The 57,006-nt window shown below is 34.8% G+C and overlaps 4 protein-coding genes across 7 annotated transcripts; 2 read left to right on the top strand and 2 right to left on the bottom strand.

Annotated features, from left to right (window-relative positions):
- Positions 1-583: 583 nt before the first annotated feature.
- On the bottom strand, positions 584-2,563 carry LOC101742756 (cytochrome b-c1 complex subunit 1, mitochondrial). Its single transcript, XM_038014315.2, has one exon. It carries the CDS (start codon positions 2,472-2,474, stop codon positions 1,080-1,082), a length of 1,395 nt encoding a protein of 464 aa, XP_037870243.1. The 5' UTR covers positions 2,475-2,563; the 3' UTR covers positions 584-1,079.
- Positions 2,564-6,697: 4,134 nt separating this feature from the next.
- On the top strand, positions 6,698-8,233 carry LOC101742610 (cytochrome b-c1 complex subunit 1, mitochondrial). The gene has a single exon (XM_021352278.3). The coding sequence runs from the start codon at positions 6,775-6,777 to the stop codon at positions 8,173-8,175; it is 1,401 nt and encodes a 466-aa protein (XP_021207953.1). The 5' UTR covers positions 6,698-6,774; the 3' UTR covers positions 8,176-8,233.
- A 1,676-nt stretch (positions 8,234-9,909) lies between these two features.
- On the bottom strand, positions 9,910-36,554 carry LOC101740159 (protein tramtrack, beta isoform). 4 transcript variants are annotated; one of them, XM_012696017.4, is made up of 9 exons: positions 35,798-36,554; positions 33,679-33,852; positions 28,232-28,419; positions 27,295-27,399; positions 25,978-26,048; positions 23,154-23,394; positions 22,168-22,239; positions 21,200-21,271; positions 9,910-18,733 (listed from the first exon to the last, which is right to left on the bottom strand). In XM_012696017.4, the coding sequence occupies exons 1-9, from the start codon at positions 35,981-35,983 to the stop codon at positions 18,616-18,618; spliced, it is 1,227 nt and encodes a 408-aa protein (XP_012551471.1). In that variant the 5' UTR covers positions 35,984-36,554; the 3' UTR covers positions 9,910-18,615. The 4 variants fall into 4 exon arrangements, with proteins under 4 accessions (XP_012551471.1, XP_062530572.1, XP_062530544.1 ...); XM_062674588.1 differs by having other exon boundaries at positions 28,232-28,416; XM_062674560.1 differs by having other exon boundaries at positions 9,910-18,730; positions 35,798-36,449.
- A 917-nt stretch (positions 36,555-37,471) lies between these two features.
- On the top strand, positions 37,472-49,794 carry LOC119628632 (UDP-sugar transporter UST74c-like). Its single transcript, XM_062671377.1, has one exon. It carries the CDS (start codon positions 37,707-37,709, stop codon positions 38,697-38,699), a length of 993 nt encoding a protein of 330 aa, XP_062527361.1. The 5' UTR covers positions 37,472-37,706; the 3' UTR covers positions 38,700-49,794.
- The last annotated feature ends 7,212 nt before the right edge of the window (positions 49,795-57,006 follow it).

The raw sequence follows: 57,006 nt of genomic DNA, 5'->3' as shown, positions 1-57,006 counted from the left end.
TCATGATCAAGTCTTCAGCCTCTATATGAGTATTAATTAACTTGTTATCTTTAAATATTTACTGGTGGTAGGACCTCTTATGAATCCGACCAGGTAGGCAGCACCACCCTGTCTATTTCTACCGTGAATCAGTAATGCGTTTCGGGTTGAAAGGTGGGGCAGCCGTTGTACTATAACAACTGGCACCTTACAACTCAAGGTAGGTGGCGGCATTTACGTTGTAGATGTCTATGGGCTCCGGTAACCACTTAACACCAGGTGATTTGTGAGCTCATCCACTCATCTAGGAAACATATAATAAAAATAAAAATAATAAAAAAGTTAAGTGTTATTCGAGATGATATGTAATTATTTATTTTAATTTTAAATCTTTACCTCTAAAGTGCTATTGTAGTATGTTTGCGAATTTCGTCCCAAAAAGCCTCTCCATAAGGTCTTAAGTTGCAACGAATTATTAACAAAAACACCGGAACGAGTGTTAGCCGCAAACATGTGGTTTTGTAAATGAAACTTTCATCATTTTTGCGTCAAACACGCTTTTGAATTCGAAATAAATTTTGCTGCGTGTGAACCACGTACACAGTTTGTGATTTTAAAAGGTTTATTTTTTTTAATAACTACTGCTGATAAAACTAAAAAACACTTTGTTTGACATAATAAGTATAATAGTAATTACTGAATGCCCAAAGTATACTTTAAAAAGTAACTATTTTATTGTTCAACAGTACATTGTCATGTTTTTTAGCATTAACCGAAAACCAATAAGCTGTTTTGCTTAAATTTCTCTTTTAAAACTGAGAAAACTGAGAAATTTTTGAAGTTGAACTTTTGAAGTTGTGTGGTTAAAATAAAATACACCAATAAAAAATACACGTATACCAGAGAAGACGGCATTTTGAGAATTTTAGAGAGACGTCGCTTTAGTGTTCTCGCAGTGGTTTTGCTAAGAAGCAATTGTTATTTACTTGCATATGCAAGGCTTATTGAGTAATTTAACAAGCCGCGCACTAAGTCTAAGTTCCTTTTTGCAAGTTCACAGGAACAGTTGGTATAATTGGTATTCGGTACGTTATTTTATTTCAGTATCTCAACCAATATTGTCCTGCTCTGATTTTCGTGTAGTCGGGCATGCCCTCCGTGGGCCCCACACAGGCTACCGCCGGACACCTGTCGTACAAATATTTATCAGCAGCTTCTCTGATCGAGTCTGGCTTTATATTAGACAACAATTCATATTGACTAATTAACGGTTTCCTTCCACAAAAATACATCAACTGCATTCCAATATCATACGAGGAATTCACGGTTCCATCAAACATCTTCGCTACCTTTAGTTTGGCCAAGTTTTTCGCCCTTTCTAAATCTGTATAATGAACACTAACGCACATCTTCATCCAGTAGTCCTGAATGTTGTTTAACATATCTTCTAAAACTAGTGGCTGTCCCACATAGTACACACCCCATAAGCCGATATCGCCGTATGGAAAATAAAACGGCTCGTAGCTCTCGCAAAGACCAGAGGCAGCAGCGCAGGCCAGTACTGGTACGTTACTGTTACCTCCTCCTTGACTTTTATCCCAGGCTCCCATCATACACCCCATTACCAACAGCTTTAAGTAATCTTCATGGCCATATCCCGGGACTTCGAACCCAATGGCAACGTGAGCGCATGGCATAGAATCGTCACGGTACATAATCTGGGACCCAGTAAATCGGCAAGGGCCTCTTCCAAACTGCTTCGTTGGATCTCCAACCATTTTTCCGCACATCGTTTCTGCGATGCGTACGACTTCTTTGTGGTCCACGTTTCCAGATGTAGCAAAGCAAACTTTATAAGGCTGGTAATGATCGGTCATAAAGGATGACAGAAGTTGACTGTCAAAGTTTTGAATATTCTTCGATGGGCCTATGACACTTTGAGCCAGCGGGGTTCCTTGAAAAGCAGTTTGATGCAAATATTCGAACATAACAGCTTTAGGATCATTATCGGAGTCCACTAGTTCGTAACACATGTTGTGCTTTTCGGTCTCTATTGAAGAGTCATTTAGGTCAAGGTCAGTTATAATGCGACAAAGAAAAGCGACCATCTCGTGCGCATTTTCTGATGGACAAATCGCCACAAATCTTTGTATCTCTTTAGTTGTTTCTGCGTTTATCTTCGCGCCCATTTGCAAAAGATTATGTTCTATTTCACATTGGTTCATTGACTTAAAACCGCAGAATGCCATGTGTTCTAGAAAATGGCTAGCACCGTTGTTTTCCGGAGTTTCAAAACGCGGGCCTGCTTCGATGAACAGAGAAACGCAAGCAAGTGGTGATTGCGTCTGTTCAGTTGCAATCCGCACTCCATTCGGTAGGAGACTGATCTTGGTACCAGGATCATTTGGATCAACAGGATGACAGACTCCAGCAGAGCGTTTCCTATTTAACCTTATCCATTTTGGAAAAAAACTTTTGAACGTTTTACGAAACATCTCGAAGCTAGATAGATGTATTAAAATATTAACTATTTATTGTATTTTAATTGGGAAAGCATTTTAAATAACAATAGAAATTGTCAAAATTCAATATTGACAAACTGTATTATATCTAAAAAGTTTGAGGTAGTCTCTGAAACATTCTGATTAAGTTTACCTTGTATATGATGGATAAAAACAAAAGGATTCCCAATATATTTCAATTCAGTTCCCATTTATTTCATATTACATATTATTATATCACAAGATAACTTACTTGCATATTGTATTTCGAACGTTGAAATGTCCACTGAAATTAATCTAAATAGCGTCTGTTAGCATTGCAATTGAAGTAGCGACCACCTAAGTTAAGAGCGTTTATCGGCACGATTCACAGATACATTGCTTGCTAATAGAAATTAATCACTATTCCCGATTACCGCGTTGAATTGATTGTTCAAGATTGCTTGTGTTAAGAGGACGTTTCGACGTGATTTATATGTACTTAGTCTGGCCATAAATACTGTTACTATTAAAAATAAACAAAATATTATATTTGAATTTGGAATCTGTCATTTTTATATGATTGCTCATTGAGTTTTCTCATATTGGCGCCAATATATTGTACAATATTTTGCGATATTAAAATGGAGTGAGGTAATAAAGAGAACCGAATCGCTGTGATTGTATTACACAAAGTAGGTATGGAGCCAAATGCAATTTTTAAAACTCTCCATACGCTTGGTATTAGTAAAATGTTTGTGTACCGGGTTATTAATAGGTGCAATGAGACCTCCTCTGTTTGTGACAGAAAAAGATCTGACCGTCCACACAGTGTTCGTACGAAAAAGGTGGTCAAAGCAGTAAGGGAAAGAATTCAAAGAAATCCTGTCCGAAAGCAAAGGTTTTATCTCGGGAGATGAGGATAGCACCTAGAACCATGTCGCGTATTTTAAAAGATGATTTAGGACTTGCAGCCTATAAGAGACGTACTGGTCATTTCTTAACTGATAATTTAAAAGAGAACAGGGTGGTAAAATCGAAACAACTACTGAAGCGGTACGCAAAGGGAAGTCATAGAAAATTTTTGTTTACGGGTGAGAAATTTTTTACAATTGAGCAACATTTTAACAAACAAAATGACCGTATTTATGCTCAAAGCTCTAAGGAAGCTTCCCAATTAGTCGACAGAGTGCAACGTGGGCACTATCCGACTTCAGTGATGGTTTGGTGGGGTATTAGCTATGAAGGAGTGACTGAGCAATACTTTTGTGAAAAAGGTATCAAAACATCGGCACAAGAGTATCAAGATACCATTCTTGAGAAGGTAATGAAGCCCCTTAACAACACCATGTTCAATAATCAAGAATGGTCCTTCCAGCAAGACTCGGCGCCAGGTCATAAAGCTCGGTCTGCGCAGTCTTGGTTGGAAACGAACGTTTCGGACTTCATCAGAGCTGAAGACTGGCCATCGTCTAGTCCCGATCTTAATCCGCTGGATTATAATTTATGCTCAGTTTTAGAGAGTACGGCTTGCTCTAAACGCCATGATAATTTGGAGTCCCTAAAACAATCCGTATGATTGGCCGTGAAAATTTTACCCATGGAAAGAGTGCGTGCTTCTATTGATAACTAGCCTCAACGTTTAAAGGACTGTATTGCAGCCAATGGAGACCACTTCGAATAAGCTTTTTATACTTTAAATTGTTTTATATTTATGTATTAAACTAACATACTGTAAAAGTAATAAATGTTATTTGCCATAGATTTTTTTATTTTCCTTTGTAACAGTACTTATGGCCAGACTAAGTATATGTTTTGCAATTGGAGTAATAGCCAAGGTTAATATTTTTATATTCAATATCTATGGCATGTTTGGATAAGACGACAAAGGTAAAATGTTCCGCCGAGTTAGTGTATTTTTTCGTGCACTGATGATCCAAATGTCGTTATTCGGAAAATATAAATTTGCATATTTATTTTGTAAATTTCGCTACCGCTATTCGGGTATTTCAGAAAATAAATATCATCTATGACTGTTACCACCTCACACGTAATCTATACTAATATATAAATCTTGACTTGAAGCTTGGTATCCATGTAGAAAATACATGTACTTAATGGATAGGCTAATATTTATATGAGTGTTGGACTCGCTAATAATAATGACAATAAATAATAATGTTAATTTTAAATGCACAGCGAAGTGGGCGAGTACGCCTAGTAACTTCTAAAAATGTAGTTTTGATTGTAACATGTGACATAAATTATCCTCATTCACACTATGGTTTAATATATATTATACTATAATTCTCATTTCGAAATATCCTTTGCCGGTTGATTTACGAGCTAAAGTAGTCCTGTTCGGATCGATCAGAACAAACAGAAAAGGTAACACATTCCCGGTACCCAACCATGTTTTCCGTCTGAATAATACATTACTGAAACCACTAGGTCGTGCCAAAGGCTTTTGAGCCCTCTTTACGTTTTCAGAACCCTTTGTAAAACCTACAAGATAAAGCTATTTTTCACTCAACCCAGTTAAATTACAAGAGAGGACATTTTACCTGAAAAGCATTGTTTTAACATTGCACAGAGATCGACGGTCCGCCGAGGGCTCTCAATCCGATCTAATCTTACTTGCAAATGCCTCTTTATTTTTCTTTGCCAGAAAAGGTTTACAATTTACATAAGTTCAGGGCACTGTCTGGCGTCAAAAGTTACGTAAAGAACAGATAACGAAATTTCGATAGGTCAGACATTACTTGTTGGCTTTACAACGCTGCCGATAGATCTGTTATGATACAAACTTGGTTTCTATATTTGTATTTCCTTTCCAGTGCGTTGGAAAAGGATGAGCTATTTAAACAAAATTTTTGGTTCGACGTATTTTTGCTAAGGTCAATTTTAATTCGGCTCTCTGCGAATATTTAAAAAAGTATATTTAATTTACAATATTATGTATACAATATATAAAGTATACACTTGATAATAAAAAAATAGAGTGCCTGTAAAAACCTGTGCTATTATATCGAAAAATAATGGCATTGCCTTAAAACACGATTAAACTATACTACTTTCCTTCTACCATTTTGTGTTGTATTTGTCGATCAACTTAGTTCCAGTTGCAATCGTTATGTTTCTTAGACCAAGTAACATTTTTTTGTTGTTAATATGGTCATAGAAACTCCAGGCTCACAAAGCTGTAAGTCGTAAGGAGTCCATAGATATTATCACTGGATAGGCACACAGCCTGACTCTTAATTGCAATAACAGGTAGGTACTTTTATTGTCTTCTAAAGCAAACGAGGATTTGGATCACTTGATCACCTTTTTTTTCCTACCTAAGCTGATAGCCTTGAGAGACTATTTCTGCATAACCTTAACTAGTAGGTGAGTTCACGGGGCTCAAACCTGACGACGTTGCTAACACGAACCACAGCAAGAGCCGTGCTTCGCAGAATCTACCACCGGATCGGAAACGCGACCTACTGAGAAGATCCGGCAAGAAACTCAGTGGGCTGTATCTGTGGGCTAATTTACTCGTCGAGCCCTTCGACGCAAGCGACGGGTTCGACGAGAACGACGACCGGTGCTTGAGGTGGATCACCATTTCAAAGAACGGTCAGGCGACTGATCACTCTCCTACTTTTCAAAGTTGTATACACGACCGCTTCCCTCCAGAAACATGCCGGACCATAGTAACTTAATATCACTTAGCAACTTAATATCCTACAGGTACCAGTCATCGGAAAACAATAATCGGATATGCCTAGCTATTATTAATTTCGAATTTAAACACTGCTGCGTTTGCTGTTTTGTTTATGACTTATTGTGATTCTTTATTTGTACAATAGCGAACAGCATCACAGAATTTTAATATAAACACGTGCCTAGTAACTCATCAATTTGTTCTTGTTAAAAATAACTTATAGATTAGCACATAGATTATACACTTAATATATTTGAGAGATTAGCATACAGAACAGATTAACATACGCCACTGACATTGCGTTTTTTTTTTAAATGTATCCAATCTAAAGTCCAACTAAAGAGGATCGAGTTCCTCGTACATTAGCTGACCAAAAAACGCTGGCAATAACGTTATCTGAAGGAGCCGAAAAAAGAATGAAAAAAACGGGTTACAATCAATAACTCCCAAATCCCCGATGCTTTGTATTTGCAAACTGGTTATGAAAAAGTTTTAAATTATACCTATACTAAAGAATGACAACTGTCAATCAATGACGCTATATTTCATAATGTCCAACGATGACAAATAGTAGCAATTTGGTACCTAAATAGTTTTTTAATAATAATGCTGAAGGCTTCTATTAGATTCACACAAATTTGGCGCCCAGTCGTCACTCCTGTACGGAATCGTCCATATCCGATTCCTTTTATAGATTTCCTTAAGAATATTCCTGATACTCAGTATTCTAGGCTGGATAATGGTTTGACAATTGCCACTGAAGAAAGGGAAAGTTACAATACTTGCGTTGGACTGTTTATAGACGCTGGTTCTAGGTATGAGGACAACTTTGAAAATGGGGTGGGCCACTTTTTCGAACATCTAGCGTTTAAAGGTACAAAATGTCGAACAAAAACTTTACTCGAAGATCAGATTTCATCTTCTGGCGCCATCTTCAAATGCTTCACTACTAGAGAAATGGTGGCGTATTACGCAGATTGTCTTTCTTACGACCTTCCGCGTGTTGTGGAAATTTTAACGGACTGCATATATAATAACAACTTTGCGACGGCTGACATCGAACTTCAGAGAAAGATTGTTTACGCGGAAATGATCGAACAAGACAAAAATTCGAACACTGTACTTTACGATTACTTGCATTCCACAGCATTTCAGGGTACGCCGCTCGCGCAAACCGTAATGGGACCGAGCTGTAATTTGTATAACTTCACTGACATGACGATCTCTAGGTACCTAGCGAAACGATTCGATCCAGCGCGGACCGTTCTCGTTGCTGTTGGAGGAGTCAAACATGATCAAATGGTCTTTCTGGCAAACAATTACTTGAATAAGCTAACGCCCCTAAAATGTGTCGATATAGGTGTTGCTCGATATACGGGTTCTGAGATTAGGTTTAGAAATGATTCCTTACCAGTCGCCAACTGTGTAATGGTAATAGAAGGACCATCTTTTTGCCATAAAGACCAAATTGTAATGGAAGTGGCAGCAAGCATCATTAGTGGGTGGGACAAGTCCCAGCCTGGAGGTATTAACCATGCAGTTAGAATAGCACGAGAGGCCTCTACGGATAAATTCTGCGACTCATATAAAGCAGTTAACATTACTTATAAGGATACGAGCCTTTGGGGGGTGCAATTCATGGGGCCGAGTGTGGAGCTCGAAGACATGGTACTATCAATTCAAGGAGAGTGGATGAATATGTGCCATACGATAACTGATGCAGAAGTAGAGAGAGCTAAACGGGAATTGAAAACTAAAGTGTTGTCGAAGACTGAAAGTTGCGCTGGTACATGTCACGAAATAGGCAGATGGGTTCTGTACAACGGAAGAAGACCACCGCTACACGAGAGAATCTGTGCTATCGACAGCGTCTTCGCACAAGACATTCGACGAGTGTGTAATAAGTATATTTATGACAAGTGCCCGGCAGTAGCGGCAGTAGGTCCCACGGAAGGTCTCCCGGACTATACCAAGATAAGAGCTGGAATGTATTGGTTGAGAATATAAATTTGTATGTTTTAATGTTGCCATTTGAATTACTGTATTTATGTTTGCTGTTACGATACAGATTGTTTTATTATGCTTCGCTTTATTCTCCAAAGAATTCATTATTTTCAGCACACATATTACGATTAACCGTATAATAATTTGCAATGTTATTTATAATATATTTCCTCCTCCTCCTTGCATCGTGTTCCTCAGTATTGAGGGTCGTGACCTTCTAGTACCTATCATTTTAATTCGGACAATTTCCCTCCTTCCTGTCCTCTGCGTATTGGATAGTGACATTGATGTTGGGAGTCCAATGTGATCTTAATTTGTTCGAACCAGCGCTTTTTTCTCTAATTATTATTGACTTGGGAGCACTAATATTGGGAAAAAAAATCTTATATAAACTGCTAATAAAAAATGTGTGTGTGTCCGCTCCGACGCACGACTGGAGTTTACTGGATATAAATATAAATTTGTGTCAGTTGAATACAGTAAAATATGGAAGCTACGTATTCTAGTGAGAATGATCCGGGAGTTGCGGAACACGTGGATGCGGTAATTAAGTAAGTCTATATAATTCACTTTTACAATTAATATATAAGTTGTCCATTCACTGATAGAAGGAATTGTTTATATTTAATAAGCTTTATTAATAAATGATTTGTAGCGGGTTATATTCGGGTATCAACCCACTAACAGTTGATACGTTCAGGAATCGAACCCGAACGGCGTCCGGCCACAAGCAAAACGATGTCGGTAAATTAAACGAAACAATACGAGAAATAGTTCTATATTACGACAACACGATACACTACAGATTATTAACAAATTAACGAGACACAAAACAAACGACTAACAAATATATGAAAATACAATAATGAGAGAAACGCGCGATCAATACGAGGCTTTGTGGCGGACTGCCGGCGCAGCAGCCCGGCGTCACCTGCGATAACGCGGCCGCGCGTTGGCTCCTGATTGGCGCGCGCACGCATCACGCAATCAGGAGCCAATCAGGGGCATAACGCATTTCGTGTGACATGCTATACTCTCTAGTACGATTTTGGTCCCCATAATTTTCATACCCCGGGCCTATATATGTAAATCGATTCTTAAGGAGTAAACTCCAAAAATTAAACGAAACAATACGAGAAATAGTTCTATATTACGACAACACGATACACTACAGATTATTAACAAATTAACGAGACACAAAACAAACGACTAACAAATATATGAAAATACAATAATGAGAGAAACGCGCGATCCGTACGAGGCTTTGTGGCGGACTGCCGGCGCAGCAGCCCGGCGTCACCTGCAATAACGCGGCCGCGCGTTGGCTCCTGATTGGCGCGCGCACGCATCACGCAATCAGGAGCCAATCAGGCGCATAACGCATTTCGTGTGACATGCTAGTACGATTTTGATTGGCGCGCGCACGCATCACGCAATCAGGAGCCAATCAGGCGCATAACGCATTTCGTGTGACATGCTAGTACGATTTTGGTCCCCATAATTTTCATACCCCGGGCCTATATATGTAAATCGATTCTAAAGGAGTAAACTCCAAAAATCATATAGCAATCTAGAAACATTTGTTAATTTAACAAAACAAAATCAATACCCAAAAAGTATGTTACTGCAATATTTTAATTAATAAAACATAATTTATTACTGTCTTGAAAGTACATATAAGAATGAAAGTTAATAAACAATTAAAGTAGCATTTATTAGGCAAAATAAAACTCGTAATATCGTACAAAATTATAATTTATTACATCATGTAAAGCTACAATATAAAAATTAAAATATTTTGAGTATGATGAAGATCACACAACGATCTCATGCTAAACAATACTAAAAATACTTCTAAGCGCACACTGCGCAAAAACTCCATTATATAAAATATGTAGATTTAGGGTACGATAGTCTTACGGTACAATTTGAAATTCAATTGTCTTGAGCAAATTCATCACTTGAAGTGTTTTAAAAAAAAAAAACCAAAATCCGATGCTGTGTTCAAATGACTAAACTGTAGCCGCCAGACAGCTCAATGAAATTACGTCCCTCTTCGGAACTGTTAAGGACATAATGTTCGCCAACACGATACCAAGACGCAGTCGCCATCCATTCCGTTCAGTGACAATCATTGAGGCCGTCAGCGCAGAAGAGGATGCCGCAATTTTTATATTCGTGCTTATACTATACTGCAATTTATTTAAAACATAAATAAATTTTAATGCAAACCGGCCTACCCATACTTTTACACATAGATAACAGATGGATTTATAAATATTATTTTTGCGCTTAATGTTTTGCCTACAAAGCAGTGTATAAGTAAATTCAAACCTCATTATCTTCATGCGAACTATGGTAAGCTAAAGCCACTTTTATGCTAACGGCCTCAATTACAGTCGGGAGCACATTGTCAATCCGCAATTATTTTTTTATCTTGCCTTTTTCACAACCATACATTTTTTTAAATACTATTGTTTAATACTGTAAATTCGAGATAACTCTTAATTAAAAGTACAGATTTAAATGAATAATAATTCGATAAGACGCATACACAGCATCAGATTTTATTTCGTTTGCCGAAAATATTTTACTATATTATAATTTAGTAAACTTGATCATGATATTGTAATCTGATATATCGTCCTTATTATAATATTATTGTTCGAATATTATCGAACAGTATTCGAGTGCCGTATAACGGAGTGATCTAATTTCGTTTCGCATCTATTAATTCGTTAAATTTACATTTTCGTATTATTTTAAATTCGTTTTAAGGTGTCTTTTTTTTCAGTTCTGATTTCTATACTATCGCAGAATGCACTTTTGTTCGTAATTAATATATTGTACATTCATACATATTATGTTCAAGTTATATCATAACAATTTCACAACCGACTCATTACAATTTTATTATTTATTCCAGAATCGTAGTTTTTTTTAAAAATGTTATTAATTAGATTTCCGCTTAACCAAATGTCATATCTAATTATACTGGCCAATGTCGAACAATACATCACTATACATATATGATATATATACGTATCTATTTTCCTTAAATAATGGAATGTATACAAAAATATGAAATTTCAACAATATTGTTTAAAAATTTACTTGTTCAACAACAAGATTCAATTTTGATTTCGACAATCGCTTTGTACTTTAGCTGTTAATATTAATGTACTGTTAATATTAATCTATATATTCGTGTGCATATATTACGTTACTGTTACAAGTATGTATCTAAAAGACTTGTTTTTAAAAATCTTTGAGAGTTTCATCGTACCATAGTAACATAGTTGGGATGACGGGAATTAATTTGAAAAATGCCTTTAATAGTCAAACAAAACTTAATGATAGTTATTTCATATTTTTTATTTGTTCAAAAGTCGGCGAGCATTACGAAACCTAATGATAAGCGGTCACTAGAGTTCGGAAGCGCTAGTGACGGTCTGTTTAAAATATATTCTACCAAGTCTGGCTTGAAGAAAGTTAATTAGTGATAACAAAAGTGTAACTTTTCAAAAAATACAGTTTATGGAAGTTTGTTTTGGTTAAACTATTGATCGCTACTTCAGTGGTGGTGGCTGCGTCCGTATCAATGGAGATGTGGAACAAATACAGATATTTGGTTTTATCAGATTCTTGAACCCATTATCTATCTCGAGGTGTTGCTTTTGTATTATAATATTGTGTGAAAACTTTATAAATTAACATGTTTAACCATCAGAATGTTTATTACATGTTATTACCTTATACACATATAGAGGAGGAAGAGGTCGACCGAAGAAGACATGGATGGAGTGTGTGACTGACGATATGAGAGAGAGCGAGGAGTGGGTGTTAAGATGACGGCTGATAGAAAAGAATGGAATAGAAAAATTCGCTGTGCCGACTTCACCTAGTGGGATAACGTGGAGAAAAACAATAAGAGATTACTTTATAAACATGTAGGTACTTAAGAAAGGGGAAGAGACTATCAAGTTTTTTTTAAAATATCGTTCTTATGAGAACGGTGTTTTTTTTTAGAATTTATTTTGAAAGTTCTATAGGTGTCACGTCTGAAAACGATAGTGCAATCAACCACCTTGAATGGTTTATCGATACATTGGCAGTGAAGAGTGGGTGGGTTTATATTATCGACATGAAGCGATCAGCCCTCTCCGCTCTGAATTTGAATTTAACATTTTTATTAATTTATTTAAATTCTACACGCCCAGCCCCTTAAGGTAAACATAAAAAGTTTACAAATCGTTATAGTAACACCGTTTAAGGCAAATTACACACGACTAAAATTACTATTGGTGAAATAAATAAAAAATCCGTTATGATACTAAATCCGTTTTAGTAATTCATGTCTTTCTTTAGTGTTACTTTAGGATAGATCAACACTAGCCTATATAATATTAAAACACAATATTAAACTTCTTCTTCTTTACAACTTCAATATTACACACAATACCCGTAAGTCGAAAATAGTTTTCATTATTATGCATTTATGTATATCAAGTGTTCAATTAATATTTAGACATGATTTTTAGTAATACAATATGTTTTTCGAATTTCTTCATTATTTTGAGTATATTGCCATTTTTCATAGTTAAATTAAACACCCAAGAGGTGTTTTCAAGTTAATTATCAATTCATCATGTCAATTCATAAAGGACTTGATATTTTCAATTTCACACCCGTCATCCTGTCATTAAAATGTGAATAGAAAAAGACAAAATTACACAGTGTTGAGGTTGTTTAAAGTTTAAAATTGGCAGTAATAGAAATTGTTTTTGATTTTTAATAATTATGAAAGACGAGTCTTCGAAATGTGTCCTTTTTGTTGGTCATTCTACTGTAGCGAAAAAGTATTTATTAGACTAAACGTAACTATCTCATGCATCATTCAATCAATGAACCACATGCACAGACAAAAGGTTCCAACTACATATTAAATATGTGAACAAAAGAATGAATACGTGTTCTATCTTTTTTACTTGCTTAAATGCTTAAAAAAATACATGCCCTCTGACATTTTATAATAACCGAAGTGTTATCATTTTCGCACACCGAAAGTTCCGATGGATCAATGTAATAATAATTCTGTAATGAATATTATTAATCTCTTACGGCTAATAGGGATTTTAAACAGAAAAAATATTCTAGTACTTTCGGTTCTTGTAATCAATTGGCTTGGTTAATATTCATGAACTCTGATTACACATTTACTGTGCAGTTTCTGTGCATTGCACAGTAATTTGATTCCCTAATGATAATCACAGTTAGTTGTTGTGCTGGTTAATTCAGATATAAGTTGTTCTCAAAGTTAAATTAACATTGCATTATAAATCGCAAACCTTTTGTCTGCCACGTGCAGAATTAAGAGCGCAAACATAATCAATTAATACTGCCAACTTTAACTTTTTATAGCATATGAAAAAAGTTTACAAATATATAAAACCTATTTTCTACAAGATAATGTATTGATTAATCGAATATAAACATACTGTTTATATAGACGGAAAAAAACATATGTATTACACGATCTTATATAATTAAATGGTTATGGCATGGAGCTTGAAGACCTTTGGGCGGGAATGATGATCGCTGATCGAATTAGTGATACAAGACAAAATGTACACAATCAAATATCTCAATTAGAATTGTCAGACACGAAACAGCCGTTGCTGTTCAAAACAAAGATATATTTTTCCTGGGCAAGCATCGCAATCAATTCGCTCAGTAGATTGATTGAAGGTAATCCAATGGTTATGGTGTGCTGTAAAATTTTTCGTCTCTACGTCCCCTATGTTATTAAAGTTACCACAAGCATTGCTAATAACTTGGCCATCATGAGTTAACGCAAGTTCAATTTTAATACATAAGTTACATGATAGCTTGAAACGGTTGTAACAAATTTTGACTCGTACCACTCTACAATCCAAACAGCAATTTATGACTAAGTTTTATTTTTGATTTTCGATTCCATCCGACTACTACAGCTATACTATTAATGACATTTAGAATCGCTTAACCCCTTTAGTGTTATGTAGGTCACCGATGCCCTACGTAGCGCACTAAAGGAAATATGTCGATTCCTCTTTTTTATCTTCTTACTTAGAGCGCCGGACTATCCAGTAAATTCTGGGAAAGACAAATCCGAAGATACTAAGAATGAATATAATGTTTAAGAGAAACAAAAAACATACATTAGCAAACAAAAGAAGGCAAAGTTTGGCAATCTAGGCCCCATAGTAACAGAAATCGAAATAATTACGAAAGAAATCGAAATAATTTCTTCAGTGCGCCACATAGGGCATGTAGAATTAAATGTGACGTCTCATTGACATGACCAAAACTAAGTCAATGCGGTTACCGTACGTACTTATTATGTCATATCGACGCAATCCAGGCGGACGTGCGTCAAACTGTAGAATCAATAATACAGTGCACAAACAAATCAATTGTTTTCCCAAATGAAACGAGTTCAATGTGTCGCTGACGATCGAAAACCAAATGTTATTATTTGTTTTCCCAGTTCTCAAAAATTCGACAGAAACTTACACACTAAGAAAAACTATCATTAATTACTAACTTTGTCATGGAAACACAGATCTGTACTATCTCAAACATATTTGAGCACAACATCTTAAATATAATGTAATATATTATTATATCATTCAAATTTTAATTATTATCATTTTTTTGCAATGCATTATTTTTACAAATAATTTCGTTCACAAATGGAATGTAAAGGTAATAATAATATCTTATTGGAATGTATTGCGGAAATTATAAATAGATATATTAATAAATTATATTTGTATACGGTGGATTTTATATGATTTTTATTACTATTTGCAATGTAAAAGACCAAAAAACCGTTTGTAAATATTTAACACACGTTTTCAAAAAAAAAGTATGATCACAAATATATAATAATCGATTAAGGTATCATATACGAATTATCGGATAGATTTCTTACAATGTTAGACATTTCGAGATTATGTAAACATATATAATATTATATTTATTTATATATGTACCATGTTTATGTTATAACCTAAAGGCACAGATATTAACAACTATTTGGCCACGAAAATTGAGTATTCAGGGAGGAAATCAAGATCCACCATTACACAAAATACATACAAAAATATACTTAAATATCAAAAAATTACTTCAACATTGAATTATCAATGTTTTTATTAAGCACACAACCTAATATATTATTGCATATATGCACTGTTTCTTATTACTATATTCATTCGCGTGTAATTCAAAATTTACATCGAGATAATTAGCTGCACCGTCTACTGTTATAATATTATTTAATAAAAAAAATGTATTGTAAATAGCATTGGTATGAAAATAATTTGGTAAATTAAAAATTAAAAAAAAACTCTTTCTCGCTCACACGATAATAAATGCTTACAAAACTACACAGCTACCGAAAAAAAACTACGAGTCGTCGTCTACAATATTAATTGTTATAATCTCTTCTTTTTTTTTTAATTCACCTACAATCTAAAACCTACAAAATATTCATAAAAATTCTATAAAATCAGGTTGATTATGCAGACCTACATACTAATGGAATGTTACTAATTATTTTTTTATAATTGAATAGTACAAAAATGTTAGTCGTTATTATAAAAAAAAACTTATATTAATGGTTAAAAAAATACCCAAACCGTAAATACGACGAAATATGGACGTACCAAATCATTTCATTTGTGAATAGATACTATATATATTACTGCCCAAAAATACACCTTTTGCGCGACTTTAGATATTCCAAATATACAGATATCTTTGCAATCGATCAGCGGTCGCGAAGGCATATATGTATATAAATATATTCTTATTCTTATAAACTTCATATGGTTCACCGATAAGTAAAAAAAAAGAGAGCTAATGACTATAATTAGTTTCGACTTCAAGACGATGGGACGATTTTTATTAAAGCTAACTTCGCTTTAACGCCGTACACGAATAAACATCGACGACCAAGATATACAAAAAAAAATACAACTAAAGTACAACATATATATATATATATTATAAATATAAATATTGGAATGTTTCAGATCTTCAAAAAGTCGGATCTGTTTTTGTCCTTTGCGAATCGCACTAAGCTCGAACGATTGCTGTTTAATAAAACAGTCGCTTCACACAGGGCCTGCTTTGAGGTATAATTCACTCTTTTCGTGTTCAATAACCCTAATTAATAATGTTCGAACACACAACTTTGTATAAAATTTACAAGCCTAAATTGAACCGTATTCGAAAAATAAGTTTTTGTATTTTCACTTAATACTAATTATTTTGTAAAACCTACAACTAAGTAAAGCATAAATTTATAGATGAATTAAACAATATCGTATTTTGTACTGTTAGGTTATGCTTACTACATTTTGGTGAACAACTTCATTACACCATCACACAACTCAGCATCGTATCGATAATCGAAAATTAATTACGGGACGTCTTATTTGTACGTTCGTTTTAAATAATGGCAACGATTCAAATACAAACTCTAAATTTCTCGACCTAGCTGCCTAATTACAAACAAAAAAAAAGTTGTACTCTGCGAATATTATGGGACACCGAGACATAATCGAAAATGACTTATTGAGACACTACATGTCCCAGTTTCAACCTCAATCGTGAGAGAGAAGAATATGTTTTTTATCCTTTTGTCATAGAAAAAATTACGAAAGTTATATTATGCTAAACCACCACCAAAGGGCATGCAAATGGAATCGAATGAATAATACATTGTGAACGATAAAAAACATATTATTCACCTACAATATTATCTTAGGCATTTTATATATAAGAATGTATTTTGTTCGAAGTATTTCAGTCTTTGGATATTCTGTTATGGAATGTATACATATACAAAAAACGCAACAAAAACGTTTTGTACACAAGTCAGATTAATATAATGATCTAATTCGTAATTTATTAAAATAATCTCTCCATTAGAGTATTCAAAAATGCACCAAAAATGTACCTTTTATTATATATTATTACACATATTCCGACGATAGACTATTTGATTGATTTAACTGTAATTCGAATCCTGCGAGCAATAATATTGATATTCGAATCGCTTTAGTATAATTAATACTTTTATATTCTTCACACATGCCTTTGAATACATCATCCAGTGATATAACGGCGTCACAGTACAATAAACATGCTTTCAATAGCAGCGGTATAGAAACAAATAATATTATAATAACGTTTATAATTTTTATTTTGCATATTAAACATAGACTTTTTCATGAAATATTCACTCTTATTTGAGTAAAGTAATATTTTTCCAAACAATTAGAAGAGCACATGAACATGAAAATAAGCAGATATCGTCTCGTATATAACTAACGATTTCGATGATTACATCTAAACGTTAAAATAAGAATTACTGGCTAGTGTACCTACCACATTTCATGTTTTTCAATTAATGTTTTTATACTTTTTCGTATTCATGGTACGGACTAACTAAAGTGATCCCAGGCGATTAAATCATCACGTATCAAGCCCTAAACCAAAGCTCTTTCAAGTCTCGCTTATCTTAGCTTAGAGGTTTCAACTGTTACTAAAAAATTGTTTTCATAATAATTTATTTGTGCACAATTTATTTACACGCCATTTTAAGATTTTTTTTTTAAAATAAATTGACATATATAATCGTGCACATACTTTTTGGTACGATAATGCAAACCAATTAATTAACAAACAACTCGTGCCTAGTGACATTTAACACAAATAAGCATTGTAAGCTTTTTATTACTATTTATTACTTGCTCAAAAATTTATTGAAATATAAATATAAAACTGTAAACATACTCTAAAAGCGAAACTGTCTGTTGATTAAAATACTTTTCAGAATTGAGTCTCAACTTAACACAGTCCATACTGTAAACATAATTAAGAGTGTTTTTATTTGCTTTTAAATTAACGTGGCTAATTTAAGAAATGATCGTCTTAATTACGTATTCACTAGTTAAATTTATTATAATTAACACGATTCAAGATTGGAATTTCTATTATATTCTTTATTTATTTAATTTAGTTGTGAGCAGTTATATACTGTGACGTCACACAAAACGGTTAAAATTCATGTTAACAGTTATCTTTTCTATTAAAGATACTCTCTAGCAATAAATTCCTCAGTATTATCATCAAATAGTCTATTGTCATTAAATTTTAAGATCAACGTTTAATGACCCTCACGTATATACATAATATACTCAGTTTATCTCGTTGTGTTAAAAATGAAAATGCAAAACATTTAACTATGAGTAATTTTACTGACAAAACATTCAGATCTCAAGTGTTTTTTCATTATTTCATCTGACATTAATCACTGTTTACTCAAGTTAAATATTTTACATGCCCTATACGTTTTTGTTCTTTTTTTAATGGTCAAGAAGCAACCCTTCATACCGTGTCTTCGTTCTCGGATTTGGAAGATCGTTCAGGCGTTGTAGCTTGATACTTATTATCCGGCGTTTGGCTTGCGGGCGTGTTCGGACCAGGAGTTGTAGCCCGTGGACTACTGAAATATACACGGGGCCGTTTAGAATTGAATTTTATTCAATTGAAGTTCGCTTTTGCTTTTAAATCTTATTTAGTTCAGCTAATATCAGTATTATTATTCTATTGATAGTTCCCGTGAACAGATACTTCATAAGCTTATTTATAACGTGAAGTATAACTGTGAGAAAGTGTTTGTTATCAGGTCCACCCGAGACGCTATAACAATAACTGATAAAATTAGACCGTTGGTTTGTCTACTCATAACTAGAAACGAAAATAAATACGTTGCAAAATAAACATAAAATTCGCTACTTTCGCATGCATTGCATTGAAGTAACAAAGCCAAACAACGAACAAATAATAAAAACAAGCAAAAATATATATATATTATATAAATTAATATAATAAGCGTGGCAACCCTGCTTCGCCGCCGCGTGCTTCCTCTACGCATTTCGCCCGCCGCTCAGCAGCGCAGATTACATTTTATGTTCACATTATCAACTACATTGCAATTGTAATGAAACCAACAAAATTTCAAGAGACCTATCGTTTAACTGAAAATATTGTAATTCTGTAATGCTGAACCGCATTTTATCTCACCTACGCAAATCTTTTTTATTTTATTTCTACCAGTATACTACTCGGTAAATACAACTCATGCAAAACTTAATATACAGGTGATAGGTATATAATATATGAGAATTCCCACGCTTTTGTGATTTTAATTATTTTATCATTCTAAATATTAACAAAAAAGTTACCATTTTAAGTTGAATGTATTACAATATATTTTATAAGTTTATTGATTATTTTAGGAACAAAATTATGAGGTTTCTGTCATGTCTCATAATAAGTTTGAAGGAAAACAATATTTTAATTTTTAGTCAATTGTTTTTAAATATATTTTGTTTTCAACAATAACAAATTCCATTAACTACATTTATTATTAATGTACATGTCATACGACCTTACAGCCCACTTATCCGATACTTACCCGGTATCCCCCTGACGACACAACATACATGATAACACTCACCCCGTGACGTGAGATAAAACTTATTTTTTTATTGCACTGAACACCTAAGCACTGGAGCCCATAGACATCCACAACGTAAATGCGCCACCCACCTCGAGATATAAGTTGTAAGGTCTCAGTATAGTTACAACGGCTGCCCCACCCTTCTAACCGAAACGCATTACTGCTTCACGGCAGAAATAGGCAGGGTGGTGGTACCTACCCGTGCGGACTCACAAGAGGTCCTACCGCTAGTAAAAAATTGTATTATGTAACAGGTACTATTTACATGCCAGCAATTATTCGCCATTCGAACTAAACGCAAAATAAATCATAATCTATACTACACATGTAGACAAAAGTGATATATGAGTCGTCTATTATCAAAGGTGGCAATGTGTGCATTTGGACAAAAAAATGTTATTGATATGTCAATACAGATTGATTTGAATATAATCGTCTCCTTCAAAGAATACGGTTCAAAACCTGCATTAAATAAAGGTTAATACTTAACCTGTTATTTATCTAAGATGTCGTTCAGAAGAGTTTTGTGACTGCCAATGGAATACAAAGTCAATAATTCGTTTTTCTGATTTACCAATAATTGTCCAAAAGTTACATTGCCGGCTTTGATAATAGTCGACTCATATAACAAAATAAAAACTAATTTCGCCACAGCAAGAAGGCTTTAGCATTCAACAAGCGTTACACATTTATTAAAATCTACAAATTAAAATAGGTAATGAATAAGTAATTTGTATCCGAGCGACTCGACGGTATTGTTTCTTGATCTCAGTGTGCTTAGTGCGAGTGTTTTAACGTTAATTAATATTTGTATGGAGTTGGAACCTTTGCTTAAGTTTGCCACTAGGGGCGCTGTTCCAACTGCATACAAATTTGAGTTAACTTTTACGCTATCGAGAACGTTAAAAACTCGCACTACTCATATAGTGTAGTGCGGGTCGTTAGCACCTACTGTCTGGTTTGTGCCGGAACTAATCACAGTTTCCAGCTTGAGAATACAACCACTTCTAAAAAATAATTGATGCTTCGACCTCATATCTCGATGTGGGCGACAGCATGGACACCCTTTTACTTGAACACAACGCATTTTCATAATTACTAAATAATAAACCACTACTTGATCAATAATTCTCATATCATTTTGATTAAATTTAAATTTTCGTAAACATGTACATGTAAGTCATTATTATATATACACTAGCTGTACTCGCCCACTGCGCTGGGCGTTTAAAATTAACTTTATTATTTATTGTCATTATTATTAGGGAGTCCAACACTCATATAAATATTAGCCTATCCATTAAGTACATTTATTGTCTACATGGATACCAAGTTTCAAGTCAATCGGATGCATGGTTCAGTAGTTATAACGGAACATCCGTAAAAATCACTGTAGATTTATATATTAGTATAGATATGTACATAAGTATATTGAGTGCAGCTCACCTCTCATACTCCTTGTAATCAGTAGAGAGCGCTGTTTCACTGCGCCATTTGTTACCCATAGAGCTCTGCGAGCTGAAAATTAATTGAGCATTACTTAAATACCAATTGTTTATTGATTAGATGGGTGAACGAACCCACGGCCCACCTGATGTTAAGTGGTCACCGGAGCCCATAGACATAAAAGACGCAAATGCCTACCATGATACATAAGTTCAAGTCTTTTGTATTACTGCTTTGCGGTAAAAATAAGCAGCGCAGTGGCACATACCCGTGTAGGGTCACAAGACGGTCTACCACTTGTTAACATTATCAATCAAGGGAGTTCAAATACGTTGCTACATACATATACATATACATGCTACGTTGAATTAAAACAGTCAATGCATTGTGATTAAAAAATTTGGATAGGTCTAAAATGAAATTGGAACTTAATGTTATTTTCTAACAAAGATCCAACAAAGATGACGTCATTCAAGTTGTGATACCTAGGCTTCAGAGAATGCTAACGCCGGCTGAGCCATAAGCTCATTCAACCAGCTAATAAGATGGGGAAAATTAGAAAAAAAAATAGTAAATGATATTGTGATAATTGTATCGCGCTTGATGAAACAATCAAAATAGAATTATGATAGATGCGACTAGAAGTGAAAAAGGAAATTCAGTTTGATTAATAGCGGAATGGTTACAGTCTCGTGTCCCCAAGAAGTTGGTTCTTTTTTTTTTCCTACCTAAGCTGGTAGCCTTGAGAACCTATTTCAGCGTAACCTTAACTAGTAGGTGAGCTCGCGGGGCTCAAGCCTGATGACGTTGCTAACACGAACCCTAGCAAGAGCAGAGCTTCGCAGAATCTACCACCGGATCGGAAACGCGACCCACTGAGAAGATCCGGCGAGAAACTCGATGGGCTGTCTCTGTCTGTGGGTTAATTCGCTCCGGTGACCGGAAAAGTTGGTTCAATGAATACTTACTTCTCGTATTCCCTGAAATCGACCCCAAGACCTGGATCAGCACGCCACTTAGCTCCAACCATGTTTTGAACGCTGAAAATTTTAAGTAATATTTAATTTAATATCCTTAAACCATTGTAACAGCAAAATGAATGAACAGAGATCTTCTATTGAGTGAACTGATTGAATGATTAGAAGATGAATGATCAACTTTTGCTAACCTATTATAATTTTTATTGCCAAAAGTTTTCATTTGCTGTCAAATCAAACATTTCGTGAGCTCGTTGCTCAAGATCGAACTACACTATAATAGAGAACGATGATGCATCAATACAACGATAAAAAATATTTAAATGCCAGTCTGTTCGAAATGACCTTCAGTTTCATTTATTTTCCCGTCTGTCAATTTATTTTGACATAATTCACAATGACTAGTAATAACCGGTGTTCGTGCTACTTTTTTTTTCATTTTCTTAGATGGTTGGACGATCTCACAGCCTACCTGGTGTTAAGTGGTTACAGGAGCCCATAGTCATCTACAATGTAAATGCGCCACCCACCTTGAAATATAAGTTCTAAGGTCTTGAGTATAGTTACAACGGCTGCCCCACTCTTCAAACCGAAATCCATTACTGCTTCACGGCAGAAATAGGCAGGGCGGGGGTACCTACCCGTTATAATGCAAATTATAATTTTGCGGGTTTCATTTTTGTTACACGATGCTATTCCTGCACCGTGGAAGTCAATCGTGAACATTTGTTGAGTACGTATTTCATTAGAAAAATTGGTACCCGCCTGCGAGATTCAAACATCTATGCATCGCTCAACACGAATGCACCGGAAATCTTATCCGTTAGGCCACGACGACTTCAAATGTCAAACTTGTTTTGATATAATTCACATTGACAAGTAACATGATCGGTGTCCATGCTTTTTTTTCTGCAAAATTTGAAGCATCTGCCGGCCGGTAAACAACCTGTTGCTGTAAAATAATTAATTAAACATACACTTGCTTCATTTGATCACCCTGCGTCGTCAGCTGAGCGAGGTAGGCGGCCTGCTTGCGGTGGTGGTACTTGTGCACGCGCAGACACGACGGGTTGCGCATCCGCTTCTGGCAGATGTCGCACTGCAGCGTGCCCTCGCGCGTGTCGTGCTTGTCCCGGATGTGCACCTTCAGGTTGTAGCGGTTCGCGAAGAACCGGTGGCAGTTCGGGCACTTCACGCCGCCCGTCTTGCAATTCCAGCCTGCGGGACAACTCACGGTGTCACTACAAACTGTACGGTGTGCTTAGTGCGAGTTTTTTAACGTTCTCTATAGCGTAATAGTTAGCTCATATTCGTAAGCTTTTTTTTTCTACCTAAGCTGAGAGCCTTAAGAGGCTATTTCAGCATAACCTTAACTAGTAGGTGAGCTTACGGGGCTCAAACCGGAGAGTTGCTAACACTGACCCTAGCAAGAGCAGTGCTTCGCAGAATCTACCACCGGATCAGAAACGCTTCTCTTGGATACCGTCTTCAACAATTGTTGACATACTTAACATTAAGAAAACAGTTAGCCCTTAACTATTTTTATTAACTATTATTATTTGTTGGGTCGACCAACATATTTAATAAATACCTTATATGACAAATATCGAATTATAGGTATTAGGTGCATTTGAATTATTTAGTAAATATTTATCTACAATTATTGTCTGACGTATTGCGCCAAACAATACACAACAACTCTGTTCAATTCGGATACGATTTCAAAGGTTCTTACTGATTTTTATTAAAATACAGATTACAATTACACTTTATTTAATAATGTTTCAATATTCCAACGAAACTGCAGCGCAATAAAATTCAAATTAATTAAACAACAATCTGATTTTCTTAATTCTTCATATTGTACACTTTTTTTTTTCATAATAGTACACATTGCAATAAAGACCAATAACTTTATAAATTTTTTACATTCTGAAACTTATTGTGTCGAGAAAATATTTAATGTCAAAGAGATGTATTTCTTAGATTAAACAATCTTTAGTACCTGCCCAATCGTGGACCCGTATTCCAGTACGGAATTCGCCCGACACAGCTGGACGACAAGAATGCGTGAAAGAATAACAATAGTAAAGTAGAATAATCAACTCTATGAATATTAATGAAACAAACAAACAAGATACGCGAACGAAAAGAAAATATTAAACAAAATGCTTGGGATATTTTGGAACAGATATAATTTTATTATATGACATTTTAAAGGAAATAAACTATATGAGAATCAAGTATTGTCGTCTTTGATTTGGCAAAAACCGTAGTATTTCATTAAGTATTGACTGGTATCCAATAGAGGTAATATAATGATAGTGTTATAGTGATCGATTCGGCCACATTAAAATAATTCCGAGTCAAACTTATGTGCCACCAGTGACGCTCGGAGGTACTCCACTGAAGAGGGCTACTGAGTTCAAATGCCTTGGCCATATTGTAACTGAGCACCTTAAAGATGATGCAAATATTGAAAGGGAACGAAGAGCGTTGGCTGTTCGCTGCAGTATGCTGGCCCGCAGGTTCTACCGTTGTACCGCACAGGTTAAGGTAACCTTGTTCAAGGCGTTTTGCCAGTCCTTATATACCTGTACCCTGTGGGTTCAATATGCACGGCGGGCTCCCGCGGTACTGTAGCGCATCAGGTATGTTTGCGGATGCTCACGTGGATGACTTTTCATCAATCATCCGCAAATGAACGGCCTCACTGATGCGTGAGGTTCGTGCGAGTACCAATAATATCCTGATGGTTATAGGTAATAAACCCGAATGTGCTGTTTTGAGACACTGGGTTCATATACATACCCATATACCAGGTGCCTCAAAGCAGCGCAGATTTATGAATTAAATGTTTAAATGTTTTAATTGCTAATTTTAATTTTAATTATAATTTAAATTTTAATTTTACTAACATAGTTCTAAGTATTATTTTACTTACAACATATGGACTTAAGAGGGTCTGAATTAAATGAATTTTATTTTTATTTTTATAATATGATTTTAGCTGTATTTCGAGAACTTCACGCCGCCATGAAAGGTCCATGCGAACGAATACGTGAAGCAAAAACTTTGTACCCCTTTTTACGAAAATTGCGCGGACGGAGAAGTATATTTTCTACACTTATAGAGAATATAGAGAAGGAGTGCAGAATGTTAATATTTTTTAAAATTATGCATAAAAAATACATTAAATGAATAAATAAAAACATTACACACGCTACCATGTATACTCCTTTATTTATTGTTAAAGTCTGTGGTCAAATTGAGAATAGATTATATATTGTTTGTCTTTATTAATATTTGTCTATAGTGTGGTGTTCTGTGATTATATCTGTGATTATAGAAGCATAATAATCTTTGACAATAGAATCATAATAGTGTACAAACTTATAATTTCAATTAATTATAGTCGAATTTCGACTACTAGGGGACCACTAGTTTAAGCAAATATACGACTATTCTCATTTGCTGACTGAAGTGTATCTGACACAATAACCTGACGCTTCGACCCTTGGCAGCTTATGTGACATTCTCGTGTCGTCTGAGCATGAGTTTTGGAGAAACGTTAAGAGATAAAATTCTGTAACTATACTGACACCTTACAACTCATGTCTCAAGGTAGGTGGCGGCGGTAGATATCTATGGGCTCCGGTAACAATTTAATATCAGATGGGCCATGAGTTCGTCCACCCATCTAAGCAATAAAAAATATCTACAGACATTTTCTCAATAAACACGACTAAAGTACACATTATGACTGCATTCATTTACAATTATAATATTGCAACAACTTACCGGCTTCCTTGGTTTCGGGCAGGACGAGCACGCTGTGAAACAAGTCGTTGTCGAAGTCGATGAGAGGTTCACTGTAACAAATATATTTACAAAATTCAATAATACAAAAACTAATTACTGAACTTTTTTTATTATTCTTTTATTTTTTGTCATTTAATTAATTATTAAAGTAATAATATTATTCATGTTAAGCGGTAGGCAGCGGCTTGGCTCTGCCCCTGGCATTGCTGAAATCCATGGGCGACAGTAACCACTCACCATCACGGTGGGCCTTATGCTGGTCGGCCTAAACGGCAATAATAACAAAAAAAAATACACAGAAACGTATTTGACTTTATTTATTTATTTATTTAGTTGCACCAACGAAATGGTCATCAATACAAAACAATGACAAATTTACAATAAGTACACGGCAGGTATCCCCTCAATTATAGGTGCAATTGGCAGCGCATTGACAACATCTTGAAATTAGAAAAGTTAAATTCAATGAGTAATTTTAAGAAATATGAAATCCAGAACAATACTTTGTCACTTTTTTAGCCAATTTGAATTCGTTTTTAATGTGAAAATAATTAACAAAAATGTGGTTTAAAAACTAGTAATATCGCTTTTCCTCTGGACTTCAGATATAACTCCTGATTGCATTTGAACTATCACCCTGCCCCTCAAACCAAAAAACCACCATAAAGTTTACTAAAACGATCCATACAGATATTAACTAGTTTTACAAAACTACTGTGTTATTAAAGTTACTTCTATATAAAAAATTATGCGCGTGCAACTTGGTGCACGTGGAAGAAGTGAAACTTATTTTGCGGTGAGTAATAATGTGGTTTTCTTCATTTTTCATCCTTAAATCAAACTTCTCTTGTAATGGGGAATGTTGTGTATAAAAGAAAAGACCTAATAGTTCGCTTTGTCCTTTCCCTCTCTCCACGGTCGAGTGGTTCGCGAGACGCTCTATTTTCTCACTCTTGCTCTTCTTAAACTGTATCTTTTGTCTCTAGCTATAACGAATCTGTCGCGATCTAAATTTTACTCTCAGCGCGCCTAAAGAAACTTCACTTTAAAAGTGATGATAAAATAACCGTTTAAATCAATTGTATGTATTGCAAGGTAAAGCTCGCTTTTTTTAGAGGCTATTTCAGTTTTAACTTACCGTGTAGGTGAGCTTTCGAGGATCAATAGGAGATGTTGCTAACACTGGCCCTAGCAAGAGTAGTGCTTCGCAGAATCTACCACCGGATCGGAAACGCGACCCACTGAGAAGATCCGGCGAAAAACTCAGTGGGCTGCAAAACCTAAATACTGACTTACCTGTCGTAGGCATAGTCGGTGTTTTCGGGGTGTGTGGGGCTGTCGTTGACCGGTCTAGGTTTTTTCTTGACGCTGGCGTTTTTATTCGGCGTATTTTTTAATAATCTGCAAATACGATACATTCATGGAACACAGGTTTTTTTTCAATGACCACACAAGGTAGTTTGACATTCAACAAGTGTCATACAGACATCTAAGTTGAAATAAATGATTTTGAATTTGAATTTGAATTTGAGTAAACTTTGGTAGCCGCGTAGTCGTCACCACCACGGCCATGGACCTATGTAATGCCGAAGTCAACCAAAGCGCTATCTAGCACCATCCGGTGGTTGTTGCATTCAGGACTTTTTATTCCGCGTAAAATAAACTTGATAGGTATTTTGGTAAATTGCTGTTTCGTTTAGATAGATTAACATCGCACAGAATAAGATAATGACTTACTTGACACACAATGATATACTTAAAGACTTTAAGTATATAAAGAATTTTCGATAACTTCAAGAATTAAACAAAAAAATATGCGTTCCAATGACAACTGTTTATTAATAAGCTATAATTACCTATGAATAGTAAATATTTTACGCATAGATCAAAGTCATCATAATTACATTATTAAAGATATCAGAAGTTTACATTTTCAAAAACACTTCGAAGCGTTCATGATGGTTCAAGTTTTGTAAGTTTAAGTTCATTCACAAACTATTTTTTGACTCAAATATTAAAAAAATCTTACCTAAGATGAATAATAAATACGGTAGGAACATACATCTTTCCGATTTCGTTATTATTATTCAGATATTTTAGAAAGTCCATTCCAAAATATTTTCACTATTTTTTTATTATTTCGTAAGTAAAACATATCAATTTTATTATGAACTTTTTATTTATATTATAATCCATTCCTTATAGATAAAAGAGCAAAGTGATTTCGAGATACCTTTTCAAAGGACTTCTGACGGTTTCCTCTTTGACTGATGCACTGTCAGAGGTTTCAGCCAGAGTCTCAGTAGCGATGGTGTCCTCGCCGCCCGGCACCCATTCCTGTTGACTCTCCGGTGATGGTTCCGAGATACTTGGTTTTGTTACTTGCTTCTCTTCTGTCACCGGAGGTGGCGACTCACTCTTCTGAAAGCATTTTATAATCCGTCTTTAAAATCCAATTGGAACATTCTAAAGAGGCCTTACGACATTGTAATTCATGTTCTATCTGATAAATAATTACTAAGTTTTGCCGTTTTTTCAAAAGTCCAGGTTATCAAAGCGGCTACATTTTGTGAAAAAAGGGATTTTCAAAAAGAAAGGTCTGCGCAATCAAAAGTAAATGCAATTAAAGGCGATTTTTGTAAAATGAACTTTTAAAAACTTGGGAGTGCAATATAGTTCAATTTTTAAGGTTAAGGTGTGCCTTGCCAAAAACGAAAATATTTTGGACCGCATAGTCACTTTCGATGAAAAATGGATCCTGGTTCGGCACCAAGGCAATGCCCCAAACGAAAACTTTGCCCTAAAAACTGAACTGTGAGGAACTTATCACAATGATGGAGAAACTTGCGAATTTTGCCCAGCTTTGGTTAATTACTTGTCCCCGCTCCGACACGACAACACTCGACCTCATACGGCACAACAACTAGAGTTCTCTAAGAAGCATCGACAGACATACACTTTTTCCAAAATTTGAATAACTTCTTAACAGGGAAATAATTTAATACCCGAGAGACAAATGCCTTTGAATAGTTTGTTAGCACTCGTAATCCGATTTTTCAAGGAAGGGATTAAAAATTATCAGTGGTCTGGCAGTGATGCATCTATACCATGTGTGCCCTTTTTGATTGATCGAAGTAAAATTTATTTATTAAAAAAAACATATTTTAAGTTTCTGTATACTAAACGGTAATTTCGTAAGATTTCAAGATCTATTGTTATACATATACATAAAGAAATGTAAAAAATGACAACCAATCCGTGCGAATACAACACAACATACAATTGATTCACTGGTGGTAGAACCTCTTGGGAGTTTACACGAGTAGATACCACCACCCCGCCTATTTCCGCCGTGAAGCAGTAATGCGTTTCGGTTCGCAGGGTGGGGTAGCCGTTGTAACTATACTGAGATCTTAGAACATATCTCGAGGTGGGTGGCGCATTTACGTTGTAGATGTCTATGGGCTCCAGTAGCCACTTAACACCAGGTGGACTGTGAGCTCGTCCATCCATCTAAGCAATAAAAAATATATATATATGATTGTACAAAACTTATAGTTAACTGAAAATAAACAAATACTTGTTCAATAACTATGTTAAGAACCGTATTAATATGAATCCCACTGCATCTATCAAGAACACAACATTAAGTAAATGTCATATCGATATTTATTTACATAACACAAAATAAAAAAGAACACAACAAAAGAATAGAACGTGGATAAAATAAAAAAGGTTTTTCAAGAACAGGTTTTTCTCCTCAAAGAAATGCGACTTATATGTCAAGTGTTATATTCATGAGCGAGGATTCCATTATTTAAATGTTTTAATTAAACAAGAATATCGTGTATCTTTGAAGAGAGACACAAGGAGCCCTGATTCTTGTGAATCAACACTCACCTCCCGATAAGCCGTATCAGGCGATGATATACTGATAAAAAAGGAAAGGTTCCCGAGACCCAGAAAGGAATAATCTATCACCTCGATAACGGAAAATAATGTTCATATTTCTTGAACCACTAACATAATGTTAGGTTCTTTCCTTGTCGCCCTTTTTAATGTATTTGCTTTGGTTTCCGTCCAGTAACATTGCGATATCAACAAAATGAAAACGAAAAGAATGTTAAAATTGACTACGTTTAACGTTCAAAACCGTGTCTAGCGATAGCTATCAGAGAATAGAAGATATTTGCGAAAACCTGAATTGCGCTAACGACTTTTCAAAATAAGCTTGTATACGCTAGTTCAGAATAAGATTATGATATTACAACATACGACTGTCGATCTAAACCAGAGTTCCCCAAACTTTTTTGTGTCATAGACCCCTTGCCATGTTTTTCCGTTTTGGGTAGACCCCCTACTTACCTGATATTGATTTCCTGTAAATTTCTAACTGTAGTAAAGTTTAGTGTTAAAAACTTAAAGTAAAAACACATGTTAATTTATACATTTATTAATTGAATTTAAATTAAAACTACTCAAAATAAAATTTTGTATCTGCTAAATAAAATATACGTAACATAAAATAAACATAAAATAAACTATAAATAAAATAACATAAGCAATAAGTCAATATTTTTAGTGAGAAGGATGAACCTGATGCTTTAACAATAAATTATCAACATTTGGCGTCAATTTTGTAAGGGTTAATTTTAAATCTCCTCGGCTGATGTCTTGATATTATAAGATAGTATGATGTAAGTAAATAGGTACTATCAGTGTATGTGTTGAGATCCACTATCATGGACCCCCAAATTTTTTTTCGCTGGCGTAGACCCCTTGCAGATTGTCATAGACCCCTAGGGGTCGATATAGACCACTTTGGGAATCACTGATCTAAACGAAAAAAACAGGCGCACAGTGGAAATTTTTCATATACATATTATTATATACTTCATACGTAGAAACATAAGTGCCATCCATACCTTTGAAGTACAAAGAAGGACTTTTTTGGAAGAAAGGATTTCTGGTGGCCCGAAAGCCTTTTCAGTTTCACCACAGGTAGACGAGCACGGGTTCGGCCAAGAAGGGTGGGATTTGCTAAGAAGTCTTCGAAGGATCTAACAACTCAAGGACAGTTGCTTCCTGAATGAACCTACTACGGATTGGAATCTATACTATACTTGACTATACTATAACTATACTTGAGACCTTAGAACTTATATCTCAAGGTGGGTGGCGCATTTACGTCGTAGATATCTATAGGCTCCAGTAACCACTTAACACCAAGTGGGCTGTGAGCTCGTCCACCCAACTAAGCAAAAAATAAAATAAAAATCACGACCCGCTGAGAAGATCCGGCAAGAAACCCAGTGCGCTGATGTTAGGTTTCACGTCGAACAAGAGTTCTACGAGTACGGTTACCAGGGTCCCTGCATCTGCTCCTAGTATTAGACGACGAGTCGATATTTACTTTATAGCATAAGTTTAAATTCAAATTCAAATTTTACATCTAGTAAAAGCCATCTAATCGGTATCATGTTCCTGGGTAATTTTATCGGTATTCTAAAGAAACAGTAACTTAAAACATGGTTAGTCACTACACAACCACTCACCGCGCATAAATGATCCAAGACTAGGCTTTCCTATCCGACGAAGAATAAGCTCAAGGACGGATTGATCAAGTTTTGTACCTCTAATCTTCAGTTTTATGACGCCCAATCAAGTGAATGATAATAGATTTACATGTAGGATTTGTAAGGTATCTGATGAGTATGCAAAAATATAAAACTTATAACAAATTATAATGCTAATAGTAAAAAATAATGACAGGCACAAAATGACTTTAAACTTGATGCCATTTTGTGCGTCTCAGCATTTTTTTTACTATTTATTCAACTTTTATTCAACGTTACAGTACCAGACTAATAAAAAAAATTAAAAATAAAAAGGTTATCGTCTCAATCATTCTTACACCACGCTCGAGGGAATCATGAGTAATTGTGACAGATTGACGCTCGTTGTTATTCGGAAATTCTCAAAATTGTTATCATTTCTCTCGTTTATATTACGTAGTTATTATGTTCAGAAAAATATAAACAATAGCTGTGCATGCCTGGAGTGTGCAACATCACAATTAGTACATAAAACACGCCACATATCACTATACCTATTTTGAGTTACCTTTTGGCGTTCTTTTAGTTTAACGTGCGGGCCACAATACTGTGATATCAGCACAACCAAACAACACACACACTGTTAAGGTTTTTAGACATTTAATTGGACACCATATTTAAATGTGCATTATTGAATTACATTGTACAAATCATTTTCTTCAAATCAGTTTCAATCATGTGAAACTTGATATTATAATAAAAATTGTAATTATTTATTGATTCAATTGCTAGTTTGCTAATGCAGAATATACGTCACTGCCACAGGTTATCTCAACTAAAAGCACAAAAACAATAAAACAAAAACATACAGCGATTTCGTGAATTCTGCACCAGTTTCCATATCAATGAAGATCATAACGAATGACGTATGTCCTAATTAATTCGTGAAATCATTTAAATATGTGGATCTACATCAAGGATGTTTCATAAACTAACAATTACCAATCTGAAGTGTTTATTGAACTTGTAGTTTCTGTAATTTTGTGAAATGATTTATGTAAATCCACAATATAAGCAATATGTATTATTATTTATATTATGTTTATAATTATACTATTTATATTATATTATGTATTCAATAACTTTATACATTTCATTTAGGTATCAAATACCAATAGTCGAATATAATGAATACAAATAAGAAAAGCTACAACACATTTATTTGCCAGCATATCAAACTGTAAATAAAATTATTCTCTTCAAATATGGAAATTCTGTACTTAAATGCTTTATAGCTTGGCTTCATCAGTGTACGGATGCTATGAAGTCATTCAATTCAATTTCTATTCTTTGCTTTTAATACTGTCTTAAAATGGTTATTAATTTAAGATTCCAATATATGATTATTTTGGTTAACAAACATCATTATAAGATCAAGCCAATTTTATACTTTTGTCAAAGTGATAAAGTGTACACGTTATATTAGTCACTTAGGTTGTGGTTCCAGTGTGGTAATCGAAAACAATTGTCCCAAGCAAAGAGCCTGTGGTGGGACACTGAAAGGGATGAATTTAATTCAGTTCAATTAACCCTATTGTGTGGGAGCAGATGTTGCCAGAACCCAGATATAGGATACCACATATACTGCACACATTATTGCTTTGTTGTGCAAATATACTGGAAAATAGTACAAATCCACGAAGTCAGACAACTAAAACTCATTGGGCTCCACCACTTCGCCTGAACGAAAACTACGGTACCGCATCGGGCACGTCGAAAGTTCACCTTCGCCGGTACCAGCGCCGAAATCTCGTCGCGGGCACGCTTCGAGCGCATGATAAGTATCGTTTGGTGGCAACCCGAATGTGGCTCTCTCCCGCTGACTCTCCACAGAATGATATTCCTCCACAGAATGAGGCGGAAGGAGAGCACGCCATTCCGCCTATCTTACCATTCCTCCAGTACGGACATCAGGGTTTCAAGCGTGCGCAGGTGGGCGGTCGAAGTTCAACTTTGCTGAAGGGGCAAAGCATATATTGTACCTACCTCTTACATCCTCAAAACTTATACATAAACCATATCTCCTTAACTAGGTTAAAAAAATTGTTGACACCAATTTTCTTACCTCCCTACCACCAGTTAAGCCTTTAACTTGAAGCAACTCGGCTGTGTGTAAGAACCCGGATAACTCTTGCTGACGTACATGCACCTCACCTCGGTACATGAACTGAAGGAGCTGACGTAGCTCTTGCAGCTCCACATCTTTGAGAATTACTATTGGATGCTCACATGGATTCATCTGTATGACAAAAAAAACTAAAATAGTGGCACCATTTCTTCATTGACTTGGGTTTGGGAAAAAAGGTTTAACTAGTGATAAACATTGGTGACATAAAAATAACTGTTACACTAACTGACACGGTGGTGCAGTAGATAGCACCACTTAGTGTTGCACCGTGGGTTGTAACAACATTGGGTAAGCATTGGTGCTGAACAGCTCTATTTGCTCTTTGTCTGGGTGTGTGTTATCTATACATTTATTGTCATATAAGTCATATAAATATAAGTCTCTAGTTCCCACAGTACAGGGAATCATAAATTGGGGCCAGATGACAGTGTGAGACTTGTCCCTGATTATTATAATTTTGATAATGGTGCACCAGAGCTTTAATTGTTTTTGATTAAATATCTTGAATGTAGCCAAATCACAGCAAAGCCAAATTACATGAATATTTGCTCATGGTAAGAATCAAACCTACAACCCTCCGACACAAAAGTTAAAGGTGTTACTACTGCACCACCAAATCAATCAAGTTGGATAACTATCTAGTTCCTTTATGACTGATGTAGGTCATAGAAATATATATTTGATCATTTGTTTTCACAACTTTTTTCACTGAAACAATCATTGAAGCTTTACAATTATAAGACAGTGTTAAATTAATGGTATAGGTATGTATATAATAGTCACCATAAGGAATAAAAATACAAATTAATCAAATAAACTATGAGTAAATTATATTATATTGACGATAACTTTGACAAGTGTTTTCAAATGATTAATGATGAATTTAACAGTTCATGTAGATGTGTGACCCAGATTGGCAGTACTGACTGTAATAACTAAATTTATTTATGATCAATATCTGCATGTATACAACAACAATATCAAGTAAATGGATGGAATTAAGTTGCTGCTCTATCTATTTACTGTGTAAAATTGTTACAGTGTTGTGAATCAGCTGACTAAAACTAAAGCTCTTATTGCATTTTGAAATTATATTTCACAACCTACAAATTCCATAGGTAGGGTTTATTGTTACTTTGCGTGGTAAGATTTCACTTTTTGCACTATATAACAAAATAAATGCTATATTTTTTAGCAAATAATTTATGAAATATATGCAAAGTAATCTTTTTTATCTTCTTTATAAGTTATAAACTATGTTTTTTTAACCACTAATGTATTAATAGTATTTTTCTCCAATTTCAAATATTATTATAGATTGACATCATCACTGCTTGGATAGTTTAAAAATTATAATATTAGATACTCTAATTACAGATCCAATTTATCAAAATAAACGAAAGTTCTGTTCAATTGTCTTTTTTCTTCTAACTAACCTTTTTTCACTCTTAGTTATGATTACAATTTTAATAGTAATTTTCTTGAAATGCTATTAATGTGCATAACAAAACATCGGTAAAAAGTTTTAAAATACTTTAAGATTGCGTAAATTTTATCATTGAATGTTTTGCAATTTTTTTATGAAAATGACAACATAATGTATGTAGCTATTTAGTAAGACGAATTTGAGGTAATGTATTAAAAGATGAGGGTTCATTATAAAAGTCAACATAGAAAACAACATCTCTACAGGACACTTTAAAATCCAACATGTATCCTAATACTCTTGAATAGCTAGTCAATATTCTATATTATGGTCCGTTATGGTTTTTGTTCAGAATACTAATGTTGTTTTGCATACGGTATACATATATATACCTAGCATATACTTGTGAACAATTTAAAAACAATGGCATCTATGACTAATTCACTGACTATAGAAATAATAGACAAAAACCAAAATAAGAAGCAAAGTGATGTACTACTGCAAGCAAATATTTTCACATAAATGCCATAAATAGGCGTCACATACATTGATCTTGATTGATATTGATCTGTTTCAGAGTTGCAATTTTACTCATAAACTGAATTACAAAATAAAAAGTATGAGTCATACCTTGAATAGTTCCTTAAAATAAGGGCTGCAGACCGAGAGGATAAGCTTGTGTGCATGGACATACTGGCCACCCGCCGCAAGCGTCACGTCCACCAGGTCCTCGCCTTCCAGCAAAGCGTGAAAAGACTGAGACAAGTTCGAATGGAAGTCGTTCCACCGCAACGAGAACTGTTCTGCCATCGCCATCCTAAACGTAGACGCGCCAAATCTCCTCCGAAAATACACCTCCGCCCTACTATCCGCTACCCGTAACACTTTCAGTACTTACTACGCGTCCCTACAGTGATACATCACTGAAAACGCAAACAAGCTAACTGCCCACGTATACTTATTCCAAATCTCGTTTTTATAATTTCATCGTGCAAAAATACGCATCACGTATACGCCACAAGCGCTTCGATTCGATTCACGCGTATTATACAATGTAGAATTGCAACAATGAAAAAAAAAACAACAAAATGTCGCACGGTTTGCGTTTGCTTCACAAAATTCACAATGCACCGTTCATTGTTCGACAAACATTAACAACGTTATGTCAAGTCTAGAAGAAAAAAAAATGCGCAAAAACAACATTGTTTTTTATTTTTAGAACATTATCTTGATACAATATAAAATTTCTACGCTAAAAATAATGCATCAAATTCAGTTTAATACAAAACAGCTAGGTATCTAAAATCTATTAATAATTGTTTTACCAAATATTTAGTATTAAATTTTTAAAGTTTTAACAGAGCTTGAAACCATAGACTGAAAACTGAAAGAAAAAACTTCAACATTTTTCTCTCTCTGTCTTTACTTGGGCTTTTTCCAAAGAAAATAGTACCCGATTAGTAAAAATAATTTTATGATACTATGATGAAAATAAACACCACTCAAAGTAACTGCTATTATTCAATTGTCAGATCATTACAAAAACACGTTTACAATAAAATGGGCCATATCTAAGCTTCATTTCAATTATATTCAAAATTAAAGAAGTCAGCATTGGAAAGTTATTTTTAATAAAATAAAAAGTAAAAGTCCGTATATATTAAAACTAAAGCCGTTCTATTTATTTCATAGATTGATAATCAAAATGCGTAATAAAATACATGCAAACTATGTAATTAAGTAGGTATTCAGTACAGCCACTTTAAATTTTCCAATCAGCTTATGATCAAGCTATTATTTGTTTCTTGGTCCTTTCTAGTTTCATTTGTTTTTAACTATTGGTAACTGGACTTTTTAGGACATCTTCACTAGAACATCGGGCTAAGACATTTCACCAGGAAGTGAAGTTGTTGTTATTTGTTTTTCTTTATTAATCTAGTGTTTCAATCTTCAGGTTTTAGCGTTATTAGTATAAGTTCAAGTACGGATTTATTAACCGTTAATCTACTCTGAAAGTACATTGTGTAGTTTCTTGGGTCCATTCAAAACAGTAACAGGCTCTTAGTAAATATTCACTATTTTACTGAAAGATTATTTTATTTCATCTTAAACAAGATCTACTTGGTGTGCTGTCAATATCTCATTTAATTACAATTTGTGACATGGCTTCATCCTTTTTTATCAAAAGATTTTGGCTATGTGGCCTTTAACTTGTCATTGGACTAATCAATCCTTCCAATGTTTCACTGTCAGGCGTCAATCTTGAAAATTTCCATCATGCATTAATGTCATTAATGTCATTGGTCAAATATTGTCATCCACTGATGATATGCACGGTAGGGAATGCAGAGTAAGCATTGTTTTTTTTAAATTTATTTGGTTTTAAATGAAATCAATAATAAATATTTTAAAAGTGTATATTATTATTTTTAAATTAGTGTGTGATAAAAATGTTAACAGTTGTGCCGATCAGCAAGACTTTATGATGTTTGCGTGCCAGTGATATTAAATTAGTTCATCAGTTAATTACGTGGTTATCATGTCGGGAAATAGCACACAGGAAGAGGCAGAAGCAGCGGACCGGGCCCAAATGGTCAAAAAAATCCTTAGTGCATTATTTTACGCAATAGCTTCATTCATGATCACGGTTGTCAACAAAACTGTGCTGACTACTTATGCATTCCCTTCATATCAAGTATTAGGCCTGGGACAGATGGTCGCCACCATCATGGTGCTGTGGTTTGGTCGATCAGCCAAACTAGTCCAGTACCCGCCTTTGGATTCAGGCATAGCGCGACGGATATGGCCTCTACCACTGATCTACCTAGGAAACATGGCAACTGGCCTTGGAGGCACCAAAGAATTGAGTTTACCAATGTTCACGGCTCTTCGACGCTTCAGTATTTTGATGACTATGATTTTAGAGCGTATGGTACTTGGTGTAAGAGCATCTTGGCCTGTACAAGCAAGTGTTCTTGCCATGGTAGGAGGTGCTCTGCTTGCTGCTGCTGATGATGTCACCTTCTCTGTTACTGGTTACACCCTTGTACTGCTGAATGATGCATTTACTGCTGCAAATGGTGTATATATGAAGAAAAAGCTCGATGCTAAAGATCTTGGTAAATATGGATTAATGTACTATAATGCACTATTCATGTTTGTCCCAGCAGCATTGGTGGCGTGGAGAACTGGTGACCTTGAGCGATCTGCTGAATATCCTCACTGGAATGATCCATTATTTTTATCACAGTTCTTAATGTCATGCATTATGGGATTTGTTTTGTCTTATAGTGTTATGTTATGTACACAATACAACAGTGCTCTAACCACAACCATAATAGGCTGCTTGAAGAATATCTTGGTCACTTATCTTGGCATGGTAATAGGTGGTGACTATGTTTTCTCCTGGTTGAATTTTGTTGGTTTAAATATCAGCGTATTTGCAAGTCTGTTGTATACTTATGTGACATTCAAGAGAAAACCATCCCCTGCCTATGTGCTTGTGAACAATGGTAAGGTTGATACAGTATAGTGATTGCTAAAAAGGAAGCCGGCTCATAGTTATACTTACAGAGTGTAACATAATGGCTTCCTACCAAAGAAATGCTTGTGATCAAAAGCATATGAACTGTATGACGTAATGACAAAATATAACAAATGTATGACTGCTATAAACAAATGCATAGTTTTCACTTGTTGAACATCAGAATATAGATTAACTTTTTAAAGCAATTTCACAAAAGAGTGCCTATTGACATTGTATTGTTGTTGATTATCATATTTTAAGATACATTGTTAAATAATGTGAATTATTTTAATTATTTTAATTTTGGATAGTGGCTTCATTTATGTTCAAGTGCTCTATAGTTTTTTACAAATGTGCGATTTTATAGGACATTCTTTGAGATTGGGGTACTCTATATAACTAAATTTCTTACACTATAAATGCACTGTTATATAAAATGAAGGAGACACATGAAACATTTATGATGTCACTTGACTAATATTTTAATTTTTTTTAAATGTTTTGATGGTAATTATTAGAAATTGAATATATTTTTAAAGTTATACACCTTTTTAATGATAAAAATAAGAATAAAGAAAAGATATCTAGTTTATATGCATAAAAATATTTATACCATATGTGTAAACATGAAAATATAATTTTAATTCAAACGACTATAGCTTTTTAGCAAAAATAATTGTTAACACATGTTGAATATTAAATATTTTTGTATTTTATAGCTATTTTTGTGAGCATTTTTCTAGCTGAATTTGTTAGCTATTTGCAAACACTATGTGCATGTTAACTGAAATAACTTTTACACTTGACAGAATCACTGTTAGAAATTGAATTTACTAGCTTTCAAAATAGAAGTGTCAAAAAAACAATGACCTTTTTAAAATATATAATTTTAATTTTTAAATTAATATTTAATTCTGCAATATTTAATTTAAATTTATAATTTTAATTCATTTAATCTATTTTATTTTTAATGATAACTTCAACGGAAGGACTAAAGCTGTTTGTTAGTTTTAAAATGGGAGTTAATTGCTGGCCATGTGTTTTTCTTTTTTACAACTCCGGCACATTACGGCCCATGTGCCATCGACATTCATCACGACATCTATATCGGAGACATTTAAAAAAATAGCCTCCTGTCACAACATAAGTGTAGTACAAAATGTCGATTTATCTTCAAAACGCAATCTATTAGATTATGTATGCCAAAAAGCTAACTTCAAAAATAATTCAAATTATGCAGCCGTCATTAATATTGTATCGCGTAATATTGTAACATTGTATCGCATTGACATATTCAAAGCATATCGACAGTACGATCATTGATGACGAGTTGTCTACTAGAACTGCGTATCCTATCATGATTTAAACGGTGGTGGCTTCTGTAGACCCCAAAAATTTCAGAACCTACGGAGAGATATGCGAACTTGAAATACCCTCTTAAATGTGTTGTCGAGCACAAATTTCAACTTTTATTTCGTTTCTTTTATTGCCAAGCAAAACAAGTCTCTTAAAGTCAACTGCCACCCATGCCATTAGCAATGTTAAACGTAAAGTAAATATGTTTTAAACACAGCTAAACAATTACAAATATGCAAAGTGCAAATCGCTATTCATCATGTGAAGATGTCACTCATACGAGGCCGCTGAGTCCGATTATGCCCTCTTCGTGTTAATACAGCCTCGGGCAAGTGTACCGTTCGTAAGACAACAAATTATTAAAATAAATCTATGAACAAAAACTAAGTAAGCGTTTCGCTGTTTTAAATGCTAAAAACTACATACTAAAAAATCTGAAAAATGTCCACCTTAATAAAAACTTACTTTTCAACGCATAAGGTTAAGTCGCATTAGTGGAGTTGCGAAAAAACCAAATCAGACTTTTAAGACGATTGTTAAGCTTTATTTTATGTATTTCGGAGTAAACCGCTTACTTCCAATAGTTTAAAAGTTATTTCACGTACACGTACTTCGTTCTAAAGTAAGAATATAAATCAAACGCAATATTGTATTAGACTTTAAGCATCAGTAGACTAATATTAGTTAAATTAAGTAATTTCGCACATTGACGCACGTTCATAATAATTTCTAATATTACGAATGTTGTACTCGTAGTTGTATTGACCACAGAACACTATTACTTCTAGCGAAGGTATTGACAAGTTTGTTATTTGTCTCTTTAACTGCCGTTATTGTAAAAACGATGACAATTAAAATTGTTCAGATTTTTTGAGAAAACAATGTTCATGCTAAACTATCTAGCTGTTCCCTGCGTAGTTTTCAAGTCGTCACTTTGTTATTTCAAAAATAGTTTGTGTTATGAAATTCTTCACGTGCGTTGCCTAAACTGAAGGCTCTGATAAATGAAGGTATTGTACAATACAATTCTATCGTTAATTAGTAATTTGATTGAGATGGCTTCAAGATTTTATTGGTTACCCTTACGAGACACTAGGCTTTGAATAATAGGCACGAGTGCGCACTTTATGTCTATCGCAATGTTTTCCGAACGATTTTCTTACAACCAATATAATTTGCAAGCTAAGGAGTCTTAACAACTGAACAACTTAACTAATTAACTGCGTTTCTACAAACTTGAAATAGATTTTGTGGCTTCGCGGGCTTACTGTAGCCCCGTATGCCTTTCTTATTGGTGAGTGAGCTCAAAAGCTCAAACATGAAGATTTGGAACGAAAAATAATATAAATGTAGTTGGTAGCGAGCGCTGAACGTATGAAGTTTTCATTTGGATGTGAAAAAAGGCTTATTAACACTAGATTTACCAGCCATTTAAATATACGTATTTCTACCATAACCAGTCAATATGACTGGTGTATAAAAAAAATGCTTAACTGAGTTTCCAGTCTTTATTCACTCTTAACTGTAAGCTCTCATTTCCTGTATCAAATTTAAATCAGCCTAATGGCTTTTGCATGAAGTTCGAAATCTATTCTCTAGAGTTCTGTAAACTTGAAAATGCGGGCGCATTAAATATCAAATGACTAAAAAAACTGTTTTAGTAATGTTAAATTAGTATTAATACCAGATCCGGAAGCATTCTGAGAAATGTGAATTGTTAAGCAGAGAACAGTCAGGGCCACTAACTAAAACATTCCTTTCGTTCATAAACTTCTGTTAAACCACAAAGAGCTTTCAATTAAATTCTAAATTAGTTTGCGATTGTGATGTCGCTGAAAACGCACGTGAAGACAAGTTTGTACTGTTCCAAGGCTAGATCTGGATATCTCAAAGAAAGGGTCTCAACTGCAGATTGAGAATTCAGTTCCTGCTTAGTGCTAATTCAGTTGCGAGAGTCAGTGTCAGTCGTACAAGCTTGTTAATTAAGGGTGATTCGAATCCTTCTGCATTGTTCTCGACCGCAGACTCGATGAAGTTTTACAAGTTGGGAAATCTCTTCCCAGCTGCACACGCGTTGTGGTGTAAAGTGATTTAGCTTAAGTTGGATCAGGGCAGTGGATTTGTGATTTCTATTGGCTCCTGTAACCATTTAACAACAGAACCTGAGCTCTTCCACAGCACAAAACTAAATCATTAATATCACTTAACCACAAAAGTTTTAAAGAATTGTTTTCGATAATAATTTGTTTAATGTACGAACATAATTACATTGTGAAGTATACATTTAGCTTCATAGATAAGATAATGCTGAGAGAGTGAGCCGTTTTATCAATGTGTTTTCAAATTGATCATAATTGTATTTCAAAGTTAATACCGCCATTTGAGAGATAATTTCTTTTTGATCTTATCAGTAACGTTCCATCATAAAACTATTTACGGCATCAAAGGAACAATAATGTAAACTTCGGTTTTCCCGAAGTCCATTCCGTTCATTAATTTTACGGTATTTAAATTACATGTACCTAATTTTATTATAAATTCAGTAAAAATCCGTTTCCCAACAAGGCTTAGGATTAACGGTCTTATTCATAATTAGTTATGGGAGCCTAAAAAAATCACATTTTTTTCTTATAGCGGGCTAGTAGAGTTTCGAAAACTCGTCATGGAAAAGATTGAAGGAATTGAATCTATTATTTACGCGATGCTAAAATTTAAATTTAATAAATCTGAGAAATACATAACATGCTATTGATAATTTAATAAATAAAATTATAGTAAAAAAAAAGTAATACATATTAAAGAAAAAGTCATTAATAAGCTTCATTATAGTTATTAAAGAACCAGCAAACTATGTAGGTATCGATATGTTTATTAGTACGACGGGTATTGGTTCGTGTGCTCTTATCGTACATTATAAAAATCATTTGAGCGATTATTCAAAACTCCATAAATCTCAATCTACGGTATATTTCGGCCGGCAAACGTCGACAGACCCGGGAGAAACTAACCATTTAGTTTGTTAAGTAGGGAAAATGTCCGACAATTGCACACTGGTCAAAACTTGTCTCTGTTTTTCGGTACAAAGTTATCTTTTATTTTGACTGACTCAGTGGTACAGTAGTTAGCGGGCCTGGCTGTTGCGCCGATGGTCGTAAGTTCGATTCCCACATCGGGCAAACATTGTGTGATGAATGAAATGATTTGTTTGCTCTTTGTCTTGGTGTTTATTATATGTACATATTCAAATATATATAAGTATGTTTGTTAATCTCTGATAACATAGGGAATCCTAAATTGGAGCCGGATGACCTTGCGTGATTTGTTCCTAACTAAAAAAAATTTAAAGTTATAAAAATTACATATTTTTTAAGATCTTATCACCTGTGTGTGCTGAATGTATCGAAACTTTTAATGTATGATCAACATCATTGGCTGCTTCATTTTGCCATACTACATTATTTTGCTTCATCGAAAATAGAATCTGGGAATGTTCTAACATTTCGTGCAAATGAATGCAGTCGAGCTTAGTCCCGAACACGTCTTGAATATAAACTAGTTACAGTTCGATAAACTACACAACAAGTGCTCGATTTAATTAATTCTCCATTAACTGGAGAGAGCTTTGTGACCTGCGTCCCGCCATCGGCGAATTCGTTCATCTTTTATATTAATAGTCTGTTCATTCCAATTTCGTAATTTATTTCATTACTTACGTTCCCCACCCAGACCTAGCTCGACGAAATCTAATTAGTTAGGTCCTAGAGAAAATACAGTACGAACAACAGCGTCAGTTTCTTCGTGAACAACGTAATGAAATTTGGTCGTGTTCCTGGATCCCGTTAGTTGAAGCGAAGGTGCACTCTAAATTCAAATTACCTTAGTTACCTTCTGAAATTAATAAAATTACTTTCAAGGCAAGTGAGTATTGCATTTCGACGAAATACTTGCTATGGACGTGAAAAATCTCATCTTAAATAAGCTTAAAATTTTACCGCTCATCTCTTTAGTGCGCCCGCATTACTTTATTTATTTATAACAGTTTTTGTCCTTGATTAAATTAGCAATTCCAATATCGTTTTTACATCGGCCCGAAAGCACTTGGGAGTGACAAAAACGCCGCCAATTGATCGCTAAGGTCATTGCACGTACATATGTTTCGTAACACAAAGTTTGTAAACTGCGTGCGCGATCATCGGTCCGAGTAAAAGTTTAGTATTTCTGTACGAAGATATCTGCTTTATCGTGGCCCAATGTCCTTGAAGTAGAGAATACACAAAATAAACGGACTTAGTACGTGCCGATTCGCGCTTAGATCGCCGTTAACGTTAACGGTTAGAAATTAGAATTACTAATTACCTAATAATGAATTGCTTGTTATCGACAATGTGTTTTAACATCGAAAATGTAACTACTACTTAACTTGTACCTTATCTGCACTACTTAAAACTGCACAACATTAATTAATTCAAACCAATATAGTTAATGTTCTTTAAGTTCTGTTACGTTCTTTTGCTTCGCTTAAAATTAATTGAAAAGTTGAGCGGACTTTTTGCGACTGCTTCACGTTCAGATTCAAGTCACTTTTAAGTAATTAAAAAAATATATTCTTGATTATTTACGAAGAATGTTTCATGTTGCAATTACATTTATAGTGTCCGATTTGTTCGTGTTTTAACGATTAATAGATAGTAGCCTCCGACTAAATGTTTATTACATACATATCTAGATAACTAGTCAGAGGGGTCGCTTTGGAATCTATTCCGTTTTCTGATATTTGTCCACAGATCCCATAATACAGAAATTTTTCGTGCAATGAGCTTAGTGCGAGTTTTTTAACGCTCTCGATAGCGTAAAAGTTAACTCAAATTTGTATGGATTTGGAACGTTCGTTTACGTATGCCATTAGGGGTTGTTCCAGCTGGATACAAATTTGAGTTAACTTTTACGCTATCGAGAGCGTTAAAAACTCGCACTAAGCACACAGATCACGTCCATTGACCGGACTAAGTAAATTGGGAGAGACCTATCCTCTTTATCCAGCAACGGACGGCTGTGGGCTGTTGATGATGATGATGACGATGACAACGACGTCCTCGGTTACGGACAAACTAAAAAATAATTTAAAATTATAAACATAATGTTGCTAACAATTGTCTTTGGGTGAGCATTGTCGTCACAAAACTGTCGTTGAGGATTTAAAATGCAGACTTGACCGTGATTGACCGCGCTCAATATCGCTAATTCTAGATCGAGTTACGCTAACGTAAGCCGTGTTTTCCTCACATTTCTCCTTTAAAACACGATGCGACGTATGTTAAAATATTAGGTTTTCGTTTTTATTTCATTCCAATAAAATATTTAAATGAAATCACATCGCTTTGTTGTACTGTATGTACGTTAGATAGAACGTTGGCTTTTGATTGAATTTATAGTCGTTTCGTATCGTGTTCTCCATACATTTGGAATTTGTACCTTCACGTCCGCAATCCACACGATGCCTTGTCGCCATTTACTCGTAGAGAAGCACAAGCCTGAGATATAAATCTGCGACATCTTTCACTATCATGATCCACTAATGGTAAAAGATGTTGTGAAAAGATGAAAAGATGTTGTACACAATCATGGAGTAAAAAATGTTTCAATCATATAAACTTTGAATGTAACTACCATGTTGAGCAAAGATGATCCATTTTATTACGTAGACAATAAATGTCATCTTAAGTTGACGAACAGGAATTTGGAAGTTGATTCAAAAAGAAAAAACGCATGTATACTTCGGAATATTATTATAATGCCAGGACGTCGCGTTTTTTGTTTGCTTTTAGTATTTGAAAAAGGTTAACTTGAAATATGCTCAGTATATATGTATAAATATAAAAAGTATACGCGTGTATGTTTGCAATAATTCACGACACTTAATGTCACATTGAGCGTTTACATAACAGCTTCGCAGACATATTTCTAAGTAAATATAATGAATAGTGAAATTATTTAAAACGGATATTTTAAAAAATATATTTATGAAATTAAAAACGTTCAATTAAATTAGATTTAGTTGTAAGATAAAATTTTAAGATAAATAAATATCAAATTAACATAACAACAATGTCTTCACAAGTAACATATTGATGGGATGTTAATACCTATATTTTAAGTATAAAAATTTAATTGTAATTTATTCTATTTATATTCCTAAATGGTACTAGCTTGTCCTTAAATAGATTTGTATATAATTAACATACTGCTACATCGAAAATGCACGTCTTAAAAACGTACATAATATAAAATTACCTCGATATTAAAATTTTATAAAAACATGTAGGTTCAATTTTCATTAAACATTTTTTTCTATGCAATAATTATTAAAAAAAAACTAGCTAATGCATATTATCATCATTATTATAATAATTAGATTAAGAACACCAACATAAGAATATATTTTTACTTAAAATTCTAGCAGCGTTACTGTTATTTAATTAAAATGTCATATAATTTTATACGAACGATCAGTAAAATCGATAAAACTCACATTCAGATACACTGTTGTCAAATTTAAATTAAATAAAAAATAAATTTAATTAAATCTTACATGGTCTTATGTTTATGTCTTCAGGTCTTGTAAGATAGGAGCATGCCCCTATGTTTTGTACATATTATCGAGTAATATTACCTGTTAAATTCCATGTCTGCAAGTATCATTAATTACAACTTTATTCTGTGGCTTTACACAAATTCAATAACAAGCACGGAGGATTATCCTCTGCCTTTTCAAGGGATTATTGCAACAACGTCAACTATATTTTTCAACAAAATAAAGTAATTTTTAATTCAATTACCGACTTGAATGTTGATCTAAAGTCTTTACTTAAAGTTTCGACTACAATAATAGCACATTGATTAAGTATGTTATTTTAATAAATAGTAAAGATTTTGGGAAGTCCATTAAATCGTTAGTATAATAATTTAAGTAGCATACAGACTCATTGTGATTGTTCAGTATTTAAATCGTAAAGATTTTAATTAAAATCACTCGCAATCGTGGTTTGCACGGGAGTGACGTTGAAGGCATCGCACTCAGGTACCGTCGGCACGAACATCACATACCCGTTCATCCCGTCTAACCACGCGATCTAGTTGTCAGTACCAGCGCGTGAACTTTTCCTCGTTCAATAATAAACCGGATTCGCCCGACATTAGGACCATATCAGCACAAATACGTCTCCTCCAACACAATGCACAAACATAAGGTAGCAAACGCCGTTTCTTTTCAAGCCAAAACAAATTTTAGTAACTGAAAATAGAATTCAGTTACAGCTAAAATTAGTTTATACAAATACGATATTGTTTGTCGGTACACGGTTTATCTGTCTGTGAGCAAATTTAAATATGCAAAATACAGTTTAATTTTTATAATATCGTGTTCAGGTAATTGACGCTGTTCAACTATTAAAAGTATTCTATTATTAAAAACGTTAAAATGAACACATAAAATGTATGTATTACAATTTAATTATGAACAAAAAATTATATTTAACGGACTAATACATGCTGTGAAGAGGTTGACGGAATTTTAGATTATAAATGTGTTAAAAAATTCTGTAGAAGTAACCGTGTTTGCTTTTGATATCTGTTTGTTAAGTATGTATTTACTTTGTGATTGCACCTAATGATGTGTTTCCCATTATAGTGTGACTAATTCGCGCACAAAGTATCAAGTGATGATTGTTTTAAAACATTCGTAGGAATTGATGAATAAAAAAATTGCAACATTGTATTCGGTTAATATTTAATTACATAGTATTTAAATTTCGTGTCGAATAGTACTTATTAAAAATAAACCAGTTTAAAAAAAAAAACTGTGCCTTAAAATGGTAAAGAATGTAAAAAAAAATTACGTTGAATGGCAGCATTTAAGTTTCAATCGCTGAGACTTCATCGAGAAATGTAAAATCGACCCAAACGAGAAACTTCAATATATGTAGTTCTAAGCATGTAACACCGGTAGAAGAACTCCCAGGAATCAACTCCGAATACTCGTATTGCACTGTGATATCAATCGGGAAATAAAGATTTTTAATTATTAGAAAAATAACGAATAAAGTTTTGTGATGCCACCCAACCGTTTTCAATAATATTAATATTTAAATAATTATAAAATGATTTTATTCAAATGAAACTTCATTAGACGCGTTGAGAGTAAAATTTACCTCGCGACAGATTCGTTACGGCAACAGAGAAAATATATAATTTAGGAAGATCCAGAGTGAGAAAATAGACAGAGCGTCTCGCGAACCACTCGACCGTGGAGAGAGGCACTCTATTGCATGAGAAATTTGATTTAAGGATGAAAAATGACGAAAACCATAATACTACTCACTGAAAGACCTGGTGCACGCAAAATAATTTTACTTCTTTTGCATGCACCAAGTTGCGCGAGCGCCATTTTTTTTTGTCCCTATGGTCAACTGACTTGTCAGGAAAATCCAGTCTGTAGGTACAAGATAAATGCCAGCTGTAAGTCTTTTGAAGCTGCATACAATTAGTGGCTCATTAGATCCATTAAGCACGAAAGAAAAGATCTTCCGACCATCGCGAAAAAACATCAGAAAAACGATGTAGCGCGGATTACGCTAGTCTAGTAAAGATTCATAACAAAGTCAGTACAATGTTATACTTGTAATTATTATAAGTTCTGGATGCAAAACTTGTAGCGCTCGAACTTAACTCCGTCTAAACTTCAATAACAGGCCGGCGGCTGCTTCTGTCTAAGAATTGTAACAATATTAACAATCTACGGACGCCGGAGTTGTTTACTGGGATCGTTACTGGATTTTCTTTTGTAGTATTACTGCACTACACTGTTTTGTTATTAAAACTATCGATAACGAATCTAGCGTTGAATGTTTCAGCGATTTGAAAACTGAAATGCTGGTTTGGATCTAAAAAATCGATTACGTTATTGAACAACAATTGTCTTGGTATTTTAGAGATGTCAAAAAAAGGAATCAGCTATTTACGCCTGCATACCTTATAATTAACATGGCTGATAGAGCTGATATTTCTAGAACAGTATCCAGACGCTAGTCCGAGCGTGCTACTTTTTTGTATTTAGGTATCAATTGATTCGAATCGAAATGTAAAAAAAAAAGTTGATTTGAGGAGCATCTCTTCTCGTATAATAAAAAAATTGTTTAAAGAAGTGTCGTTGGATTTACTGGAAACAATATATTTAAATTTACATCTATTACATTATTATAAAAACCTGAATCTGAAATCTGGTAACTATTTTTCAATTTCAGTAAATATCCTTCAAAATCTTCGGGATGAATGTCATCGTAAATCTTTTAGAGGCACTTAATTGATTGACACGTTTTTCAGAAAAGCATTTTTTATCAAACGAGATCATGTGGCTTGATGTTCCGTGTTCGACGTGTGCGTGTGTCGACTCACCGCACGTATGACGTCAATACCCGTTAGTTCTCAGACAAATCTTACAATATACGTGATCTAAAGGCTGTGGAAATCACGTTTTGGTTATTTTAAAATTACATTCTTGAGTTCCTTTCGTTTTAAGATTGACATTAGACAAATTCGAAAATTATAATTTAAAAAAAATCAAATTATTTTTAATTACGTGCATTTATTTTAGTGATGTAAATGACGCCATATTATTTTCTGTAATCTAAGTTTTTTTTTTAAAATACAATTGTGAACGAATAATAAAATTATCGATTTGAATGACAAATGTGTTTTGTATAGTTAACCTAAAATATCTCCAGTCTACTATCTGATCGGCTCGTAAGGCTTATGTTAAGCCCACAAGCTATCTTTCGTTATGATGCGATCGTCGATAAACAGTTTATCTGGCTCGTCTGGTCATAATCGATTTTTTTTGGTCCCTACCTAAACTGGTGGTCTAGTTTCATGGGGCTCAAACCTGACGATGTTGCTAACACGAACCCTAGCAAGAGCAGTGCTTCGTAAAATCTACCACCGGATCGGAAACCCGACCCAGTGAGAAGATCCGGCGATAAAATCAGTGGGCTAGAGCGACTGTAGTCATGTAGGTAATTTCAGGTAGAGCGAAGAGTTCGCTTGTCTTCGATCGTAAAAAAAGTAGAGATAGCATGGGCGATCACAAGATGTTACTCGACAAGCCCAACAGTATTTACGCTTGTAATTCCTAATGAACTGTATATATAGGTAATGAATAAAGATACGAATGAGGGCTAGTGTTAGCAAACTCTCTCAGGTTGAGCCCGTGAGCTCACCTACCCCTCAGAGTGTAGCTGGAATAGCCCCTTAGGCTACCAGTGAATAAAAAATTTAAAAAAATAATCGCTCTTAGACATCTGCAATTTGCTGGGTAAGCCGAAATCGTTACCAAGGATTTAATTAGATCTTGAGTAGCTTATTCTAGAGCTGGATATTACGGGATAATAAATTAAATCTAGATGAATGTTAAGACAATTATTATCGACGGATCCTCGTCTAATTTCAGTAATGCAACTGTCGTATTGTGTTCACAGGTGGAAAACTATACAATGTGTTTACATTTTTAGGATATAGCAGGCTGGGTGACAGGTGTGTCATATGTTTGTTTAGACGTTGCAATATGTAACTCAATGTTTCAAGGTTTCAAGCTCAACCTTTAAAACACAAATAGGTTCATAAAGAAGAGAACCAAAGTTAGCTCTTAACCTAAAATACAGAACAAGTGTATACATGTCTATATGATAGAACACGGTCGATGCTAAATCGATAGCTAAAATTGTTGGCTAAATATAAAAGGCAATAATATTGCTAAACTAAACTAAGCGGTTAACTTAAGCTAAACATATAGTAGTCGCAGGCGTGGGGCGCCGTGCTCTCCACACTCGCCCGTAACAGGAAGTTTTAGAAGTTTTAGAAGTCGTCGTGGCCTAAAGGATAAGACGTCAATTTTTCTAATGAAATACGTACTCAACAAATGTTCATGATTGACTTTCACGGTGAAGGAATAACATCGTGTAATAAAAATCAAACCCGCAAAATTATAATTTGCGTAATCACTGGTGGTAGGACCTCTTGAGAGTCCGTATGGGTAGGTACCACCACCCCGCCTATTTCCGCCGTGAAGCAGTAACGCGTTTCGGTTCGAAGGGTGGGGTAGCCGTTGTAACTATACTGAGACCTTAGAACTTATATCTCGAGATGGGTGGCGCATTTACGTTGTAGATGTCTATGGGCTCTAGTAACCACTTAATATCAGGTGGGCTGTGAGCTCGTCCATCCATATAAGCAATAAAAATAAAAAAAGTCGGGTGCCATGCTATCAAGGTGGGCTCCCGGCCCGTCGACCGAGGGAACCGGTGGTCGTGTCGCCAGGGGCCGCCGTCCGGCGTCTGTAGGACAGCGGGATGGATGTAATATGCTTTGCGTCAACCCTGTCTCGCCTTCTAATAGCCAAGACTGGGCTCCGGCCCGGTCCTGGGAAGAGTGCCGGCTGTAAGCGGCAGAAGTTTTAGTGAGGTTCGACTCCCACATACCCCATCTGCTGCGAGGGTGAGGATCCGGCGATTGTTTCCTGTGGGAAAAAAAACATGCAGTAGTGATTGTACGTTAAGTGAACTCACAATCTAAAACCAAATCGCTTATCGGATGCCCTCGTGTGCCTCGGAGCCGACCTCCCGCCAATTGACATAATTGTGTTACATTTCGTGTTGTGCCATCGGTCTTCATTTCGAGAAACCGCCTTGTGCATTGGCTTTGATACTTCATGCTGTAGACAACGTTATCTATGGATCATGTAGATGCTTGAATTCAATAGCTCCTCAAGTTTTCCTGTCAGCGAATGTAGCTGATTGATTATATAGCTCAACTAAGTTACTATATATGGCTTGTCGTCCAGTCCGGTCGCCTTATAAAGCCATTTAAAAATGCTTTTCGCATCAAAAACTGCTACATCATGGTATATTAGGAATCACCTTAAATCATGAAATATGTATTTTTAACGAGTTACAAAAGGATAACTAAAGTAGTATTGCCTTGGACTGTGTGGCCTTGGTTTTATGTATCACCATCCCGTCCCACCGAAGAACAGCGGTATTCTGTTAGTACCAAACTCTTAGTATTGCGATGGCCATGCTGCAATAACTGGCGAAAAGTGCATTGTGAGTCCGCTCTCAATACCAAAATAACTTATGAGCTCGTCTGCCAATTTAAAACAATCCAAAAATACAAACTCATATATTTCAAGAATTAAAAATCTATCATAATAGTTTAATTCCGGCAGCTTCCAAGGGGAGCGTCCGAAATCAAACGTACAAGATGTGTATGACGGATAGGTTCTGATATTTTATAATCTTGCGTAGCTTTGCCAACGCAAAGCCGGAAGCCATCCATAGGCACACTTCATGTCAGATACACTTTTTAAGGAGCGAAATCAATCAAAATATTTAATGTATATGTTAATGCCTGCGTATTAGATAAACGTCAGATTTATCTGTTTTTATTTCTTAAAAAGCTTACATTCTTAGACCAATCTGTCGATCAGCTGGTCAGTGACAATGGCAATGAATCAATATTTACCGCTTATTGAATCCACGATCCGTCAATGTACCAAACAAACTTGACCTCTCCGAGTTTTCATCTTGAAGGTCGTTTTGAATCACGATCCTGAGCGCTGCTCATGATTGCTAAATCAATTAAATAATTTGATTTTATCTAAAAACGTCTGATGTTGTAGCGGTATCAAAGTTAAAACATAACTTTAATTACGCTTATCGAATAGAGTATTTTGGACGTAGGTATACGTTTAGAAATACTCTAGTTTCTTTTTTATCTATTTAAATGCCTTTATAAGGAAAAAAGAACGTGTTTGCCATATACTGTTTAGGAAATTGATTCGACTTTTAATTTTATTCCCTTATTTATATGGCTAAGTCTCAGAAATGAACTAAAAAACATCCTGCGATACTACCAAGAGTATAATTAGTACTCGACTTGGCAATAAAGATAATTAAATTTCGAAGTAGTGAGGACACAAATACCAAGGACTGACGGTGTGGAAAAAGAAACACTAGCTCGCCTAGGGCTGAGTCGCATTTCCGCGTCTGATCAACTAATTAATAACTGGAGTGCTTACTAATACCATGAGAGTTCCTCTTGCCTTCATAGACTAAACAAGATATTTTATACAGGGCATCACTTCTAGTTAATACACCAAAAATCAACACATCGTTTTCAATACCTTGTTCCTGCGTCTATTCCTGCGAGCTCACAGGACGTCCTAACACCGGTTTGAAATTCGATTAAAAAATGAAGGTAATCGAGATGGAGGACCTCAAGGAGCTAAATATACCAGATCCGCATTTTTTTTTGTTGCTTCCTTGTGTGGACAAGCTTACAGCCCACACGGTGTTAAATAGTAACGGGAGCCCCTTGGCATCAACAAAATAAGTACCAAAGCTGCCCCGCTCTTCAAACCGGAACGCATTACGGCTTTACGACAGAATTGAGCTGGGTGGTGGTACCTTCCCGGACGAGCTCTGTTACACCTGACGTCTTTGTCAAAAGACGATGGATGCCTTAAAAGTTTTCTCATTTAGTATGAAAATCATTATTTCGGTACAACAGCATTTCCGCGTGATAACTATTATTTGGAATTTTTATCAAGAGTCTGTTCTATAATGAGACGTCGACGCAGTTGCAAAGGAAAACTTTCTGAAAATATAACAATGCACTACGTTTCCAAACTATAAGTCAATTTGGAGACAGAAACTTAATGTTGAATACAGGTGAGTTGAGATCCATTCAAGACGTTGCCATTATTTTAAAATGCAATAAACAGGTTTGTTTTCGCTCATTTTTATATGATGCCCTATGCTGTTAGCAACTCTATAGCAATTGATACTTACTCTTTGCATTCAGCACTGAAGCGTGCTATATTATGCAATGAAATACTCGTATATGAATATACATATATAGACTTTTTCATAGAGCTCTTTAACTCCACAATTCATGCAGTTCAAAAGTATTTGTCGTTTTTCGTACTATCAGTGATTATATTTTACTGGTAGTAGGACCTCTTGTGAGTCCGCGCGGTTACCACCTTGCCCATTTCTGCCGTGAAGCAGTAATGCGTTTCGGTTTGAAGGGTGGGGCAGCCGTTGTAACTATACTTGAGACCTTAGAACTTATATCTCAAGGTGGGTGGCGCATTTACGTTGTGGATGTCTATGAGCTCCAGTAACCACTTGACACCAGGTGGGCTGTGAGCTCGTCCACCCATCTAAGCAATAAAAAAAAAGTTAAACTTTGATCATCACTATTCTAATAATCTAAATAACAAAGGAGATAAAACGACGATTTTATGTTACAACTTAATCCCTTATCGTTAGGCTATATTTAATATTAGTTTCAAAAATTCAAATTTCACATGTTCCCTACTACACAAGCGAAAATAGACTAAAAAGACTGAGGAAGCTAAACAAATACTAGAATATAAATTGAAAACATTTAATTGAAGAATGCTAATTTGGAATGGATCCCGGAACGGGAATACCGGGACGAGTTTCATAGAACTTTCAGCTAGTGCCGAACAGAGAGCAGCATTGTTTGTTTGTTTGTTTGTTTTCCATGTTGTTGTTCAATGTTCGTTATAATGCGAGAGAAGCGAATCGACTAAATATGCAGACTACCAACAGCGCAATGTAGTTTGGTAGCGCTTAGTCAATCTAGCGCCAGGCTGCTACTTCGCCTGACCGTTTATTAAGAACGTAATAATAAGGCTACGACGGCCAGGAACTAAAAAGATTTTTAATTAAAAAAAGGCGCCAATTCGAACACTTCTCCGATTTATATTTTCTTGTTCATTAAACATTGGTCTGCTAGAGTAATAGTACTGATAAATATAATTGTTTCGTGACTAAGCCTCAACCATTTTTACTGCTTAGATGGGTAGACGATCTCACAGCCCACCTGTTGTTAAATGGTTACTGAAGCCCATAGACATCTACAACGTAAATGCGCCAGCCACCTTGAGATATGAGTTCTAAGGTCTCAGTATAGTTACAACGGCTGCCCCACCCTTGAAACCGAAACGCATTATTGCTTCACGGCAGAAATAGGCGGGGTTGGGTGGTGATACCTACCTGTGCGGACTCACAAGAGGTCCTAACTGAAAGTTCTATGAAACTCGTCCCAGTATTCCCATTCCCGAATCCATTCTAAGCATATAAACTATATTAAAATATTCTTAAAGTAATAATACTGATACATTATGTTCTGTCACGCAGAAGTTTACTATTCAAATATTTAATCACATATTTAAGTGGTTTGAAAGAGTAAGATATAAATTGATGTGTAAATCCGGCGAGCTTGGCTAAGAAATACTCGCGCGATGCTTATGTACAATACGACCGATGTAACTTGGCGAGTCCGAACTTCGCGCAGAAGGCTGCGCACAAACGTTTTTAGGAACCAAATGGTGGTATGAGCAACGTGCGCGGGGCGGAGGTCTAGGCTAGGGATTGACTCTATGTAAACACAATCGTCCCTTTATTCAATCAAATATCGCAATCGATTTTTATCGGTTTGGAATTTATTGATTTTTGTTTATATGAGATAATGAATGAAATAGATTTACAAACATATTGAATGTTGTCGTTAGTAAATGAGACTTCATCTTTAATAAAAAAAAAAACTAATAACACTTTATTTTCTTGGTTGAAAGACATGATTTAGTTGAATATAAGTTATTTATCAACAACTACTACAATAGGGACTGTTCGTGAATATTTTAAACCTCCTATAAAATGGAATATAAATATATATTTTTATATAAATTTTAATCAATTAGAAAAAAAATCGATTAAACAACATCCTCAAACACGCATATTGGACATCCCTTTTCTTGACATCGTATAAATTCGGTAATTCTCGGTATGCGGTAATGTGTCTCACTCACACGCTAGCATTAGTGTCGTGTTCGTGTCGCTATCTCTGTCTTGAGTACGGGCGGCTACAAAAGTTTTCATTGATTTGTTATTATTATACTGTTTTTGTTTAGTGCTCAGTTTTTTGTTTAGTTTTAAGATTGTTTGTGTTTAAATTTGTTTTAGTATTGAGTGTCCCTTGGCATTTATACTATTCGTTAACAAAGATGCCACCAAAGCATAATAGTGTTTTAAATCGACGGCCGACAAACATAATTTTTGATTTTTTTTTTAAAAGAAAAAGAAGAAGGCGTAAAAGATGTTGACAGTTTTATTAAGAGTTGCTAACGATCTGGTGTATCGCAACGCACAGTACAGCGGATCGCAACTGAAGGCAGTGTTCGGGCTTACTTTCGAATTAATTTCATTACGTTATTTTTACCGCTTTCTGTCTTAATTTATTATTCTTTTATTACCTCTCTTTAATTTATTACGTTATTTTTATAGCTTTCTCTCTCATAGTGTTTTGATATTCATTTTATTTGTACTTGGTCCCTGTATATGGAAATTTTAATTCGTATTTTGATTTAAAAAAATGAATGCTAATAACACTTTTTTTTACGAGTGTACATGCGCGAAAGTTGACCTGCGGCTATATTCAGACTCGCCAAGTTACGTCGGTCGTACTGTACGGACATATCAACAAACAACAACATGTTTGTGTCTAAAACTTCATCGAGGTCAAACGTATGGTTTTTAACTTCCCTTGTTGCAAACAGACAGACATTATTATACATTATTATGGGTTATGTTCATGGAAGATGTAATATGCTCGCGATGTCGGCTATTAATATTATAAATCTCACTACAAATGGATCTTGATTAGGATAATAATGGAAAAACCAGGAAAAACTGGTGGTAGGGCCTCTTGTGAGTCCGCGCGGGTAGGTACCACCGCCCTGCCTATTTCTGCCGTAAAGCAGTAACGCATTTACGTTGTAGATGTCTATAGGCTCCAGTAACCACCTAACACCAGGTGT

Source organism: Bombyx mori, chromosome 1 (assembly GCF_030269925.1).
Source record: "Bombyx mori chromosome 1, ASM3026992v2".
Classification (NCBI taxonomy): Eukaryota; Metazoa; Arthropoda; class Insecta; order Lepidoptera; family Bombycidae; genus Bombyx; species Bombyx mori.
Note: the sequence above shows the minus strand (reverse complement) of the source record. Positions and strands in the feature narration are given on the sequence as shown.

Bases quoted from the DNA above. Each gene is read 5' to 3' on its own strand.
- LOC101742756 (XM_038014315.2), bottom strand. From the start codon at position 2,474: ATGTTTCGTAAAACGTTCAAAAGTTTTTTTCCAAAATGGATAAGGTTA.
- LOC101742610 (XM_021352278.3), top strand. From the start codon at position 6,775: ATGCTGAAGGCTTCTATTAGATTCACACAAATTTGGCGCCCAGTCGTC.
- LOC101740159 (XM_012696017.4), bottom strand. From the start codon at position 35,983: ATGGCGATGGCAGAACAGTTCTCGTTGCGGTGGAACGACTTCCATTCG. The intron at 26,049-27,294 runs GTAAGTCAGTAT...TATTTGTTACAG, and splicing joins ACCGACTATGCCTACGACAG to TGAACCTCTCATCGACTTCG. The intron at 22,240-23,153 runs GTATGTTTAATT...TAAAATTTTCAG, and splicing joins GGTGATCAAATGAAGCAAGT to CGTTCAAAACATGGTTGGAG.
- LOC119628632 (XM_062671377.1), top strand. From the start codon at position 37,707: ATGTCGGGAAATAGCACACAGGAAGAGGCAGAAGCAGCGGACCGGGCC.